The sequence below is a fragment of the Diadema antillarum genome, unplaced genomic scaffold (genome assembly GCF_040938485.1).
Source record: "Diadema antillarum isolate AM-2024a unplaced genomic scaffold, OU_Dant_1.0 seq00000696_RagTag, whole genome shotgun sequence".
Lineage (NCBI taxonomy): Eukaryota > Metazoa > Echinodermata > Echinoidea > Diadematoida > Diadematidae > Diadema > Diadema antillarum.
Window position 1 is genome coordinate 169,894 of NW_027271601.1, and position 72,089 is coordinate 241,982.

General features: G+C 37.2%; 3 protein-coding genes across 3 annotated transcripts in view; 2 read left to right on the forward strand and 1 right to left on the reverse strand.

Annotated features, from left to right (window-relative positions):
* Positions 1-845: 845 nt before the first annotated feature.
* LOC139737584 (kinetochore-associated protein 1-like) lies at positions 846-47,181 on the forward strand. Its single transcript, XM_071648266.1, has 50 exons — positions 846-980; positions 1,609-1,818; positions 2,866-3,075; positions 3,986-4,045; positions 4,482-4,543; positions 6,704-6,812; positions 7,431-7,574; positions 9,009-9,065; positions 9,466-9,576; positions 10,538-10,660; positions 11,556-11,699; positions 12,597-12,695; positions 13,078-13,181; positions 13,917-14,019; positions 14,799-14,939; positions 15,515-15,640; positions 17,126-17,269; positions 17,610-17,732; positions 18,385-18,449; positions 20,246-20,347; positions 20,955-21,130; positions 21,306-21,403; positions 21,877-22,081; positions 22,455-22,670; positions 23,852-23,940; positions 25,245-25,373; positions 25,953-26,069; positions 26,258-26,364; positions 26,569-26,767; positions 27,203-27,298; positions 28,687-28,782; positions 29,651-29,741; positions 30,217-30,275; positions 31,091-31,172; positions 31,617-31,763; positions 31,939-32,012; positions 32,405-32,612; positions 33,493-33,611; positions 35,244-35,311; positions 35,660-35,729; positions 36,522-36,637; positions 36,975-37,110; positions 37,581-37,676; positions 38,809-38,920; positions 39,455-39,518; positions 43,547-43,676; positions 44,359-44,445; positions 44,894-45,039; positions 45,600-45,708; positions 46,526-47,181. The coding sequence occupies exons 1-50, from the start codon at positions 966-968 to the stop codon at positions 46,604-46,606; spliced, it is 5,775 nt and encodes a 1,924-aa protein (XP_071504367.1). The 5' UTR covers positions 846-965; the 3' UTR covers positions 46,607-47,181.
* A 2,749-nt stretch (positions 47,182-49,930) lies between these two features.
* On the reverse strand, positions 49,931-56,160 carry LOC139737558 (uncharacterized). The gene is made up of 6 exons (XM_071648241.1): positions 55,465-56,160; positions 54,881-55,054; positions 53,898-53,978; positions 52,954-53,027; positions 52,101-52,257; positions 49,931-50,476 (listed from the first exon to the last, which is right to left on the reverse strand). The coding sequence occupies exons 1-6, from the start codon at positions 56,158-56,160 to the stop codon at positions 49,931-49,933; spliced, it is 1,728 nt and encodes a 575-aa protein (XP_071504342.1).
* Positions 56,161-67,192: 11,032 nt separating this feature from the next.
* The window catches only part of LOC139737560 (dihydroxyacetone phosphate acyltransferase-like), a 16,586-nt gene continuing 11,689 nt past the window's right edge, over positions 67,193-72,089 (forward strand). Inside the window, exons 1-4 of the mRNA XM_071648242.1 lie at positions 67,193-67,375; positions 67,784-67,960; positions 68,621-68,750; positions 71,020-71,223. Coding sequence (XP_071504343.1) covers positions 67,193-67,375; positions 67,784-67,960; positions 68,621-68,750; positions 71,020-71,223 — 694 coding nt within the window. The remainder of the gene's footprint in view (positions 67,376-67,783; positions 67,961-68,620; positions 68,751-71,019; positions 71,224-72,089) is intronic.

Sequence of the window (72,089 nt, forward strand, 5' to 3'; positions counted from 1 at the left end):
TGGGATCCGGGGGTGGGGGGGGGGGGGGGGGGGGGGGCTTGACAGGGTAGAAGAGACACTAAATCTAAGTTTCTGAACATTTTTTCCAGATTTTGATGAATCTTCTAATGATATGCATCTTTTGGTTCACTTTGTTATGTATTTTGGTAAAGCCATTCTCATGAAAATATAGGAAGAACAGAGTGATTGTCACAATGTAACATAACCAGAGTATCATGATAACAACTTGTAAGATTTATTGACTCTGACCAATAAACAATGTTACCTATAACATATGATGTAACATAAGTTGGCATGTATGATGTTTTAATGTGTTTCATTCCTTTCAGCACAAACTCTGTCTGTGGAATACCACCCCTCTTCTCTTGTCTGTGTGGCCTGTAAACGTGAAAGATTTCATGATAGCTGGAGGGAGCAGCACCACTAGGTGAGTTAGTCTTGCCTTACAATGACAGAGAGAAATTTTCAGAATTCAACAATCACACCATAACATTGACAAAGCACTCATACTGAAAGTATATGAAAATAATATCAAAGCACTTTTTTTAATGAAAACAGGTAGACAAATTTCTAATGACATGTCATTCTTAATTTTGTCAAAGTAGGGGATTACTACATACCTGAAAGGATGGATGGATAATGCTGAATTATTTTTGCCTACTGAGATGAATGTGCTACACAAATATTTTCCTGAATACTCTTTGAAGCCTCCCTAGGAAAGATGGCAGTCTTGAAATTGGCTGTAATCATTTAATCAGAGCATCATTGATAGCAAGTGCATCATAAAAACTCTTTCCCAATGTTCATTCTGTCTTTTTAACTTTTGCAGAGAATCTAGGCCAGAGTACCAGCTGATTGTCCTAACTATTCCCAATGAGACAGGTGCGTTCCTTAAGGTCTACACCTTGCCTGGATTCCAGTGTACCTATTCCCTGGCAGTGAGGCATGTCACTGCATTAACCAACATGCCATTCAATCAGGTAAGAGAAAATCAATTTTAACAAAATAATTCATTTTATGTGATGTGATAAAATGTGATATTGCCCTAGTCTGCTTTAGTCACTACTGTAGTAAAGTCTTTCAAGTTCAGGATAGCAATCGTGTGATTCACATGTAAACCCACAACCAATCAACTTTCAATCATCATTCATGAGATAAATGTACAAAACACAATGTTTCATTTATATCAGAAAACATTTCTTATTGGTTTTGGTTTTACATTTGCTAAACTGCTTTTTCCTAACATGATTCATTGTTGTAGGTGTGAATGCAGGTTTAAAAAAAAAAAAGAAATATATATATATATATATAAATATATATATATATATATATATATATATATATATATATATATGAATATATATATATATATATATATATATATATATATATATATATATATATATATATATAAATATATATATATATATATATATATATATATATATATATATATATATAGATTATATATATAACTTCAAAGATGAGGAAGACTGAATAATCCCATGTTTACACATATTTATCACCAAGAAAAATCTCGGCTTGCTCACTGATGTGAACGTAGAAAGAACAGACATTTCTCTTTTTTCCTATTTTGTACTCCTGTAGGAAGCTATCTTCCTGATTGAAGGTGGCTTCAAGGACAGTGAAATGCTGTTCAACGTTGATGAACAAAGTGAGAGTAGCAGCCAGGTAAACATGTTGATGATACGTTGCCTGACAGAATCCCTTCCTGAGACTAGACTTCATCGTCTCCTACACAAGAAGCAGTTTGATGAAGCTGAGAAATTTGCCAAGCTCTTTCATCTTGACATGGAAGTGAGTATTACTGATCAATTTTATGCTGGCAAAGATTTCAGTTGAACCTGTATGCAAAGTATTGATTAGAACTCACTAACTGCAATTACAATCAGCATATATAAATGATAACTTAGAGTGTGTAGTCATTCCATGTTCAAATTAACTGTAAAAATTGTTCAAATTGAACTGTAGTCAATTCATCAGAAGTGGACAGAATGAAAACAGAAATTAAAGAGTTTTAACAATTTTGAAAACATAAAAAGCAGAATTGCATAACTTTTAGCACAATGTAAAACAGTCAAATTAATGATTGAAATTTTCATGTGTTTTCAATGAGTAGCAAAATTGTACACACCCTCATATGTATATCACATGATGACGTCATCACCTCATATCACCTCACTTTACTCTCATGGGTTTGTACACAATACTATTAAAATCCTGTTTTAGTTTGTGATTAAGATTTCAGTGCAGGCCATATGGGTGTCTTGTCAGTGAATGGCATCTCACCTAATAAACTGTAAATCTAATCACATGTTATATTACAGTTTTGAAGAACAATTTGAAACTGTCAAATTGCATAACATGCTCCTTATAGGCCTTTTTATATTCAATAATGATGAATCTTCAATTTTATTCAATTGTAATCTAGTATTTATTAAAGCCATGACTTGAGCATGGAGTAGAATTGCACTATATTTTTGTGGGTTGCTACATTAAAGTGGCCCATGACATTGATAAAGAGAGGACTGTCTGTTGTTGGATATCAGTGGCTGTGAAGACAGACAGTGAAATTGAAACTTTGTTCATGAGGTACACGCTGTATAAAGAAGGTTGTTGAAGGCTATCCATTATAGAGTACTGGTCTTGCCACAAGAGCCTCAAACCTCCAGGATGCGTTGTGTAACACATCATTTGGGTGACAAAGGAGCACTCAGCATGCTGCTTTGATATTACTTTCAAATGGGATAGAGTATTTCCTCTTACAAAACTACAGAAAATACAAATTAACTTTGATATTTGAATTGTTTTGAATCTCTCCAATGTATATGCTACCAATGGCAGCCAGTGTACAAGAGCAAGGCTATCTTCATGCTAAATCAGGCCTCTCTTGTGGGAGAGGAAGACAGTGGAGCTGAGACCAGTAGATGTGATGACCTCATCACTTGTCTAGAGAACATCAGTGATGTAGCCTTTGTCTTCAATCTATGCTCCACTGCTTCTATGCCGACCTATGAGGGCATTGCCAAGCTCCTACAGTATGCCAGAGGAAGGGTAATCTTCATTTCATTTTTCTATTACACTGTACATTTCAGTTTTATTTGGTTTGAGCCTTGTGTGATGTGCATTCAAATCAATCTACATGTGTTACAACCATGGTGGTATATCATTAGTCATTTAGCTCTGCATTTATGGTTTTTGTGAAGTCCAGATTTTCTTAAAATGCTCCGTGTTAAAAAAAAAAAAAAAAAAAAAAATGCTCTTTTTCAATATCCCAATATTTGGCTATTTTGTGAGTTTTCACTTCAAAAAAGTGGCCATCAAGAATGAGTGAAAAATCCTACAATTTTTAACTCTTTTTATCCATATTTTCGAAGTGTAATATATGTCTTTGGTTTTTTTCTTGTATTGATCCATAATTTTCTCATGCATGCCTTTATTTTTGATAGCCATCGTTTTATTTTGACTGCTTAATTGAAATAGCATTGTAACAAATCTGTTCTTAAAAGTACAAGCAAATATGAAAAACTAGTATGGATCCTGGTAATATACGTACAATGATATGCGTGTAAGGCAGCATGCAACTTTACAATGCAAGTAAATGGCAAACAGACACATAATTGACATGCAATCAGTTATTTTCATCAACCACTAGCATTCTGCATCTGACCCCAACAAATGTGGTACTTAGATGTGCAAGAAACAAAAATAATAATGATAATAAAAAAGAGAATGAATAAACAAATGAAAATAATCATAATTAAAATAGATGAATGAAATACTAGTAGTGAAGAGGACGTGGTCACCCATCCCAAGTCCTTTCAAGATTAAAGTACTTTAAAAATGTTCACCTTTATTCACCTGCCTTGTCGGGTCTCTGGAAAGACAATAGTCTTGTATTTGCGCTCCTACTCTCAGCAAATGTTATTGGGTCTAATGGAATTTATACTTTGCCTCTTTGCAGTTGGCCAAAATGAAAGGGAAGGGAGAAATGGAGTCTCAAATCCAGCTTTTCCTAGCAAAGGTATGTGGATTGATTTTTTTTTTTTCAGTGTTTTTTTTTTCTGCCAATATAGATCTTATGGCAATGCAACAAACCAACAAACGATAAAACCAATGTGATAAAAGACTCTATGGAATACTGTGGCAGAAAGATGGAAATGTGCAATTGCATTAATCCACTCTTGTACATACAATTCTTCAGACTTGATCAGATTTTGGTTGGTTGCAAAACCACTGCTATTTACAAGGTATCGTTTATGTGCAGTGTAATCCCATTTGATGCACTTAATTTCTAAATCTCCAGAAATGTCCTTGTAGTTTGATGCAAAGTAGTATGATACACAATAGATCCTCTATGGAGTATTTAGATTAGTTTTTGAAATTAAAAGTTTGCACGTTTTATGACGTGAGAGAGGTTTTATTTATTTTGCTTTGTTGCTTATTTCTTTGTATACTAGATTGTAGAAATCCTACACAGACTTGCCACCTATGGTTTAGTGTATGGCAGCAACCAGTACACGTAAGTGAAGCCAAGTATATTGTTGACTATTAATGGCCAATTGATGTATATTGCAAAATGATTGTAATCTGGAGTTGAAGAAATAATTCTACACCCGAGAACAGTAGTTTATATAAGCAAGACTTCATGAAAGCTGAGAACTAAGGCGATGTTCTGCTTGTGCATCCGTTTAAAGGACAAGTCCACCTTCATATACATAAGAATTGAGAGAATGCAGCAATATTAGTAAAACACATCAGTGAAAGTTTGAGGAAAATCGGACAATCCGTTCAAAAGTTATGAATTTTTAAAGTTTCTGCACAGTCACTGCTGGATGAGAAGACTACTACAGTGTATGATGTCACATGCGTACAATGATATAAGGAAAATAAAAAGAGAATTTCACAAAACTTTACTTTTTGAATAAAGTGCACATTTCTTTGACTTGTTACTGACGTATGTTAAGGGTAATATTATTCCCCCTGCATTCTGAAAGAGAGAACTTGAATGTTTTGTTATGCGAGAAAAATGGAAATATGTTGAATTTTCTTTATTCTTGCTTTATATCATTGTACACATGTGACATCACAAGCGATAGTAGTATTTTCATCCAGCCGTGACTGAGCAGAAACTTAAAAAATTCATAACTTGAATGGATTGTCCAATTTTCCTCAAACTCTCACTGATGATGTGTTCTACTAATATTCTTGCATTCACTCAACCCACATGTCTATGAAGGTGAACTTGTCCTTTAAGAAAATTTGACTGTAGGATATGATGTCCATGACGTCACTTTGAATCATTGCAACAGCACAGCTAGTAGAATAATCAGGGTTCCACTTCATATATCATTATTTCAATTGATAGTTGTGCAGGCATCAAACAGTGTAGTTTGGTTTTTCAAAAGCCTTATTACAATGTTGACACAATAATTAAATGACCATCAATAAAATAATAAAGGTAACACAGGCAACAGTAATTGAGTTTTATAGCAACTAATTGACAACTTGCCCTTCAGCGACATGATGCTGATTATTCAGTGTTTTGAGTGATATGTCATAGGCACATATACTCCCACCAAAATATGTATGGCCATGATTTTTGTCATGGTTATTACAGTGGAACTGAGGATGGGGGATCCTCTGAAAGTGGCAAATCATGTGAAGAAAATCTGGCATATTTGTTTAGTACTTATTGATAACACATTGTGGTGTACTTTGGGGCTATTTTTTCTCTCTTTGTAATTGTTTTGGGGAATTGTAAGACTTGGGCAGTAATGCTACAATATGCAAAAATTGATATACTGTACTTGTATGCAACAATGAAGTGGTAAGCCTTTGCAGATTAATTGGGACTTATCATTATCGTTTGACATCTTAGGCAATTATTCTGCACATGTGACTTTAACTCATGCAGAGTTGATTATTCACAAAAGTTTTACACTTATTTTTATAACCACTTATATGTTTGAAAAACAGTCTGAGATATAATGTTGAAAATTTCTTGTTAAAAGAAAAAATAAAATTAAAAAAAAAAATCAGATGATGTAATCTTTAAAGGTAGGGGATACCTTTTACAGACCTCCCAAAATGCAGCAAAACATTAAATATGAACCTCAGGGGACTTGCTTAGGCCACTACTTAGAAATTTGGAAGTCAACAGTTATCTAAAATTTGAATAATGCACAAAACTCAACTACTCAGCAGTTCTGTGTGTCAGCCACACTTAAGCATTTTTGTTGCATTCTTCTGTATTTGTGATCTATAAACACAAATCTAAAACTACAAGAGCTGATGTAATAACATATAGAGTGTTTGGCAAGAATGTATATAGAAATGTTTGTAAGTGTTGATGAACTTTCTTCACAAAATATACATGATGGACACACATGCAGTACATGGGTCTGCAAAGGTAGCCTAGTAATGTACTGGAATTTACGGTGAGCCCCGAAAACAATTCAATTCAAAATCGAACGGTCAAAAAAATGTACTAAATGTTACCTTCCACTTTCAATACTTTATGGGAGTTTCTAAAATGATGCTCTCTTCAACATACCACTGTATTTATACAGCTCTTCATTTAAGGCGTGCAAATGGGATTCCCTACCTTTAAGGTGTCAATGATCAACAGAGAGATTCGTGATACTGGGTATGAGAGTTGCTTCACTTTCTGTGTATCCAGTTCCAGCATGTGGGAAGCCTTTTTGAATGGAGACATGGTGAATGAACTGAGGTGTCACCTCACTCAGGCCAACCTGGCTAGAGCTTCTCTGGTTTGGAACAGATACAAGGTTTATATTATTCCATTTTATAGTCCTCATGCCTGCCATGTACAAAGGCAACCAAAGAGCTCCTGTATACACACAAAAGTTTATGGTAACATACTTGATGTGCAGTGTATTGTATACTTAATGTGTGAATGCAACACTGAGATTCACTACTCTGTTAGTGATAATCGTATTTACAGCATGCTTAATTCTTTCTATGCACTTTGATTTGATATCACTTAAATATATAGGAAATAATAGACAATGCATATAGTATACCAAAATGTTTAAACCTCACACACCCTACTCCTGAGACTGCAACTTGGCTAGAACAACTGAGAGAAGTTACTTAGCTGCCGCTGCCTCATACGCAAGAAGAAAAAGTATACCAAAATTACATTAGTGACAGAAATTTGCAAATTTTCTTATGCATAATCTGTATTTATTTACTTACATAGACTGCATTCATGAAATATAAGATTGTACAACATAATTCCCCATATGAACCATGTCTATTTGAGATGAAAATGAAATGACTATAAAGAAATTTTTTTTTTTTATCCTCATGCATGGGTGAGAAGACCTTGCCTCCCTATTGTAGCATCATCATAACATTGTTTCTCTGTTCCACCTTGATTCCAGGAGACCTTTGAGAAACTGATGTCAACAGACTTGCTTGAAAACCTTTTGAGATCCATCCCAGGGGATGCCCCATCCCATGACATCATTCCCTGGTTGAGAGATGACATCATTCCCTTTGTGTGTGAGGGATTTCCCCAGGGAAAGGTACCAAGAACCACCAAATTATTCCTCTACTGTATACCAAGTGATGCAATTGTTTTCATTTGTAATCGTCAAAATGAAGGGTCTGTTTGGAGATTTTTCAGTCCACAAATGTAATATGACCATGCATCTCAAAACCCCCAAAAAGGTAAAAAGGGTAGAACTTTTTTATAGGCTTGAAAAAAGATGTTAGGTGGACAGGGCCAATTTTGAAGACAAGTATTTCATGAAGAGTAACTCTTCATTTTTTTTCTTTTCCTTTTTTCTAGAGCTGAAGTTTGAAAGCGTTTTATTCAAATTGGGATAGAAGTTCTTGCATTCGTTTTGCTTTTAACCTGAAGTCTATTTGCTCTTTCTTCCTTTGATGTGGCAGGCAAAAATGTGCATGCAAATCCTAGTTAAACTGTGAAGATCAATCAGCATAGCAATTACATTTTAAGATAATGAATATGCTCAGATTCAGGTTAATCTTGTAATCCTTTTTTAGCAGTTACTATGGAGTTTAGGATCCCCTTTTAGTTCGGCACAATAACAAGTGAGTTCGAGTTAACAGACTTGTAATTTATTTCAAAACCCTTTTCTGAACATTTTGTGTGTGTGTGTATGAATGTATGCATTCCTGTATATAATGTCTTTAAGACTAAATATGTTGCTTCACTTTTACTCCTGTGTCCCAGATCATTAGTGATTATACATGCAGATGATATTCAGCTGCATGTTCCTTTTAACTTATGTTTGAAAGAAAGTTTACAACAATCTCTCAGAGTCTTCATGTATTACGGAACTATTAAAACCCAAATGTTGGGTGAGTTTAAGTCTCTTACGTTGAATTCTATTTGAATTCAAGTTTATGCACCTAAGTACTGCAAATATCACTGATAGCAGTTGCTGTAATGTCTGTCATCAATTCATTCTTGACTTTCTTCATTAGAGATGTGAGACTTTGCATATGCAATGACTGCTTCTACCGTGCTAACTTATGTCAACCCTCTGGTTTGAATATGTTCCTGTCCCTTAAGAAGTGCGATCTCACATAGACCCCTGTTACACATACAAGAAAGCCGATCTGAGGCCGGCTCTCTCGTATGTGTAAACAGTCACACAAAACTGGGGCCAGCCTCAGGCAGACTCCACTTCAGGCCAACTCTGGAGGTGGTCTGAGGCCAGCTTTCGGAGCTGCGGTTGACTGGTCACATGACCTTCTGCATGGGCGAGGGTGCAGTAGAGTATCAAGACAAATCTACCAAGCGAAATGTTTGTTTATCTAAAGGGCGCTCCTACGGCAGAGTAGGGAAAGGCAACATGAGGCCAGCCCATGTCTTCATAAATCTCATTTTCATATGATTTTTGTGCTATTTCAAGCTGATTCCCCAATTCCTTTTACTTTTGTGTATTGTATGTTTGTGTGTGTTTGTGTGTGTGTTTTCCTCCACTCAGAAATTCATCATATGTTGGATTGAAGAAAGGGCAGTCTGTTTGGAAGTGACAGAAAAGGTAGGTTTGTCTCAGTCTAGTATACATATCAAGTCACCGTTCATGGCACTGATGATGAAGTTCCTTTTTTGATTGTGGCAGATGTTGTTTTAGTGAACCACTCTGTCACTAAGATGGTGTTATCAAGTCACATGAAAAGAAATTTAAAAGAAAAAAACAATATAAGTTCATTAAATCTCATTGAAAGTGTCATGTAACCTCCACTGACTAGATGAAAGAGTCATACTCATTTCTCACTCAATTGGACAAGGATCGACAAACATTATCAGTCTAGTATGTTGTACTGTAAGAGAGAAAAGGACCAAGAAACACTCGTAGTATAGAGGCTTGTAAATTTGAGTTCTGTCACGTCAACCAAAGTGTTCCTCTGAAGTACACCGTGTTTTTAATTCATTTTCAGGCGCAGTGGCCAGGAAATGGCCTGGAGCTTGCTGAGTTGATGCTGAGATCATCCAACCCAAAATCTTGTGGATCAAGCAGTGGAATAAGTGACGCCTACTTACTCTCAGAAGTATGCATTGATGCTTACCTTACCCTTCTGCTACCTGTATGGACATACCTTGCTCTATGTACAACTATAACCAATGATTGACCAGTAGTTGCTCTCGCCGACATTTACCATAACTTCTTCCCTCATTAGTTTACAATGTCAAGCATTGATAGGTGTTTATGAGTAGTATTCATATCTTTTTCTGTGCAGATATGCTTGTTTGTGTCTCCAGTAATCTCTCAACATTCCTAAGTGCCATACTAATATTTATTTTGGGTTTTTATGATACCATTTACCTCCCTGATTTTGATTCCGATACATTCTGCAATATTTTTGCATATGGATGGATTCTTAGACTAAAGATGCATTTTAAATAATGCGTTTTTCATTCATAGATATGAGCAGATCAGTTTGCTTATAATTATTTTTGTTTCCAGTGTAAATGCGTAGTTCTGAGCTGTTTATATTCTCTGCTTTTGTTCTCATCATTTTACAAAGTACAAAATGACAGTCCACAATATCTCAAGGAATTATTACCTCACCTGACCCCACACGTAGTCATAGATCACAACATCAATCTCTTCTCTGTCTTCCTAAAGCTAATACAAAATTTTATGGTGACCAGTCTTTTTTGGTTGCTGTCCCAAGATTGTAGAACTCATTACCACAGCATATCACTCAGTTGTCTTCATTGGTTTCATTCAAATCCTCTTTGAAGACTTATTTATTTGCGAACTGAACATTTCTTGTGTGTGTGTGTGTGTGTGTGTGTGTGTTGAATGTAATTTGTTGATTATGTTTTGTGATGATATTGTAAAGCGCATGGGGAACATTAATTTGTTATATGCGCTATAGAAGCTTCATTATTATTATTTGTTATTGCAAGGTCATGCAAGCATCAGTTAAAGGATGCTTATACAAAAGCCAGGCATAAGATAAGTTTGCTTGATATTGAATTCATTGTGCCTCTTGACAGTGTCAGCTCAATGACAGTGACTGTACAGAGTCCATGAAGAGGCTGAAAGAGTTGGTCCATTCTCTGAAGGAACTCAAGCAGCTTCACTCTCGCTACCGCTGCTACCTCACCCTTGACCAGTTCCATAATGTAAGACTTCTCCTCTTGTTAAGCTCTTTGGGTTCATAATGCAGAAATGCCATTGTGAACAAGTTTGTTCTTCAAATGGCCATAGGCATTGCTAATCATTTATTATTTTTGATTGAATAAAAGGTGTTGTAGACGTTAACATTGTATATATACATTGCATATACTTAACATTGTATATGACCTTTCCGTACTTTCAGACAGCAACAACAAGTAACGTGTACCACAGATAAAACATCTGCTTATGTGATGGAGTTAGGTCATCAGCATATATTTCATGAATCTTTTAAACTAGCGCCATGAGCACACAGTGCATGTTGTTGGCATCTTGTAGCACTCCTTCATGCAATGGCATCATTGAACACAAGTGAATAAAGATGAATTTTCCCTGAAGGAATTGGTACATTGCAACCTCATGTGTGAAAAAAAAAATGTTTACTCAGCCGAATTGAGCATGGACTTACTATAACAGTAAAAGGTGCATTTTTCCAGTTGACTTTCTCAAAATATTCCATTATGTTTAGCTCAGTTGAGATCTTGAAGACTGTGGTTGGTTGGTTGGTTGGTTGGTTTGTTTGTTTGTTTGTTTGTTTGTTTGTTTGTTTGTTTTTAGATATATTGTGCAAAATCAAAGTATATCTAATACAGGTGTCTCTGCATAGGAGAGTTCAAAACTAGGCTAATCAAGCAGTTTGCTGCTGCTTAGAAAGGTACATTCTAGAAAGCATAGTTGAAGCAAGCAAACTAACAAACAGGTGCTAGCTGTTGATATATATGTGTCAACAAAAAGTAAGTGGAGGAAGAAAGCATGGCTGGAAACCCATGTGAAGAAAAATGTAACTTTCACAATCAAGGATTAAAACAAGGAAGCAAATGTAATCTTACCCTCGTGTGACAGGAATCTACGGAGAGTATTTCATTTCGGATGCTGGAGAGAGTGGCTGCCCCTGAACTAGTTCCAGGTGTCATTGCAAAAAACATCTCACCATATGCCAAAGATCACAATCTTGAGGTCAACGCACTCCTCCTTAATTACATCAAGGTAAGAGGACACACAACAAGACCCAGTCCTAACATGCATGGCATTAGTTTTTTAACTGTGATTATGTCCGAGGTCTAATATCGTGTGAAACTTATGTCTTCAGTCAAAGCTTTTTGTTTTGGCTTAATGCTTTTTGTTCTTTTATCTACACTAATCTGTTCTAATAATAACTGAAGAATAATAGTAATTATTTAAAATGTGCCCTCTTCAACTGGTAAGATGCCAACTTATCCATGCACAGGTCAATAAGCACATGTCAATAAATGTGAAAGAAGTTGTAATCATTTTTCTGTCTTATTGTAGTCAAGCAATGGAAAGACCACACCGCACAATTTTGTGTAGCCCTGAGGAGATTGGCAGATGTTGTGTCTATGCAAAATAAGAGAGAAAAAAGTTCATCTTCCTCATTATTAACCATGCTGCACATCACATGACCAACAAAAAAACTGATTCTCTGGCAACATATGCTTGCATGTTATATTTAGTTGCTAACAGTGATAACTGCAGATTGTAGTGCCCTTGTAAGCATAAATCTTGAAATCAAACTTTGTTATCATGATGGCAACTAACCATTACTTACACAACTCTGGCATTTACCATATATGTAGAATCAAATGTAAGGTAAGCTTTTTCTCTTTTTTTTTTTTTTTGGTGATTTTACTAAGACTGATAAACCACCTTACCATATATTTTCACATATAGTCTCTGTGCTGGCTATGCAGGCACACACTGGTGAGAATCATTGAGTATGACATCAGATTTTTTTGAGGAACTAATTGGGGATTGTGGAACATTTATTACAACCTCCATACTCTACGCTATGATGGATCATGTCATGGCAACACACGAGTCTCTGCAATCTGTATTGTTTAATGTTGTTTATCATGCTTCCTGTAGGACCTGCTGAGTGATACAAGCCATCATCTTCTGGCTGTTTATGAAGCATCATGGGAAGCCAAGGCTATCACTGTCATCAGGTGTATCAGCGATTTACAGGTCAGTCTGATTTTTGTCTCAGGGAAGCACTCAACCAGACGGTCAAATCAAAAATCTGTGCTTTCTGATGAGCTTCTCATACATTGGTCAATCAAATAGACCTCATAATACAGACTGTGGTTATTTGCAATTATGAAGGTAAGGCAACTGAGTATTATTGTCATGCAAGCATATCTATGATGTATACATATGTATAATGTTTGAAGTGTTGTCTTCTGGTTTTGCAGTGGCAATTACAGTCATGTCTAAATTCATATTTCTAAAGTCAATACAACTTATGGCTATTCCTTTAAAAAAAAGTGCGCTGTTATTTTTGTCAGTCATGAATGAAAGAGTTGATGGTACATTATGTCACAGTAGCATGTTTGTTTGTCCCTCATAGAGCCACTGCCAGGCCATCTTACTTCTGATGGAGAAAGCCCCAGTTCCATGGAGCAGAGGAATGGAACAGCTTGTTCAACATGGTCTCAGCCTCAAACATCCAATGTGAGTTCACCTGTGGATTTGTGGGTTTCGTAGCAGCCATTTATAGATATGTGAGTCATTTGTGAGAATGTGAGTTTCAACTATCCAATATTGGTAACCTGTATGTATATGAGTCTCAAATACCCAATATGATTAACATGTAGGTAGGGGAGTCACAAATACCCTGTGTGAATCACATGTAGGTAGGGGAGTCACAAATACCCTGTGTGAATCACATGTAGGCACGTGAGTCTCTAAAAGCTGTTGAGAGGCATATGTAATGGCAATTAATTCAATGCTTATGCAGATGACTGGTGAGATGACTCATTACAGGCAACTTGAATTTCATCAAATTTCAACTTTAAACAGTAAGTGTAGCTAGTGCACAGTTTTTCAGTAACATTTCTGTGCAATCAGATCACCTGTCAGCATGTGGATTAGAAGAATGTTATTTTAAAAACTGTTACTCTACCAGCATTACTGATGACCAGTGATATCTTCCTGAAGCGGTCAGCATTATGAAACAAGATCATAACAGAACCCTGGATGTGTATGGAAGATCTCTTTTGTCATACTTTTAAAAACTGCTATACATACTCCCACCCCCCCCCCCCCCCAACCACCACCGCCTCCATCACCACCACTTTTATTTGCACTTCCTTTTGAAATTAAAAAAAAAAAAAATATAATAATATGCATACACAGCATGAATCATGACCAGGTTAAGTAAATACATTCTGAATGTGTTTTTCCAAGGGTAACATCCCTACAAGAACACTTTCAGCTTGTGGAGCTGCGTGACATGTTCCTGAGGTACGACCTGAGATCAGCCACTCTGGGAGATTCAGACAGTGTGAAGGTACAGAAAATAAGGACTGGAAAAATTCTGTGCAGTGATGATGGTGTTCTGCATTAATGGATACTCCATCTACTAGTATTTGGCAACTATAGTAGAATCAGAGGGGTGTTTATAAAGCTGATCTTAAAGTTACAAACAACTTAAGAACTACTGGAACACTTTCTGATGTGCTATACTTATCAGAATTTCAATAATTCAGCACAAGAACTGATCACCTGTCGTTCTTAAGTCGTTCGTAACTTTAAGAACAGCTTTATGAAACACCCCCCCCCCCAGTTCCAGTGCACGATGCTAATTTATAATGATTTATAATGATCTTTGATAATGACTTTTTAACTTCTAAAAACACATCAAATTCATATTGTATGTTTAACCTTGTAAAGTCAGAAAAAAAATTATGAGTTTGTCAGTAATTGGAAAGTGTTTCAGCTCCATATCAAAATATAGCTCATCTTCATGTGTAAGATGTGCACTATATATTTTACTATGTTTGTGATTTGCAGATACTCACATTGTACCCTCTCATAAATCACACTGTATGTTGGCACTCTAACACTGCATTGTTGGCTTCTGCCACGGACAGGACCACCCTTTCATTCAAAAAAATGATGTGTGCATTATGACCTGGTTAACTGGACAATCAACACAGTTCAGACACATTTTCCCATATCTGACTTTACAGGTGTTAGATTTGAATGCTGCGTGTACCATGCTATGTCTGGAGTACTCAAAATTGTGTTTTGTAACAGAATTATATTCCTTAATTTTTTTCCCTCCAGATTGCAGTGCAACACATATTAAGCCAAAATGAGCCATCTGTTTTGGAGGATGCCCTTCGAGTAGTGAAAGCTCAGCCATACGACCTGTCAGCCATTGATGTGTATCTGTTCAGACTACAACACCTCATTAAGACCAACCAGGTCAGACTCAAATATGTCAAATTCATCACTGTATGCAGAACACATAGACAATGCCTAATGACAAAAAAGTGACATTCATATGTAACAAGTGTATTTACAATATAGCCAGGACACAACAAATAGTATATCCATCTCCATGTATGTAAAGCTACCATAGCTAATGAATGCAGCAGATACGATTGGGGGAAAAATAAGAAAGCAATTTTGAGAGATGAATAGAAAGTTATGACTAGAGAAAAGGCAGGCCACCTACTTCACACAATACTAATGTTTCATTGTTTAGGACATCTCATTTTCTCTATTCATGAACCACTCAAGTTATGACTTCATGGAACTTCCAGGAGGATATTTACAGTAATGGGGGGGGGGGATGTGAGCCAAGATTACACATGCAATTTACAACTGCAGTTATGGGATGTATGATCAAAAGAACTGTCTGGTTAAAATATGATATGATTGTTCTTTTCAGTTTCAGAGAAACGTAATTACTCACTTGTTCCATCAGGTTCATGAATATCTGAATGTAAAGTCTTTTCATTATCATCTTGTTTGTGGTTTCCATCTGTTTACTGTAGATTGACCAGTGCCTCAGTTTACTTACTAGTTTGTCTGACACTGAAGAGATTCTCTGCCTCTCAAGAATTCTTTCCTGGACAGAACTCGTCATGAATGATCCTGCAGACAGATTCTCTGATCTTGAGGTAAATATCAAGTTGATTCAGTGAATATAACTTCCTTCTTTTTATGCCTCCGCCACGAAGTGGTGCCGGAGGCATTATGTTTTCGGGTTGTCCGTCCGTCCGTCCGTCCGTCCTTCCGTCCGTCCGTCCGTCCGTAATGAATTTTGTGGACAGGGTAACTATCAAAACCTTTTGAGGTATCCTAATGAAACTTGGCATGTATGTCTATTAGGGGGTGAAGTTGTGCCTATCAACTTTTGGGTGCACATGCTCAAGGTCAAAGGTCAAAAGGTCAAGGTCAAATACATAAAATTTCACTATTTCCATCATATCTATGCAATGCCTGAAGATATTTTCTTGAAACTTAGTGTATACATGTATTACCCGATTTAGATTCTCTGGTGAAAGTTTGGGTCATGAGGTCAAAGGTCAAAAGGTCAAGAAAAATATTAAAACTTCACCTTTTTTCTCTGTACCTTGGAAATTGTTCAAGGTATCTTCATGGAACATAGTATATATACATGCACTGACTGGCAGTGATTATCTAGAGAATTTAGGGTTCATGGGGTCAAAGGTCAGGGGTCAAAGGTCAAGGGCAACACTTCAAGATTTTGCTATTTCCCTCATGTTTATGCAATGCCAGCAGGATTACTTTTTTTTACACTTGGTGTATGCATGTATAACCTAATAGAGATTCTCTGGAAAGTTTTGTTTTTCTTTTGTTTTTGCCTCAAAGGTCAAAAGGTCAAAGATCAAGTGAAAGTGCTGAACTAAGTTTTTCCTCCATATCTCGGAAGTGGCTCAAGTTATCTTGAAACGTACTACATATTTATGCATGTTCTGCCTGACAGTGATTATCTTATGAATTTTAGGGTCAAAGGCCAGATGAAAATGGTAACAATTTACTATTCAATACAGAAATTGCACTTTTTCTCCATACCTTGAAAATTACTCAATGCATAAACGTATGAATGGGTCAAAGTCAAGTTAAAGTTCTTAAATCCCAAATACATGCTCTCCTATTCATCCAATTAAACCTAAGTCAAGGAAGGTGAACATTCAACACATTTGTGACAAACTTGTCATTTTAATATTTTGCCAATTTTTTGAAAATGTAATTACACATTGTCCACATGTACTATCTAGACCTATTAGGAGAATCATGCATTATGGCGGAGGCATACCAGTCGCCATAGCGACATTTCTAGTTTCTTTCTTTCTTTCTTTCTTTCTTTTTTTTTTTTGGTCGTACTTCATATTCCTATACTAGGACTCTGATCAGCTGAACTGACAGATTTTGATTTGGTAATACTGAAGATATGAGATCATTCTACATCTTCTTTTGCATATTTAGAAAATTCCCAGATAAGTAAACAAAAAAATAAAAGATTTAAAAAAAAGAGAGGAAGATTTGAGATATGGCTGCAGGTTAATCCAGTAAGAAAGAGTAGATCAGAAGTAAGATGCATGGTTTCAGTATTGTGTTGCCCAATTGTTGATACCCAGAGTAAAGGACTTCGACAGCTGACTGGTCAGGCTCTGATTCACCTTCTAGAGACACAGCGTAAGAAAGAACTACACATGAATGACGCAGAAAAGGCTCTCAGTCACAGACTGCAGGAAGACACACAGAATATTCTTCATCTCCAGGTAAGAACGTTGTCTGATCTTTTCTCTTCACTACTGCTTTCTATCCCTCACATAGCCCTTTATATTCTACCGTCTATACAAGATTGATCCAAAGTAATGTTTGTAATAGCACCGATTATGATGTGTATAAAAGAGCCCCATGGTAATGCTAATAATGAAGATAATTCACAATATTTATATAGCGCATTATCACATGAAATATCTCTTAGTGCTGCACAAGATGTTTCAATAATGATTGTCTTTGTCATATGGTACTTACTTCACTGACGTGCCACTGCAACTTGCTGGGCTGTGCATGATACAGGTAATTATCAGTACTGATTATGGTCATCATTTTCAGATGGAGTATGATCTCATTCTTCCTCTGAGCTGCTACAAAGACAAGGATTTCCGAACGCAGCTGCTAAAGAAACACGTGATTGAGTACTACAAGGCCAAGAAATCTGGGGTCAGAGGTCACGAGGTTTGTCCGCTCAATTGAAGAAAACTTAAGTGCTCATTAACCAGAAAGTATTGGACTTGTGCCACTTGGGTACAAGCTTCAATAATGATGTAATAAAATAATGTAATGAAATTAATTTTCAATAGACCCAAAAGAGTTTAAATGAGGGAGGGAACAATCAAAGAATATTACTGCATTGTAGATACAGTCTAAGATAAAATTCAATGCAAATTTTAAAAGAGCCAACTTTGTCAAACTGTTACGTGTTCACATGAATATTGTTTACTAATTATAGAAGAAATACATGATGTGTTCTATATTCATACAAAGAAAAAATACTTATCTGTTTGAGAATGTGAAATATATGATAATGAACAAAAAACATTTTTTAATTTAGAGAGCTTTGGTAACATTACACTCCTTATGTCTAATACATTGTACATAAAAGCAGAGAATGATAGTACAGGTAATGTGATATTCAACTGATTAAGGTGCAAGTGCAGCTACTTTTTGTAGCCATTTGTTACATGTTTATCAAAGTTTGTTGCAATCAAATAAACATGCAAGATGCATTTGTTGTACAAATTAGCTGTCATAACTCTTTCACATATTCAGTGAGCTTCATTTTGATTACCTGGGTAAGCCTAAGTTTGTGTCCTATGCTCTTATGCAGCAACCATGTTTGGATGAAAGAAAGGCAGGAGAGTTACAGGCTGGTAACTTCATCAGAGTCTTGAGGTTTGCTTCTTTTTACTTTACTATGTTTGAAGTTTATCCAGAGGTAACACAAACAGTAATTCATTTTCTTATGTTTCCACCAGCATGGAATTTTTTTTTCATGAACAAATGATAAGAATATTAGAGTGGCTAGTAGTACATAGTTAATGCATATTTAATGTTTAAGTGTGCATTTGTCCATTGAAAACAAAATTTCATTACAGATTTCAATGAAATCTGATCAAGTTTACTTGGGTAGTTATTGGCCCAACTATGATCATACCTATGTTAATGTACTGTATACGTTGAATATTTCGCAAAGTTTTTAATTTCGCGAATTTCGCGAGTCGGGTGCTATTCGCGAAATTAAAGACACACAAAAATATTGACTCTGATCCCTATGTGAATGTGACGTACACATGTACATTTTCTCTGTTCAATGCAAGACTCCATGATCGCGAATTTAACCACTTGTGAAATTGTCGGGAATTCCCAATTCGCAAAAATTTAGACTCGCGAAAATATATAGCGTATACAGTATTTTAAGCTTGACTTGTCAATTGGCTCAGTTGAAAGTGAACTATGAAAATTATTAGAGACTTTCCCATCATTTTTTCTCTCTTCATTAGATGTTATAATTTCCTGTTAAATAATTTGAAAAATGTAAACGAGTTAATTAAAATGAAGAGTCATCAATGGAGGGCAAGTTATCAGGATTATGGTGATGACTTTTTTTAGTATTCCTATGCATTTAGGGAAAGAACAAGAAGTAATCATTGTAAATAAAAGACTATCAAGGAAATTTCATATATCAGAGTCACAAGCAGCCTTCACTGAAATGAAAGGCCATAATTTGATAATGTGATGTTCAAATGAAAGGACAGAGCCATCCAAATTGAGGCATCATTGCTAGTTGGTGCCACAGTAAGGAATAGAGAGGTGAAACCCTGCAAGCTGTGTGTGTGCCTGGGTCCATTCAGTCCCTGTATTAAGATCAACTGTGACACTTGGCAGTGACATGTAATACAAGGAAACTTAGCAATGGGAAATACATTGTATGTTACATTGTGATGTGGAACATAAGGGGTTGTTTGTAACATTCCAAACTGTCCGCCTTAAGGGTTGAAATATACACTACTGTATGCACGATATATTTCGCTGTGTTTTATTTACACAAGTCGACCGATATTCTCAACACGAATTACTCACCTATTATGTATATATGATACATGACAGATAATGGTAAAGATTTAAATCAAAATAAGACCTGAGATAGGAAAGTTCTGGAATATGCAAATTAATAGCTGTTTATGTCTTGGCCTCACAAGCCTCCCATAGACCTGCACAAAAACTATCCCTATATTTTCTTTTTTAACATGACATTAAGAAAAACAAGAATCCTTCACATCCAATTGTGTTTGTGATTTAGTAATTAGGTAATTAATTTTTTTTTAGACATGGTTGTAGTTGCTAAATTGTCTTCAAATTTGTACAATATTTTTGTGCACAAGGTGAAGAGAGAATTGTCATTGACATCATTACCTGAACTTATCTGTCTATTTATGTTGTGTCCAATTTCACCATTCATTGAAATGTGATGATTCAAAATTCCCTAATTTTCTTAATTCACATTTATGAAACTCTTCCTGTTTTGTTTATTTGTTTCCTCTATTCACTGAGGTCAACCTAATCATGATTTTAAAATTCAATTCATCTCCCTCAGTTATAACTGCCCTTTAGATATTACAAACCCTGGTATACCAAGGAAGGATTTCTATGATATGTTAACATCAATGTACATAATGTATTGACACTAGGTTGGGAGAGTTGTTGGGTGTGTCAGCCAAGGAGCTACAGGGACAGGTAGCTGTTGAAGCAGCCAAGCTAGGGGAAATTGCCAATGCCATGCACCTGTGCAGGTTAGTCCATATACCTGTAATCTTTAACAACACTTATTCATTTTCTCTCTGTTCACTGATTATAGCTGGATATCTTTTTGTTTTGTTCTGATTTGCTTCTTTTTTTTTTTCTCTTTCTCTCTCTCTCTCTCCTTCTCTTCTGTTCAGTAGATGTATTGTAAATTTCTTTGTATTTTGTTGTATTAATGTTAGCACTTTGAATCTCCTTTGAAAAAGGCGCTGCATAAATAGTGGTTATTACTATCTTTATACACTGCTGTACCATAGTCTGACCCTATTGTCTGAAATCTGAATAAACTTCACGTAGTATCTTCATGTAGCTCTGTGTAATTCAGCACAGTAAAGAAAAGAAGGAATGTCAAATTGTTATTGATGTATGGTGGACCACATTAGGAAGAAGGTCTAAAGGTGTAAAATTTAGCATCTTGCTGTCTTTCACATGTTTTAACTTGATGTTCATTAAATCCACTACAAACTTGCCTATTGATAAACCCCATTCTGTCTTGCTACCCTTATTTTATAATCAAAGTCAATATAATTCTTAAGTTTTACCCCCTTCACTAGTGATCTCAAGAGACAACTTCTCTTTGGTACATTTCTTTCACAGAGAGTTGTCTGAACCAGACTGCTCATCAGAAGTAGCTTACACACTGTACAAAGTGAGTCACACAGTCTGCAGTCAGTGGCTTCAAGATCATGGCAGTCCCACAAGTCTTAGCTGCAGTGACCTCATCAAGAACCTTCATAGCCTCATGCAGAAGGCATGTTCATCATGTCATCCAGGTAAAGTATGTGGTTAAGGAATTGATGCTTTCATACAAACAGTCTTGAGCACACACCTGGCATTGCTTTAATAAGTTGTTGTATCTGGTACTGTCAAGAATACCTGTCCTTCATGAATTCTTGAGTGAACAATGTGTAACTGAGCTGTCAAGGTTTACTTGTTTTCTTGCTCCAGATCTCCTACCTGACTGCCTGGATCTGTGTACCAGGCTTCAGTCAATGAGAAGGATCAGTGACCAGTGTGAACATGGGGACTATGATTTCTCTGTCCAGGTGAGGCGATGGGAAGGCTGCGGACCCTGGCATGATTGGTGATGCTGGTTTTGGATAACTTCCAGGATAGAAAATTATGTCAAAAAGTCAACTCCATTTTATGATGGCATCCACCTCCTAATATCTGGGGGAGCAAAGAATATTTGTGCATGATTTAAGCATTCAGGACAACACTACATCAGGGTAATGTGTCACATCTCATTAAAAAATAAAATAAGATACAATGTAAAAATCATGAGAACAGTATACACTGTATGTCTTGAAATGAATGGAAGGATGGGAATTTGATTGGTTAGAACAAAGATCAAAAGTGCAGCTCTTGTATGGTAGTAACAAATGCAAACTTTTGCTATAGTTGAATAACCACACCATCAGAATAGCAAGACAAGACAAAAGCCTCATGATGTTGGAAAGATTTTATTGTCATAGTGGGTGGAGTTTGATGGCTGTATTTGTTTCTGTCTTTACTCTAGTTAGGAGGTGTAGAGAGTAAGAAAGATCCCTATCAGGAATACACCATGGAAGCTTTCTTCAAGGAGGATTCCCTAGTGTTGAACTCCCAAGAAGCCATTCCTTTGGTGGCTCACATGACCATGGCTTGTCAGCCTACCTACAGACCTTTGGAAGCCCCACCCCTTCAGCAAGCGAGAGTGGCAGGGCAGTCAGTGATGGTAGTAGGTGGGTGTCAAAGTTGGCTTGATTTCAGTTGAAATGGAGACAAACTTCTTACATCAGTCATGTCTCATTCTCTGTTTCACAGAGGCATCATTTACAAACTTCTTTTTCTCTCCAATTTTCACTCAGAAGGGAATGTATCTGGCTTAGTATAATGACTGTAAAAGCCTCAACAGTTAATGTCGCCACATGTGACTAACAAAAACACATTGCATGAGTTTGCATTGCATGAAAACCAGTCATAACATTGCATTGACAGTGTGTGCTGTAAGGTATTTTAGGTAAAATGTCCTTAAAACCGAGTGAGTGTGTAGCCTACATGTGATCTGTGAATGTGATAGTGTCTAGCTAACCAGGTATGACTTTTCACTGACAGAGTCTAAAGAGAGTGATGAGAAAGATTTGGATGAAACACAAGTGAGTCATGTGACCAGCATTGGTCAGTCCACCAACCTTCTCTACCAATATCTGAGAGAGCACAACCAATGTGAGCTGGCCTTTCATGTCATCATGGAGTCGCTGGCCTCTAGTCTTGTTCATCTCGCAGCAAATAATCTGCCTAATCCTCAGGAGAATCAGGTGAGTTGTTCATGTGCAAAGCCATCGCCTTTTAACCTCTTGAAGACGAGTCCCAAGAATACTCGGGCTGGTGTCTGTGGGAAATGCATGTTATAGAAAAATCAGCCTATCCTCAATGGGTTAAATTTGGATATAGATACTTCATGCTTACTAAAATGCAAATTAACAAGTTGTCTTGGAGTTATGAACACATACTTGTCCTTAAAAGGTTTTGATTTTACTTTGTTGCTTTTGTTTCTATGACTACCCACACTGCAACGAAGTTCAATGTTGTGAGAGTAATATGTGTAAAGAGATATCTATCAGCAATGTTAGCTGAAGTACTTGAGAGAAATGAAAGGAAATATGTGACCCGCTACAACAAAAGGATCCTAAAGTCGCTGGCGGTTGACCCGAGAAAATCGAGATTGAAGTCAGATCATCAAAATCCGTCAAAACGTTCGGATTTCTGTTTTTGACATAATTTTGTAGTTGAATGTATCTTCTATCATCTTTTCAAAGCTAAATGATCAACGGAAAGCCCAAAAAATAGCGTTTTTCTGGGCCTTGATTTTCCGACTTTCACCGAAAAGAAACATGTCCGAAGATTTGGATTTAGCGCCGCAGCTAGACTCCGCCCCTAGCAACGAGGGAGTGATCTCATTGGTCAGTGCGTGGCATCCTGGTCACTGATTGGTCATGCGTAGACCGCTGGCGCTAAGCTGGAATGAACATCGCGGAGGTTGCTAGGAGCGTACCTTCTATTGTCAAACGGTGAAAACTGTTTTGCATCCCCTTGATCATGATAGCATCGGAAGGAAAACTTTGAAGGCGGTTTTCTCGAAACGCTGATTTCCTAAAGCAATCGACATGTGCTAATAAAATCATCGACATCTCCACAACGGAGTACTTTTATGAGTCATGTTTTATGTGACATTAAAGTGGAAGAGTAAGGGAATAATGTCATGTCATTTTCAGAAAATTGTCCTCCCCCGACTTTCGGATCCTTTTGTTGCAGCAGGTCACATATGAGATATAAAATGTTATGATAATGATGCCAAATCCAGAGTGTTTCACATAGTTGTTTGTTTAGTGTTTTCATGCAAACAGTGCAATCTTGGGCCACCACCATGTAAATAGAGTGGTGATGGTGATAAATGCAAACCCATGATGCTTTTATGTCATCTGCTCCTCCCTCTCAGGTCAAGCAAGAAGCTATAAGAAGAGACATTCAGAAGACTGCACAAATGGTCCAGCTGGCAAAGCAAAGCATCACAGATCTGGCTGCAGCTCTGCTCAATAAGGTAAGAATTCACAAGACAAATGAAAACCACAAGCATTACTCTGTGAGTGGAATGGACTTTTGGGACATGATAATATGAAACAACAAAAGATGAAACAACCTTGCTGCAAAGTCATCGTCTCAAAACAGAAATTACTGTTTACATCTTACAGTGTCCTGCACCATGTTCATAAAGTGTACAGCACACATCTAAAACATCACAAAACATAATTTTTAGAATGGTTTGAGGCAATTAGAAAGCAATAATTTTTTTTTGTCTATTATACTCCAATTTTACCGTCTTCAATCTACGGAATTGGTGTCATTTACCATTGAAGATTAACCCTAAAAACACTGGGCTATTTTGGTAGCTCGAAAGACTTGGGGGGGGGGGGGGCGCCTCAAGGGCCCCCCCCCCCCCCCCAAGATCTCGGCCGTGGATCGCGCGATCGCCGCGGAACTTTGCACAATGGTAGTGTGCGATGTAATCTACAAGATTGTGTTTTTAAATTTTAGAAAATAGTCTTCTTTTATTTTATTTTGATTAATTATGATAATTTATGCGAGAAATCAGAATCTTTCATCTAAATCAGTAAATAAAGCTCCAAAAGTGCTCATTTTTGGTATAATTATTCTTTGTGGCATTCTTAGCAAATGTACTTGAAAAAAAAATTCGGTATCAAAATTAATTTCTTATTTATTTTATTGTTTCATGAATTTCTTATGTATTTCTTTGTTTTTTCGACTTTTTGTTTTTGTTGTTTTTTGTAACAAAATTTGTCACAGACACTTTTTGAAGCATAATACTCCTAAAACAAACTAATTTTAGCCATTGAGAGTAAAAATAAGCATATTTATATGAACCATGCGAAAAAACTCAATTTGCATTGACTTTGTACACAAAATCACATTTTTTAGCCATATTTGGCCTTACGTGCATGTACATAGAGTCATGTAACTTCAGAACCGTACCCCCAGGCGTCACAAATTTGGTGTCAAAATGTGCGGGAAACTCAAAAGAAAAAAGTCATGACGCATCGCAGCGAGAGCATTGCGTGTTGCAGAGTAATCGTGCGAAATGTCGAGGGGGGGGGGGCCTCCGAGGCGCCCCCCCCAGTGCAGTTAGGGTTAAGATGGATTCAGGCTGAGCAAGTTTCCTTATTTAGGAACAAGTACAACTGAACTAGGAGTCTCGTATGTAGCTGCCAAATGATACTGTTAACACCCTGCAGTTTTGGAAGCATGTCATGTCAAATATTGAAGTACTCTCATTTCCTTTCATTTTTACTTATTTATTATTCTTTTTACCACCCATGCCTGCTGCAGATTTTCAGCTGCAAGAATGTGGACAAATTCCAAGCCCTGTGTTTCCTGTCCATCCTCCCTGCCAAGGTTGCTGTGGATCAGATCAAGAAGCTCGTCTACAATGCTGGACAGAACTATCAAAGGATCATTGTAAGTTCATTGAACCCACTAAAGGGGATAATTTTCATCCAACAAACCCAGTACAGATGACTGATCAGTTTCAGGAAACTTGGTCTTCAAATCTTACAAGTGTATTGATCCCATTTTATCTGCAGCTCTCACAGAATAGTTTAGCTTCTGACCTCTGTGTGGCTTGAAGAGGAAGAGTGTGACAATAATTTGGTATGACATCACAAGTATTTACTTACCAGCCACCATGTGTTAACTAGTTGTTAACATTTTTGAGAATGTACTCTTTCTTTCAAAGTTACTGGAATCCTGCTTTGTACGATTCTTCTGACAAAGACTTAGCAAGCAGCTGAGTGAATGCACTACCAGTTCTTTACTCATATCTGAGTTACTCATCATCACACATTGCAAATATCAGCAACCTGTAGCCTCCCTACAACAGGTCTTGTCAGACTTTGTACAAGTCATGTTAGAAGTACAATTCAGCTAGTAAACTGATCATTACAATACAATATGGGCTGATTAGTTTACACTCCCTTTAGGAGAGGGATTTTCCTCTGATATTGTTTTCAGACTATTTTCCTCTGATATTGTTTTCAGGCTATTGCCCTGGTTGGCTGTGAGCTGGCTAAGCTGAATGCTGACAGCAGGATGCTAGGAGTTTTCCAGCAACTCAACACCAATGCCTGCTGGGGAGACCGTCTCCTCAAGATCAAGGTGAGCATCTCTTCTTTCCTCGAGTGACACCATTGTTCTGCTAATTGTCCTGATGATGATAAACATGAGAAAGATTTAAGTAAATATGTTTTTATCACCAGAATAGGTGAGATAGCAGTGCAGTTGTGTACAGATATTGCATCACAATGATTAATCTCTGGGTTTTCATTTCTACTTGAAATCCTCAGATATCCTTCAAGGAGGCCTTCAACAGTGCAGAGAAGAAGCGGCTGCTGCTACCACAGCTCATCACCCACCCACAGACAGGACTCGATCTCATTACAGATTACTGCAGGTATATTCACTTGACTCACACTATGTGACAACAAAGAACATGTTAGGAGTTCAGTACAAATGGAGTCACCAGAAGACAGTATTTTGATTCAACATACACAACTTATTAGAAAGTTATAAGGTAGTCATAATAGCATCCAAACAGCAAATGATAATGGAAAACACATTTCAAACATCCCTCACCTGGTACATTGCCTTTGTACAGAGATTTCAACATGGATGAAAAACAGGCACTGTTGATGTACATTCGCCTACTCCTGTTCCCGGATGACAGTATGCCAGAAGGTGGACACAGCACTCAACCCAAATCTCTGGATGAGAAGGTTATCATGTCAGCAGCAACAATGTGTATGAGCACGAGAAGCTCAGCCTTGTTCACTATGCTCAAGGAGAATCTTGACAAGGTAGCTGACATTCTTTCTGTTATTTACTACTGACAAATGTTGTCAGAACTATATGATGGACATCAATTACACATTTTGTGTATTTACCAGAAAAGTTTGACTTCAAAGTCACTTTGAGAAATGTGTTTTCAGTGAGTACCCATGGCAAGTCATTCCTTCACAATATCATTGTTGACTGATTGCATCTGACATCTTTTTTTTTTTTTTTTTTTTGGTATATTTGATATTGGCTTGCATTTTGAGGAATGTCAGAATTTATTGCAAAGGGTTGTGATGGCAGATTGTTGGTGACACCTGTTAGCCAGGGTAATGATTAGCAAAGAAATGAATGCCCAATGAACTGGCAGTATTTATAGTAACTCTTATCATGTTTTTTTGCAAAGAGGGATATCAAGTATAAATGATAATTTGTGATGTCTTCATTATTTTGCTAAGATCGATTGCTACGACTATGAGAGACTTCAGATTGTGCTGAAAATCATAAAGATGAGTGGCCTGGACTTGACAGATCAGACACAATCAACTCAAGTTGTGAGTAAACTCATTGGTCCATTTGATTAAGTTATGACTATGATACATAGAAAGATAAGAAAGAGTGTGTGATGAGATATTGCAAAGTATTTAAAGTCCATTCACATATTATCACATAAGAGTGATTCTGGGCGTACATCTAAGTAGGAAAGAAAGTCATAATTTACTAATATTTAGATATTTGTGACACTGCACCTCAAAACAAACAAAAAGTCGCCAGACATGAATTTTTAGTCAAGACCATATTCTAAAAGAGGAGACTTTAAGCTTTAAAATGATGTATAACTCAAATCAAATGGACTCTCCTAACCTATCTAAATATTGGAAAGAAAGCACAAACTCAGGAAAAGTATGAACTGAGAAAAGAGGCTCTGAAGTACAGTGTCTATTCAAGCGCTTAATCTTTACCAAACCGTGCTGGCTGTGCGATGATTGGGACGAAAAAAAAGGAAGTAAAACACCAGAGTAACAACAATGAAGAGATTATCAGATTAAACTGAAATTGAGCATGCCTCATTAACACATTCTGTCCATATTTAATGCCAACTTTCAAAGCAGTAGCACTATCCTTTCAAAAGTTATTAGAGTTGAAAGTGAAGAGTGTGGACAAGGTTTGTCAGAAATGAAAAAAGGATTCTAAAGACACACCTAATCACACTATTCTACCAAAAATGTTCGAGATAAACTGCTAAAAAAACACACCTTCCTGCCTGTTTTACGATATCAAATTTTAGCATAATGTAAAAGAAGACCCACTCTTTCAGAAAATATGAAAAAGTCAAGTTCGACTAGGTTGACCCATTTCACTTATTTTCAGTCCTCATGCAAAATCAGTGTGTGCGACTTTATGTTCGTTTTGAGGTGCACGGTCACATTTTGTCTTTCTTTGATGTACATCTGTAGGTATACAAATGGTCTTGTAATAAAATGCCTCTGTGCAGTCGAGTTACTACCCATTGTTGAAAGGTATCTCCATTGAATACTAGCTATATCTGGCAGCATGTTACAGTTTGAGTCCAAAAGACAGGTTGAAATACACTTGGAGATCTCATCGGCAGGCAATAAGGTGGTAGTATCTAAATGCATGTCACATAAATTAGACACCTATTATTCAAATGGGAGAAATGAAACATGTTGCCGCAGTGCCCAGTGCATAGTAATTGTCTGTGAAGAGATTTGAACTTTTACTTTGTCCAGTTCTTGTTCCTCAAAAGAACAGGTTTGATGAGCAGAAATGATTCAATTTACAGGCAATGTAGAATTGCCAACACATTGTGGGCAGAGTGAGCTAGATTTTCATCCAAGGGAGGATGTGGCATATGGACATTCATCTCCATCGCTTACATGTCATGAAACTTGTCATATTGCTTTTTACTCTATTGTATCAGGGTTTGGAGTTACTTGACTACCTCAACACTTACAGGCGCACCAAGCCACCTTCAGATTATGAACTCTCATTCCAGCAAAGTCAGGAGGAAGAAGGGGTATGGACATACTTTTACATGGAAGCTTTCACCCTAGTGTCTCTCACTTCACTAATGTGTTGACATGTCAGTGCATTTCATGACGATCTTATGTAGCCAAGAAACGAAAGGAATGCAGCTGCTTTCAAATTTCATTGAACAACTGTGGGTAACTCCCTTCAGGATGAATTGTTAAAAATGTAAAATGACTATTTATCCTGTAATGATTTAAACATGTTAATAAATTTGAAATAAATTATAATGTACTGGTAAAGAATTGTATTGTTAATTATCACTGTTTCTAGCTTCTTTACAACTTTTAATGAGCAAGAGATGTCTTCTGAATGTCTGATTAAGCAGCCTACTGATCAAGAATTATAAGCTTCCATCACAAAGAGCTTTTACTCTGTCATCTGCTCAGGACAAAAGGTAATTAGAGATCACTTCAAACTATGCTGCTTCAGCATGGTTTTTGTGAATTATTGGTGTGTTGTCAAGAGAGTTCCACAGGTTACCATGTACAAATATAGTATTCTGTATTTTTGTGTTTATTCCTTTGAATAGATATTCAGATACTTACCCAGGTGTATTCCATTTGACAAACTCCTTATTACATTCTAGACATCCGTTGTCCATTGAACAAGTCTAGTTCGACATAAAAGTTATGTCAGTTAAAGTGCCCAAAGGTATGACATTTCCCATTACAATATATTAATTACATTTCTTCAACAAAGCATTGAGACCAACTTTTGTTCATTACAGTTTACAGATGTAACTGTACTGATTTGAGTTATCAGTTTTCCTCTTTAGTGTGGTTTGAAATCTTTGTATCAAAGCTATGTAGCTACATATTGTATGTTTTGGGCTTCTTCTTTTTCATTCCTGTCAGGGTATGCTGAGCAGCAAGCCACTGTCACCTCTCTCCAAAACCAGACTACCATTCCATCCACTGATTAAAGGAGGACAGTGGAAGATTCTATGTAAGTTCATACAGACCTTCCAACCATGGTAAATTTAGAAGAGAGAATCTGAATTTTGACCATTCCCAGCTCTTGTGTCAATAGGAGTTTCTTATTTTTCCTAATGATTTTACTACACACTGCTCTTTCTTTCCTACTTTTGAGCCAAACCATCCCTATTTTTTAGTTAGAAAGGTTGGGAAGTCTGGTTGATATCACTGTCATGAATGACAGGCAAGTTTCTGTAATTCACTGTACTATATTTGTGAGGAATATTTCTCGAGGACACTTAAACACAATATCATTCCTAGGGAGTGTCTTTTCCCTTCATTTCATTCCCTTTCATGAAGATATATGTTTTCTTCATGTAGAAGTTGGTTGGCTCCAAAAGAGGGAAAAGATAGATTAAAAACTATCAACAAAAACTTGTTCTTTAGCTTTCAGTCTGCACTTTCCAATAAGATGATTGAAAAACTTTGTATGTTTATACTTTCAGCTCGTGAGCTTCATGAAGATACAGTGGAGCAGATACTTCCCATTGCAGAACTACTCAAGGTAAACTTGCCTTCAAAGGGTAGGAACTACCCAAGGTAAACTTGCATTAAAGGGTAGGAACTACTCAAGGTAAACATCTTCCAAAAGATAGGAGCTATTCTTGACATACTTTTCTTAAAGGGTAAAAACTATTCAAGGTACACTTCTGGCAAAAGGTAAGAATTACTCAAGGTAAATTTCCTTCAAAGGGTAGGAATTACGAAAGGTAAACTTCTTCCAAAATATAGGAACTACTCATACAATTTACTCTTCTTTTTTTTTCAAAGAGTTAAAGCTACTCAAGATAGACGTCTCTCAAAGGGTAGGAATTATTCAAGATAAACTTAAGGGGTAGGAACAACTCAAGGTAAACTTCTCTCAATTTCAGAAATTACTCGTGTAGACTTCCTTCAAAGAGTAGGAACTCTTCAAGGTAAACTTTTGCCAGGACAGAAATCTGAAATTGTGTCATATTCCTTTGACTTTTCCTTCTTTTCTTTTCTTTTTTATCTGTGGGTGTATGTGTGTGTTTGATATCTTTCTAAATATATTTAGTATGCTGGTGTGTTTCTTGGTGTATCATGTTGACGGTTACTTTGATTTAAAAAGCATTAAAAAAACAACAACACTGTTTTCCTTTCTTCCATTTCATGACTGGAACTTGTGTGATAAGTAAATGCCTTCACTTCAGTTAATAGTATGTAGCATTTATATTTGATAGGTGTTAATTGAAGGTGTAGTACATTGCTCTTGTTAGTCTGTTATAAGCTAAAGTTGTTTAAGCATGTGAAAGAAGATTTCATTGTCATAAGGATTCTGTTGTACCCCCCATACAGCTTTCCACTGACCAGCTCTATGTGACAGCTATCCAGAACATTATCAAGACTCATCAACAGGCTCAAAGGGACCTGACATCAGGTAAGAATAACACACCATGTTTTGAAGTTTATTACACTGGCATCTTTTAGTCAGTGTAGACTTTTTTTTCATATCTCCTCTCCCTACCATGTTTAAGCCAAGACTATTAGATTCTCATGTCTTTGCTGCTAACATTCCCGAGACCCATGTAGTCTGCTAACATTCACAAGACCCATGTAGTCTGCCATAAAGCAGGTCATTGCCACCTCGATGAGAACATAGAATGACATTTAACAAACTTAGCTGCAATTTAACAAAAAAAGGAGAGAGAGAGAAAAAGCTGTAGGCCAGGAGCCTTTGTACAACTGTCCGTTACTTTGAGTTTAGATTGAAAGTTAATCAGCTGAACAAAATAACACTTCAATATTGGATTTCTCATTTGTAATATTTGTCATTTCATGTTTTGTTTGTGTTTATATGTATGTTTGTGCTCAAATGTGCCAGGTGGTCAAGACCAATGCAACCCAATCCAGATGTCCAGAAGGGTTGATCTTGACACACTAAATACCGTCAAGAATCTGCTACTTAAGGTGCAACATCCAGAGATGGCCGTAGCAACAGCCAGGTTCATCGCCAAGGAGCTTCCTTCTGGTTAGTCAAACAAATGTTTCAAATAACAGTCATTCACTGGAAGAATTTTATTCAAAGCATTTCAAATTGGTCATGGCAGTAATGTGATGATATATAATATAGGTTGCAGTATCATTGAAAGATTGAGAGTGCTGTATACAATTTGTACTTCAATGTCTTTTGTCCTCTGTTACAGGCAAGGAGAAGGTGATGGCACTAAAGATCTGTGTGCTTCTGGCCCAACGATGGAAAGCACTATGTGAGGAAGGTGTAAGTATACCAAGCTGAAATAGCTGGCCATCTTTCATAGATGGCAATAGTTCCTGCGTAGACACTCGTGTTATGAAAGAGTGATAAACCTTTAGTTTAAAACTTATTTGTGGTAGTTGTCAAAGTATTCATAGCATAACTCAAATCTAACTGAATCTGATATTTGTCTTCTGTATGTCCTCGTTATACAGTATGTTATATTGTATTTTGATAATACTCTCATTCTCTAGTAAGTCTGTCATAGCAGCCATGTAAACTCGTCATGTCAAAGAAAAAAAAATCATTTGAGAATAAAGGACAGATGTTCTCCATCTTATGGTTTAATTTACTGTTTTGCAGTAGAAGTGAGTTAACATGCATTTTAGCAGTCTTTGTGTCATGTGATCTTGCAGACAGCTGAGAATCAGAAGGCTTCCACAATGCACAAACGACTGACAGTGGAGCACCGAGCAGTGAGTACAGAGGAGATTTTACACAGACATGGCCTAGCAGAGCTCCCCTACACACAGATGATTGCTACCCCTGCTAAACTCATCTTTGCCTTGTATGAACACTCCAGCATTGAGAGCAGGATGCAGGGCTATCAACTTGATGCTCCAGGTTGGCATAGCAACAAAGACTTGCACAAATATCTCTATCACTCTGACAGAAATTATTTATGAATCTAGACATGTGTTATGTCATTTCATATCTCTGATACTATATTCAAGTTGATATTCCTCGTCAGCCATTACTAAAATGTAAAAACCTGGACTTAAAAAAAAAAGAAAAAAAAAAGAGAGATCTGTAGTAAATGACTTGTGGCATATTGTGTGCACCTGTCAGTCAAAATATATATTTGTAAGTGAAAATAGATGCAAGAAATATTATTATGATGTAAAGCACATTTCACCAGCACCATTCAATATTTGACAAATTTGTTGAAAAGAAAACAATACAAAATAGGTTTTGAAGTCCATATTTGTTTGGCTTTGCTAGCATGTGTATGAAGGTGATCGTTATGCTACCTTCTGAATAAATTCAAGAAGGGCCCTCCATGACCAACCAAAGAATGTCCTGTTTTGTAATGAAAGTGCACAAGAAACTCATATGTGCTGACCTGTGCTGACTTCAGCCTAAAAATATCAATCAACTTTATTTGTCTGATTCTATCGTTCAGTTTTATTGCGTATAATGATGCAGCAGAGTTTGCCGTGTGTCTGTGTGCAAGAAATTGATACATGCATTTTTAATCAATATTAAAAGTGTTCAAAATAACAATTCTCCAATATTACTTACTTTGTACCCTACCAGCACTTACCTATCCCCATATAAAACCAGGACTCGCTTTCATTAGAACATGATTTCTTAGGTATTTCCTTCGTTATTATAATGAATAGATAGGGATGGATCATAGTTATTAAGAATGTATAAATGTGAATTCAAGTATCAAAACTTGTATTACAAACTTCTCTGATGAATTTTTGATTTATTTTGTAAGATATCAATTGTGCCGCTGATGAGATTGCCCAGATCAACAACTGTAATCTAGACCGGATTAGAGCCCAACTGGTGGAAAAGTGGATACCACAGCCTGTCGACGACAAACAAGATGAAACAGTGAGATACAATGCATGATTTCAAGTTTGATACTAGATCTAGTGTTTGTGCTATTATAACTTTGGCACCAGTGATAATCCCAAATGTGACATAAGTTAATGTGGTCTGTTGACCTGAATGTTATGACATATTCAGTGTAGGTAATGTCGGGGCTGGTGTTGAGTGTCATTTGCTGAACCTGAGCACTAGGGTTCTTGTTGGCACTTTGTGTGCTTTTTCCCCATTGCCTAATCGGGGATGAGGAGGGGGGTGGTAGCAGAGCCCCCAAAGACTTTTAATACTGGTAATGATACTGTATTTTGGTGTTGTTTTTTCCTGCAGATACCTGTTTAGGGGAAAGGAAGCAATTGTTATTTATTGCAGTTTCTGCTAGTGACCCTATTGGGCCCCCTATTGAAATTTAAACCTTGCATTATTTTCCTCAAAGTGTATGATGAGATTTGGCAGGAATCATCCTTAGTGGTAGGGAATGCAGCATTATTTAAGATGTTTAACATGGTCCCCATGGCAGCATGCAATCAGATGAACTTCATCCTCACCCCCCCCCCCCCCCCCCACTTATTTATACTACCATTCTTATTTACCTACGTATTTCAGTTTAGATATCACTATCTTTGAATAACAGTAGTTGTCATGATCAATATTGATTAACTTTTCCCCTAAGAGTATGTGTGTATCATTCTGGTGCTTGGTGTAAAGAGGAGATCACCGAGTGCTCCTTTACTGAAGCAGTTACACTGGCTCCCCATCAAAGAGTGTATCGATTTCAAACTAGCCCTTCTTGTCTACAAGTGCATGATGAATACCGCTCCCCAATACCTATCCAACCTACTAACCACCCCTACAGCCTCCAGATATCAACTCCGGTCATAAAATGATAAGACAGTCCTACAAATCCCACAAGCAAAATCCAAAGCTTTCGAATGTACATTTTCATATGCTGGATCTGTTGTCTGGAACGCTCTACCAAAACAGCTCCGCCTATGTGATTCAGAAGTAATGTTAGAAGGAAACTCAAGACTGAACTGTTTCAATTGTAATTACGATGTTCCTATACTTTGTGAATATTGTATGTTGATGTATGTACAGTGCTTTGATCAGGTCCTGTAAAAGCGCTCAATAAGAAATAGTTATTATTATTATTATTGTTGTTGTTATTATTGTTGTTGTTGTTGTTATTATTGTTATTATTATCATTATTATTATTCTTTTTTACCTCTGTGTGTACAAATGTATTATCCCTTATTAAACTGACAGAATATCAGTTCTGAGAGAGAACATGCGTATTATTCTTTTTGATCTGTGAGAGAATGTGCGTATCATTCTTCATGACCTCTGAGAGGATGTGCATATTATACTTTTTGACCTGTGAGATACTGTATGTATCATTCTTTTTAGCCTCTGAGAGAATGTGTGTATCATTCTTTTTAACCTCTGAGAGGAAGTGTGTATCATTCTTTTTAGTCTCAGAGAGAATGTGTGTATCATTCTTTTTTGTCTCTGAGAGAATGTATGTATCATTCTTTTTAGCCTCTGAGAGAATGTGTGCATTATTCTTTTTAACCTCTTAGAGAATGTATGTATCATTCTTTTTAGTCTCAGAGAGAATGTATGTATGATTTTCTTTGACAGACTATGAACTTTTCCTTCGGATCACTTGCTGAAGATGAAATATCAGAGGGAGAACAAAGTTTGATGAGGTGAGTGTGCTTTCGAGTCATCCCTGGAATGGAGATAATCCCACATTACAGAGTGCACAGTTATCAACTAACAATTCAAAATGTAAGGCTGTATATTCTTCACATATGACAGCACCAATGTTGAGATTTTTTTATTATTCTTTATTAAAGTCACTGTATAATTCATGTCATTTGGTGCTGTGTATGGGTGCATTTTTTCTCTCTAAGATGCTTCAGGTGAAAGGATGAAATGTGCCTATTCATGACAACAAAAATCAGCTTTCTGTATTGTCGTGGACAAATGGATAACTCTTTATTTGTCAGTAAATATGTTGAAATGTCATTCTATTTTTATTTTCTGATTTTTAGACTGAAATATCTTCTGCAAAGTGAGAAGAAAGAAAACACTGTCCTTTTCCTACTGAGCGTAGCCTTCAAGGTGAGTGAAGCTTTCAAAGTAAGTGTAGAATCCAAGATGAGTATGTTCAGTAGACCCATAAACTTCAAATTCTAAAGTATGTCTCTTTTCTGTTTTTGTCAAACTTTGATAGTCTTCAGGGGATGTTTTATGTTTTTACATTGTGAATGTTTATAAACAAGTAATCTATGTCCTGATTTGACTTTTTTTTTCTTTTTCTTTTTTTTATAGATTTGACCATTTACCAAGTACAACAGGGTATATAAACTTTCTAGTTTGTGTAGAGCATGTTGTTCATTCAATGCAGGTTTCGGAGACATCGACTGTGTGCAGTGACAGATCATCCTTCAGTAATCCACTGAAAATTTTCCATCGCAGGAATGATGTCAGTAACCCTAAATGTTTCATGGAACACTTCACCCACCCACTAATGGGGGGGAAAGTATGAAGTAATGATCATTTTCAGAGAGAGAGAAAGTAAAGCAAATAGTGATTACTGCCAAGCACTGGTTAACCCGTTGAAGACGAGTCCCGAGTATGCTCGGGCAAGTGTCCATGGGAAATGCATATTATAGCAAAAATGTACCATTTATAAAAAATGGTGAATGACATATGTGTGTCAAAATATTCAACTGTTTACATGAAATATGCCAAGCTTACAAACACTTAACAAGTGCCAATAGAAGTTTAATTATTGTTGATTAATGGCATATAACATCCAAACCATCATACGGTGGCCAAAAATGCTTTGTCAATTTGTGTAATACCGGACCATGACATCTTGGAGTATTGTATTATACTGTCTTTTCCCAGGAATCTTCTACCCACATGACAACTGGTTGCCAAATTAGAGCTCTGCGTTGCCTCTTCTCACTTGCAGACGACAAACTGATTGAAACTGCATCAAACAGAAAAATGGCAGACTTAAGGTCAGTGCATACACCAGTGATGCCTTGTGGTTATAGTTGAGCAATATTTCATACAAAGTACCCTGTGGTACCAGAAATTGTATGTCAAGGAATTTGTGAGAGATGTCTTCCATTATAAAGGCAGGAGAAGGAAAAACAAACTCTTGAGACAAAACTTTTGAATGTCCTTCAGAGGAATTGTTGTCTCTTAGACAAAGTTTGTCATCTCGTGATTTGAGAAATATTTTAAATGTGTGGCCTCTTTCCACGAAATCTGTATTTTTTAATAAGTCAGCAACTTTTACTGTTAATGAAAGTGTCATGCCATCTTTCATTACATTGCATTATGTTGTAACAGAGACTACCTGAAGAACCTTGTGTATGTGAGAGAGTTCGAAGCACTAAATGTGGCTATGGATCTATCTACATTCACTTCTTCAAACAAGGAGGGACTAGTGAAAGGACTATGGAGAAATCACAATCACGAGCCAAGAGTAAGTTACCATGGTGATAGTGAGACTTAAAAGTCATAGTTCAATGCACATTTGAAAGATGTGTAAGATGCACAGTATTAAACATTAATTTCCTTTAAAAAATGACAATTAAACTTAAGTCTGGTCTACACAAATTCTTACTAAATGCCACATGATTTATATCCTACCATGAATATCTTGTTGGGAGAAGCTTTGGAATATCTATCTAAAGCTGAAGAGCTCATAGTGGATATAATTACTCCTGTGTATTTAGTGGACAGTTGATAAATGCTTGACTCATCTGCTTGTTTTCTGTTTTCTGTTTTGTTTTTCCAAAATCAAATCAATCTAGCAATACATAATTTTGTCCCTGTATTAGAATTGAAATGAGAGTGTATGCTACTGTCTGGTGTGTGTCTTTATTGATGGTGCATGACTGAGTGATGTTTATTTGTTCTCCAATCATTGACAATTCTATTCTTGTATTACAGAGTATACGCCTTATTGCCAACCTGTGTCTGGAGTACAAGGTTCATGATAAGAATCTGTGGAACAGCATTCTGCAGCAGTTACAGAAATTTGGACTTGTGAGTGTCATGTCTGTGAGATCTTGTCTGCCAAATTTGCATCTGCAGCAACTTTGAACAGAGCAATCTCAGCATACTCAATACTATTAAAGAAAAGATAGAATGCTAGATAACTAGAACACAGACTTCAAGGAGTTACTTTGCAACTACCTATCACCCGGTGGTATATAACTATTCCAGTAACCATTCAATACAGTTCATGTATGTAGAAATCAGATGAATCAGGAATGTCCTCTTTTATTTTTCTTTCTTTAAATTTGAGACAAAACAAAGATGTTGTGAATGTGAGCCTGTCAGCAAACAGTACTTTCTGGATGACTGGTTGTACTGTCCCTGTGTGCTTATTTTGATACCTCTCCTCTATGAAGATCTTTGTCTGGACACTTGGCTTACTTACAATGTAGCTAATGAATGCTCTTCAATCTTCTGACAATCTGGTCCTTTCTCTCAAGCAAGTTAATTTTTTTTAAATAAGACATGTGCACACCATTCACACCATGCTACTTCTTGCATGCACCAACTTTTCCTCATATCTACTCTCATCACATACATGCACAGGTAAACAACTTATACTCAGGAAAAGATGGACCTACAAAGAAGTTTACAATTTGTTACCAAAATCTTACAATAGACCTACGTGTGTTTCATGGATTATAAACCAGGTTGAGAAGTCAATAACTTCCTAGCTGATGGCTCATATGGGATGTTAGTTTATATTTGTTGCAACCATTTCTACTGTTCTGCTTAGAGATGGTATTGGAAGTTGTTTCACCTTCTCGCCATCATACACTTGTATGTCAAAAGCAATCACGAGACTTCCTTTTACTTCATTACACTTTTACAATGAAAGCTATGATTTTTTCTGAAATTTACTTTTCATGCTTAGTAATTTTATTTGTTACATTTCCACATTTTTTAATGGGATTTGTTCTGTTTTGCTTTTTGGTGTTGGTTGTTGTTGTTGGGGTTTTGGGGGGATGTGTTTGTTTTTTTGTCTTCAGATGTTTGTCAGTAACCATTGTCTTGTGGTATTTCAATTCAGATCAGAAACATTTCACTTAGCATGATGGGTAGACTCAGGAATGTTTGATGATGATATTAGCTCATTGTACTCTCCATATGTCCTGCTTAGCTGGCCTACCTGCAGTATGTCTTGGGTGAGATAGCAGGACTAGTGGAGCTCAGGTCCATCCAGTGCCTACCAAGGGTGTGGTCAGCAGTCCTTACGACCCCTTTCACATCAGGTTAGTAAGAGGCAAATTATCCTCGACGGTCCCTAATTAGATTCTATAAAGATTTCTTTTGGTATGTGAACATGCCTTTCCTTATTACTAGTAGTTTCCCACAGTTTCCCATAGCATGTAGCATTGGTCTCATGGATAGGAGAATCACAAATCATTCCAATCAAAGAGCTTTCCTCCCTTTCAGCAAAGAGCAAGAAGGACCCCAAAGCATGCTTTACAAAATGTACACTGATAACTTGTAATAGATTTGTAATATATGACCTCATTATTCACCTGTCAGTCAAAGACTACCCCACACTACAGCAGTGTTACACACTGACAAGTGAATATGCTTTGTTCATTAACAAGATACATTTGTACTCACTGTTGAGTATTTTATTCCAGCCTAGTTATAAGGTTCACATTTGAAACAATAATTTGTTGATCTAATGTCGTCCATAATCCTGCTTGAAACTTTTATTGCATATAGGCAACAGTGAATGAAAAGGTGAAATTTTATTTCTCATTTTTTAATTCTATTCTTTTTTTATTAAGTTTGCCCTCCACTGAGTGAAGAGCAGGCTTGTAGGTGCAGAGAAGTCCTGGTTCTCCTACACAGGTGAGTCTTTTTCACGCTACTTACCAAGTTTTCACTCTACCTACCAAGTTTTCACTCTACCTACCAAGTTTTTCACTCTACCTACCAAGTTTTCACTCTACTTACCAAGTTTTTCACTCTACCTACCAAGTTTTCACTCTACCTACCAAGTTTTCACTCTACCTACCAAGTTTTCACTCTGCCTACCAAGTATTCACTCTACCTACCAAGTTTTCACTCTACCTACCAAGTTTTCACTCTACCTACCAAGTTTTCACTCTACCTACCAAGTTTTCACTCTACTTACCAAGTTTTCACTCTACCTACCAAGTTTTCACTCTACCTACCAAGTTTTCACTCTACCTACCAAGTTTTCACTCTACCTACCAAGTTTTCACTCTACTTACCAAGTTTTCACTCTACCTACCAAGTTTTTCACTCTACCTACCAAGTTTTCACTCTACTTACCAAGTTTTTCACTCTACCTACCAAGTTTTCACTCTACCTACCAAGTTTTCACTCTACTTACCAAGTTTTCACTCTACCTACCAAGTTTTCACTCTACCTACCAAGTTTTCACTCTACCTACCAAGTTTTCACTCTACCTACCAAGTTTTCACTCTACCTACCAAGTTTTCACTCTACCTACCAAGTTTTCACTCTACCTACCAAGTTTTCACTCTACCTACCAAGTTTTCACTCTACCTACCAAGTTTTCACTCTACCTACCAAGTTTTCACTCTACCTACCAAGTTTTCACTCTACCTACCAAGTTTTCACTCTACCTACCAAGTTTTCACTCTACCTACCAAGTTTTCACTCTACTTACCAAGTTTTCACTCTACCTACCAAGTTTTCACTCGACCTACCAAGTTTTCACTCTACCTACCATGTTAGGTATATTATTATGACATCATATTTTACTTGTTTTATGATTCTCTTTGTGCTTCAGCCCCAAGGATACCATATAAAAGTTTGTTTGTTGTTTTCTTTCCATCCATTTAAATGTTTTCTCCCACATTTTATTTCATTTGATGTATGAAACCTTGTGCAGTTTTTCAGAATTTTAGTGGAATTCCTGAAGCTTATATTCAATCTACCAATTTGGTTTAAAAAAAAAGAATATATATATATATATGTATATATATATATATATATATACAGTCAAACCTGTCTATAGCGGCCACCCAAGGGATACGGGAAAAGTGGCCATTATAGACAGGTGGCCGCTATAGACAGGTAACATGTATCATCGTTGTATACATCTATATATACTTACATGTACATGTATGTGTGTACGTATGCACATGTGTGTATCATACATAGAACAATGCCGGTGTTTATGAAATTGTTGCACAGTACATGTAGCATGTGCACAGTCATGAAGAAAGCTTAACACTAGTGCATTATTGTGACTGAATAAGTGATGAATGCAACGATGGCGATCACTGAACGTTGCCCAGGAATGACTGGCACGGCTAACAAGAAGAAAAACACGCTGAATTATCGGCTCGGCTACGGCTCCATCGAGTTTTTGGCCGCTATAGACAGGTTAAAATCTACCACGGGAAACAATTTGTGGCCGCTGGCCGCGTTAGACAGGTGGCCGCTATACACAGGGTCTTTAACATTGCTTTTCTCTCGGGGGGATTTTTCAGTGGCCGCTATAGACAGGTGGCCGCTATAGAGAGGTGGCCGCTAAGGCAGGTTTGACTGTATATATATATATATATATATATATATATATATATAAAAAGATAAGTAACAAAGCTGCAACAAAGTTCATGCTGTATTCACCAACGGTTTATTTCTTCACACAAATTTTCGGGCGTCTCGCCGCCCTTTCTCAAGTGTTGATACTGAGAGAACAATAACAAAATTTTGTTATTGTTCTCTCAGTATCAACACTTGAGAAAGGGCGGCGAGACGCCCGAAAATTTGTGTGAAGAAATAAACCGTTGGTGAATACAGCATGAACTTTGTTGCAGCTTTGTTACTTATCTTTTTATCTTGCCAACACGTGGACTACCTTATCAACATATATATATATATATATATATATATATATATATATATATATATATATACACACACACACACACACACACACATATATAGGTGCAGGCATTGAAGTCATGGTCAAATTTTTTTGTTTTGTTTTTTTGTACTCAGTAGGGAGCATTTTTCTTTTATTTTTTTAAGAAGTTGCTTCTTTAGTTCCTGTTCTATGAACATCTAGTATTATTGAAATATCGGAGATTGATGAGATATTTATTTAGCCAAATTCATTCTAATTTGTTTATCTTTATCATGCTTCATGATTTGCAGAAATGCTAGTATTGCCTAGTGCATGTCTGTAATGAAGTGTATTAAGAAAATGCACTGGAAAGATTTTTGAAATATTTAATTGACATGGAAGTTACGGCAAAATTCTGATATTTGCTGTGCACACAAGAATTTCAGTGTGTATTCTTCTTTTCCACCAAACTTGCGATATAAATAGATTTGATTTCTATTGATTATAGCTGATATCTATTGGATACACATTGGATGCTCATAACTCTCCAGGCTACAGTAGTGTTATAGATGACTAATGCTATCATTGTTTGAGCTGCCTATTCATTCCTGTCAGTAAGCCCCAAAAATGATATAACATTTATACATTGATTAGACTAAGTGGAAAACCAGTCACTTGTTGGAAGCCAGCTATGATGTATGTCTAAAGTATGGCATCAATTATTCACACAGCTCATCTGAAGGATAAAGAATTTCCACTCATTTAGCAGTGACACACAATACAGGGGAAACTCGGTATAACGAACACTGCTATAACGAGATATCGGTTATTACGAGGAAATTTTCCCGGTCCCAAATTTCCTTCCACACAAGTCTATGTAAAATGCTACTCTTATAGCGAGATCGGCTATAACGAAATAACTGCTATAACGAGATAAATTTTGTGATTTCCAAACAAAGAAAAACATAGCCAATCAAACCTGATATAGCGAGGTAAAGCAAAATGTCTTCGGGTAAAGCTTTACTTCGCCTGTGCTATCATGTTCCGAGATTGTAAAGCTCGATGCGCCAAAACCTGTCTTGTTCACACATATTTTCTTCAGTTCACTCTACAGCTAGCACCGCATGTTGTACGTGTATGTGTGTGTGTGGGCGCACTGATACATGCAGAAAATGTGGTGGGATGGCCGTATACATGACATCATCATGACGTTTAGCAAGTGTGAGGCAATCTGATACTGTGATTGGCTTTCTACGTAGGGAATTCCCCATCTTCACACACACGCAGTCATAATGTACATGATACAGAATGTCTCACACACACACACAGCATTGTGCAGACCATATTCAAGCTTTCCACACACAACACATACCCGTACCGTAACCACACACCAATCCACAGACGATCTTCACACAATTGCAAGCTGTTTAGATTTACAAATTCAAACATCTACAATTGATAAGAAAAACATTCTTGATATCGGATTTAATTGGCGAAAAAACATCTTCTTACCCATAAAGGTGAGTAATTACCTCACACACATTACCAAGTTATCAGTATTGATTGAAAGATGATGGGTAGTCCCACATGTGCAAATTAATGTCTTTATGTTATGCTTTCTTTTATGCCTACTGATATAACGAGATATCGGCTATAACGAGGAAAACGACTCGGTCCCGACCATCTCGTTATATCGAGTTTCCACTGTATAACTGTAGCCCATACGTGAAATGCGATGCCGGCATACTGTACCAAATGTGCAGTGGCTTATAGTATACTGTAAAAGTGGATATTTTCGCGCGACTAATTTTTTGCGCTCGGCGGTATGAGAAGAGTTTCGCATGTTTTTAATTCCGCTGAATCAAGACATCAACTACTAGAACATATGGCAAGCGTACATATTCGCATGCTTTTATTTTTGCATTAGTTTCGGGTTGCGCAAAATACGTGAAAATTTCCACTTTTACAATGCATTCATGAATGGTTGAAGCATCACACTTCTGACTGTAGATTTTTCTTCCATTTTAAACAGATGTCCAGTGCTGTTTGATCTAGACTTAGTCCGTCTTAGCTGCCAGTTTATTCGGGTGGAGATGTATGCCGAGGCTCTGGCATGCCTTCTTCACACCTTGGACAAAACTAAGAGAGAGTCCCAAATCAAGGTAGAATTCTGCTTGTAGTGTGCATACACATACCAAGACTTTTCTTAAACAAAAACAAAAACAGACAGGCAATTGTACAAAAAAAGAATTGTAAACCATGCTCCTGATCATTATCAACACTTATTTTGACTGATTACTAAATCCTGTATCATGCAATGTAAACAACAATTGCTTGATTAGATTGGGTATGAGGATTTGCCACAGAATTGGTTTGAATTCTCCTAAATTGATTTTGTGGATTACACCAAATGTGCTTATCATAAGATTATCAACATTTTGTGGGACATGAAGCGTACCCATTAAATCCACCCAGGCATTTTACCTCAGCATGTTCTCCTCAAGTGATTATTATTCATGTTTAGAAAAGCAATTCCCCCTCTCCCCCCCCCCCCCATATTGATTTTTTTCATATTTGCTAGTGTAGTCTTTGTCAAGGAAATAATTCTGATTTCATTGGACCTCAACTTTTACTATTAATACACTGTTTTGATCTGTGATCTTGGACAGTTTAATTCACCATTTTGACAGTTTCCTGAGTAGTTCAAATCTTATTCTTGTCAGAAGCTTCTCATTCTCTATCTAACTAAAAGAAGAAAAAGACAAGCTTTGATTGCTTTTGTATCATATAAAAGTTTGTATGTGCAATCTAGTGAAGTTAATGGTATATGTGTTTATTATTCAGACTTTGTTGGACTCCCACTTGGTAACAATTCTTAACTCTCTGATGGCACTGAAGGAGAGGAAAGAACCACTCCATGAACATGATCAGGTAAAGAGGGATCAAGGTCATTGGTTCTCTTCATTTCAGTTCTCTACAAGGCTCCATGAAGATCACTCACTATCATGACTAACAAGAGTTTAATTGAGACAGTCAACATTGCCCAAGTCGCATCTATTTGGACTAAAGAAATAGCTTTGACTAATAGAAAATGTGACTTATGAGGGATTCAAATCAAAATGTAAAGAGAAGAGGACTTGAAAAGACCCTGAACTAAGGCGATTATTTGACTTATGCAAGGTTGACTGCATTTGTGGAGTCATCATGTACATGTATTTAAGGAAGATCTTTAATACTTTGGCCTTGTCTTTCTGACCTTACTGATCTCATTTTAATTTTCATACAATTCTTCTTATCCTATGGCATGTTTAGATAGAAAACAATAAGATTGTTTTGACATTGTCACTAATCTAAGTATTGTGTCATTCTGTGTTGACAGGTACTGTCAGTGGTGTACAGACACATAGCAGGGACTGAGTGTTATGAGCTGCTGCTTGGTACACCTCACTTCTTGAGCCTGGTCCATTTTCTGGCCAAACAGGATCAGCTTGAAGGTCTCGTCAGGGAGACACTAAAATCCAATCGGTAGGATTTGTCTTTAAGTGCACTTTTTGATCTCTGCATTACATTATTTCCATACTCTTTGATCTTATTGCTGTGTTTGTCTTTATAAAAAGATGAAAAAAACTCTGGTTTATACGCTGGCCATTGAAAGGAGTAGAAGTGTAGGACTTGGCAGTAAGCATCATGAGTCAAGGTGTAATCAGGCAAATTTCAAATTATGAGCAAAATCTTCTTCTCACAAAGCAGAGATTCCATTGCATTCACTTTATTTGCTATCCACCTGTCCCTTTGCCAATATGTTTCATTGAAAAATAAAAAGTGAATAGTATGTCTGAAGTGAATTAGTATTTAATCCTAGTATTCAGTACATGGAGTACATGTAAACGAAAGCCAGTAATAAATGCCTGTAAGTGTAATTATTATTAACCATGAGTGTACTCATTTAAAACTAGTTCTTATAAATGGGCATGTATGAACCATGTGTCATGAATTAGAGTGATTGGTTATTAACCACCTGCAAAAATATCTCAAAGAGTAATAAAAACTAGTGTATAAAATCATTCTTCTTTGTTTTATCAAAGTATATCTGATGCTGTGAAGTTGGTGAACGTATTTCACTGCTACTACCCACAATCGCCTGCCATTCAGAGTGTCCACACCAACAGGTCAGCTGACGTTGAACTTCTGCATGTGAGTCATTTTGGTTTTATGTTTAAACTGGGTTTTGGTTCCTCTCGGGGGGAGGGGGGGCAGGGGGGACTGCAGCCTCACAATTTTGGGTCTTTGGGGAAAAAATGGATAAAACTCAAGGGTTTCACTCTAAGATGAGGGAACATTGACCTCTGGCCTTACAAACCATAAACACTACCCCCTCCCCCTCCCCAGCAGTTTGAAGAAGGGAGAAAAGTTTTGCAGCCAATCTCCAAACATACATTGTATTTATGTTACTTATAGGTATTCAAAATCAGCTGTGTGAAAGTTGCTGAACTTTGAGAATGATGAGGGCTGTATCAAACTTTGTGTAACTAGTGGATTATGCAGAGAATGTTAGAGAGTGTTATATTTCTGGTTAAGAACAGTCAACAAAGATAAAGACAATTTTGGCAATCTTTCCTTTAATATGTTTTCAAATGAAATGTGGTGTCTAATAAATGGATTATTGAATACCCATCATTGGAAAGTATGGTAATCTAAATGTCTGATTTTAATTTCTCCTTTTGTATTAAGTTGTAATTACACTGCATGCATTTGTCTTTTGTGTACGGAACATCACTTTAGAATTTTTCTATCAAATTCTCTCTTTTACCATCCTGCTGTTAGCCATCAAAATTCCCTCATAGCCCTAAAAAAAGAATGCATATCTCCACAGATTTCAATGAACTGTGACCATTTGTGATGTTTATATTCTGTTTTTCCAGTAGATGCAGAAGTGCATTGTACCTAAGAATGCACTGTGTTTAAATATAGCCTTCATGTCTTAGCTTGTCTTTGTCTTTCCCAAATCCAGGCCTACCTTAGAGCTCATGGTCTTGAAGAGGAGGCCAGGAACTTGGAAAATCTTGTGGAATCATCAGAACCAGAATTGTAGGATGGTCAGGAACGGAATTTACCTTGTGATTTGTCGTGGTCATGTGACATATTTGAATGTTATTTATCGTATCTCATATGTACAGTTGTAGATATATTAGTCCATATAACAACCCAGCGAACAGTTTCTCCATGATTTATTGATACAGCATCCAGTTAAGTGCCTGTTCATGGAGTACCACACGAGTATTGTTAAACCGGGATATCAAGGTCATTACATGCAATGTGAGGATTTTGCTGGTTTGGTTTATGGGTTCAAGAAAGTGAGCGAAGATTTAAGGTCTTTGTTAGAATCAAATAAAAAGCTTAGTCTCATCAAATTCCAAACGAAGAATCAAGTGTTGACCTACATGTATATTATGTGTCCCTGGTCAGTTAGAATAGTGATTATGTTTATGAGAACCAAGAAGAGATTGCTCAGAATGTGGTGCAAAACTTTATGTGCCTGTCACAATACATCAACCAAATGAAGTGCCTTTACTCATGTACATGTAAATACCTATTCTACATTTTCCAAACTATTTCTTGTACTGGGATTCATGTCATCAAAATCTAGAGAGCTTCTTGTTGAGAGGAAGAAGGGAGGTTGAGAAGTGCCTGATTACATTTCTCTATGTTACAAAATGTACACATATACATGCATGTACATTGTTTTGCATGTAAAGCTGTCGAAGTATAGAGTAAACCTAGCATACATCGTGTACATGTAAGTCCACAAACATGAGACCTTAGAAAATCTGTACATGTATATACTGTATAATCTGTGTAAGAGTTATATACTGTAGAAGTGGAAATTTTCGCGCAACCAGAAACTAGCGCGAAAATAAAAGCAAGCGAATATTTTTGCTTGCCGTATGTTCCAGTAGTTGATGTCTTGATTCCACGGAATTAAAAACACGCGAAACTCTTCTTACCCGCCTGAGCGTGAAAATTAGTTGCGCAAAAATATCCACTTTTACAGTACCCATGTGGATTCTTCAGTCCTTGTTTGTTGTGGATGAACATGGTTGTAAGATGATATGACCTTTGACATGGTTGTAAGATGATATGACCTTTGACATGGTTGTAAGATGATATGACCTTTGAAATAGATAGGAAGGCAAATTCAGCCACAGCCACAAAAAGTAGATTGAAGTATTCACAGGCCAATACAGAAGATCAGCTCTGTTTACATCTTTTTGTACAACCTTGGTCCCTACCATGTTGAACCAGTGCACTTCTTCTTCTTGTAATAGGAGTATCAGAGCTATGAGACATCTGAAAATGTCAGTCAATTGCATAACACAAAGAAGTTTATAGGATAATGTACAGGTAAACAAAAAAAAAGGACTTTTGCTAGACTAGGTACAAGAATATCCAGTTATGTCCAAATTCTGCTGAAATCATTTGTGACTCTTTACTCTCTTTTTTATTATGCCTCCGCCACGAAGTGTCGCCGGAGGCATTATGTTTTCGGGTTGTCCGTCCGTCCGTCCTTCCGTCCATAATGTTATTTTGTGGATAGCATATCTAAAAAACTGTCAGAGGTATCCTAATGAAACTTGGCATGTACATGTATGAGTAGGCGAAGTTGTGCCTATCAACTTTTGGGTGCACATGCTCAAGGTCAAAAGGTCAAGGTCAAATGCTCAAAATTTCACTATTTCCCCTATATCTATGCAATGCCAGGAGATATTTTCTTGAAACTCGGTGTATACAAGAACTACCAAATAACGATTCCCCAGAGAGAGCTTTAGGTCATGAGGTCAAAGGTCAAGGGTCAAAGCTCAAATGAATATGTTAAAATTGTACATTTTTCTCCATGTCTCACAAATATTTCAAGGTATCTTCATGAAACTTAGTATCTATGCATGTACTGACTGGCAGTGATCATGTAGGGAATTTAGGGGTCATGGGTCAAAGGTCAAGGGTGAAAGGTCAAGGTCAACTCATCAAAATGTCATTATTTCTCTCTTATCTATGCAATGCCTGCAGGATTTTTTCTTGAAACTTACCGTGCATATATTACCCAATACAGATTTTCTTGGAAGTTTCTTGCCTAAAGGTCAAAGGTCAAAATGTCAAATGTCAAGTGAAAGTGCTAAATTTCACTTCTTCTTTAAACTTATAAAAGGGTCAAAAGTTGGGTACAAAAATCCTCAAATCCCCAAATACCTGCACTCGTAGACAGTATAGCCGTTCGAAATAAACCTTGTTCAAGGATAGTGAATAGTCAATGCATTTGTGAGAAACCTGTCATTTTAATATTTTGCCATTTGTGTGAAGCTGTTCTCACACATTGTCAAGACATTGTGCTACAGACCTATTCGGAGAATTATGCATTATGGCAGAGGCATACCAGTCGCCATACCGACATTTCTAGTTCCAACAATGATAGTTTAACAATAAGGAAGATAACACTTCAAATATTTTGTTGTATGATTAAATACTTTATTAAGTTGCACACAATGTACTGATCATATATCAATTTACATCACTGTGATTAAGTATGAAATTGCTCAGAGCATACAGACAAAATATTTTGATAGCGCACATACACTTATATGTGATACAAAGCTGCATTGGAATTTCTTGTCATGCATATGAGATTTAATTTCTTTTCAGTGGCTCTTTTGCCTTGGAGGGGTAAAAGTATTCCTCACAATAGACCTTACATTTTGCATTCATGAAATTATCACATTATGAGGAAGATCAATTTTTTTCCTAAACTGTGAAACATGTTTATCCCTATTAGGAAAGTTATAGGACGTAATGGCAATGTTGATCATAACTACCACTGAAAATATAAAATCATTGTTCATATAAAAGTTCCAAGTTCAGAATACATGTACATTTTTTCCATGGCATGGCAACATTTCAACAGCAGCAACATTTTGTGTATTCCATGGGTGCGACCCTGAGATCAAATGAAGTTATAGAATAAGTACTAAGGTGCCATTTCATGCTATACAGGAAATGATGCATAGGTAATCTCAATAAAATGTAATACCATTAAACATGTTGATCGTGTTCTGAGCATAAATTACAACTGTTTTGATGTATTGAGGTATGATATGTGGGTTGATTGTTGTGGCTAAAACCTTAAGCGAGATGTGATGTGATACACAGTTCTTGCAAGATGAAATCTAATTCAGCAATAGACTGTACCCAAGTATCAGGCAGGTATTCCCAATATTTGTTGGTTCCCCGATACATGCCTACATGATGACACCAACCACAGGTTGTTTGGTTCTTAGTGAGACATGCCTACTTCAAAACACCAAGCATGGGTTGTTGGTTCCCACTGAAACATGCTTACACAAACCATGGGTTCCAACAAGACAGTCTACATGATGACACAAACCGTCGACGACTTGCCCTCTGTTGACGGTTTGGGCAACGACGTGGAAGAGTTTTTTCTGCTTTCTAAATCTTCAGGATTATTTTGTCCGGCACCACTACATGTACCTTCTTCCGTAGATCGCGAACTCCCTGCACTTGCCGATGTCTTTCTGGCCAGTCCTAGCCCATCATCATGTGGCTTCAGTCTACTAGACACACGTGTACTTGATGCTGAGCGTGTAGTACTCCCGTCTTTCCCTGCCAGTTTTCTCCGTAGTGCTGCTTGTTGGTTAATACTCAGCTGCTGATCACCCGACGTGTTGTTGAGTCGCTGTAACATCATTTGTGATCTTGCGCTTTCCCTCTCCCGCCGCAGCTCTTCGATTCTATTCGTGTCACGCTGAGAATGATGGTCGCTGATTGGTGGGAGCGAATCCCGTCGAAAGCCACTGGATTTATGATTGAGTTGGCTCACAGTGATGGCCAGCTGACTCTCGAGTTGTTTGATCTTCTTCTCCTGGTTTCGTCTCTGGAGTTGACTCTCCTCCAGCTAAAAAAAAAAAATTAGGGGAATCAAATAGTGTAAGCGGGTAACGTCAACATGAGTCTGCTTAAGTCATTGTGTAGATAACTTTTATACATACTAGTATTCAGTGCAGATACACTAAGTAAAATACATGTAGATGGAAAGAGATCAATGACTTTATATTACAGTACAATGTACATCGGCATGCTGAAATCAGTTGAATTGCCAAACTCGAGTCATACCTTCAATTTTTTTATGGTGATATACATGTACAGTACTTTAAAAACTTACGATGTCACCTGTTACTGGAAGAACATATTCAAGGAATTTCTATACGATCCTTTTATTCAGATACACTGTACTGGTTGTAGGGGAGACCGGGTCTAGTTGTTACAATTTTCACATTTTTAGGTCTGTACAAAAAACGAATAGAGGAATCGGCTTCATTTTTGCTTTGAGGATACCTTATTTCCTCCTTTAATTAAAACAGTACAAACTTTGGAAGTCCAGATAATGTTAACAAGATATTACGTAATCAATACACACAAACTTTTGTAACAACTTTCCCCGATGTTTGGGTAAGTTGTTACAGCACATGGGGTACTTTGTTACACCGTAGAAAGTCAACTCAAATCGGGTAATGCAGATCTGACGTGTTAGGTAATTCTTAATATTAACCTGTCTGGGTGTGCATGTTAGCCTATGCTGGGGTGTATGAGTGTGTTGGGTGTGTGTGGGTGTGTGTGTGTGTGTATGTGTGTGTGTGTGTGTTTGTGTGTGTGTGTGTGTGTGTGTGTGTGTGTGTGTGTGTGTGTATAACCATAAATTCAATTGAAAGTGCATTGGGGTAAGTTGTTACACCACTCGATTCTCCAGACGGGTCAAGTTGTTGTAACAACTTGACCCAGTGCGTTTTCAAAAACTTTTCACACCTGTGGCCAATAACCAATCAAACATCAAGTGTTGCTACTTTCACCAAAAGACAGCCAAAACACGCTTCTTTCAACCACATACTCATCACTTACTGGAGAAGAATGGATTTGGTGTAATAAAGAAAAATCGAATTTTTCAAAATTTTACTCGGAGAGGTAAAAAAGTGTTTTTTGGACCTACCTTCTACAAGTGACGTCCAGGCTACGCCAGATTTCGCATGCAGAGATCGTTGGCTATACGTTTTGATTTGATATTACTTGTAACACCCTCTTTTGATCATATTTAGAGAAAATGACAGTGTAACAACTTGCCCGTGTAACAACTAGACCCGGTCTCCCCTACATATATGTACTGGGGACAAGTTTTGACGAGCGGGAAGCTGGTAATTGTGGTCAGCAACTTAAGTTTGTTTTAGGGTTTGGGGGAAGAGATGGGATGGGTTGAGAAGAAACGATTTCAATTTTTCATTATATTCTTTGGTAAGATCATATAATCATGATACAGTAAAATCATTTTCAGGTACAGTATAACGATATAAGATCTTACAGTGCGTGATCTTTTACCCGTGTGTGGCTCAGTAGGATTTGTTTCATTTTAGATAAATTCCAATGTAAGGAGGCTTCCCCTGTAAGATTGACTTGTTTGGAAGTTTTTTGTTGAATTGCCGTCTGTTTTGTCATTCGTGTCGTGCTTAAAGAATAACCTTGAATGATACCTGTTTCTTCATAGACATCATCTCATTCCGCAAAGCAGTGTTTTCTTCCTGTGACTGCGATAAATCAGCCTGACATTTGATCAGATTCTTCTTCAGAATGTAGTCTTCTTCTTCCGTTGTTGGTTTAGAGTAGCTTGTGTTACCCATGGATTCATTTCTGTGTTGAACAAACGATAGAAGGGCTTTATGTATGACATATGAAAAGACTACACAAAGTGATACAGTAATATCTATCAACATTATATATTTTGGCATGTAAAAAGATGGGCAAAATAGGTCTTTTCACATTTCGTGTCTCGTTAGATAAATAGCATATCGTGACTCGGTGGTATACGCCACTTAATATGTGAAATTTTCACTAGAGAAGTCATCATGAGGCAACTTGGACAGGCATAATACACAGGTTGGAACGATGCAACGTGATTTCACAATCACTCACAGCTCATGAACTCCTTCCACTGCACTTTTGTCGTGACCAGTGACCTGGGACCACTAAAAACGTACTTTTTGGTGGCCCGATTCGATTAGAGTTACATTCAAAATGGATTGTTACTTTTGTTTTTGTTGGGTTTTTTTTTTCGGGCCACCAAAACTTCAGATCTAAAGTTTTTAGCCACCAGACCAAAAGAAGGAGAGAGAGAGAGAGAAGAAGGGGTTAGTGTTTAGCACTGATAATATACTCCCTATCGGCGATCACATTGCCCAACCCCCTTACAGTAAGTGCGTCACTCGTACATTGACAGTGTATTCATCGATTGACAAGAACTGAAGAGAAACAAAAACAATCCGTTCTAATAGATTATGTTTGAAAGACGGAGAATCTGCTTAGGACCGCAAATATTTGGTAGCCTACCTCTTCCTGTAAGGGTCCTCCATTTCCAGTTGTCGCTTCTTAATATCCAGCTCTGTCCGCCAAGCATCTAGTTCCTGAAACATGGAACAATGAGACATCGGCGATACACTTCCCTCTTAGCCATGTCTTTCTTGCTTTGTTTTGTTTTGGTTTGGTTTGGTTTGGTTTGGTTTGGTTTGGTTTGGTTTTTTTGTTTTGGTTTTTTGTTTGTTTGTTTGTTGGTTGGGTTTTTTTTACATTCATATTCAACGTCCCAGTACAGTAGTAAATTTTTGTGAATAGCAATTGACTTAGTAGGCATATGCTGTTGGTTATCAGAGATCGAAGTAGCATTTCGGAATGCCGAAGAGAATGCAACGAAACCAACGTGAGTACGAACTTACAGAAATGCATTTCATGTAGAAATCTTCAACATATAAATGCTCAATGACAATTTGTAGGATTCCAATCCTTAGAGCATATTTCCAGGATTATATGGAATGCTTCAGTCACTTTGGTTAAAGAACAAAAGGTGGCGGATGTTATCCATATCTGGATCATGCGGGATGAAGCATTGCAGAATAGTTCCTATGACCACATGCGCATCACATAGTTTTGACGATTAGAGGGACAAAAGAATCACATTTGTCAATGTCCTCGTGCCGACTATGGCATTGGTGTTTTTAGTTTGAGTAATATATAATAATGTCATACACAATATACAGTTGTAGTAGTGAAAAAAAAAGCTCAACACGATTGACTTTGGCGGCATCATTAAAATGCGTCCTTCCCCCTCTTTATGATCTTCACTTTCACCTCGGCTAAATACACGTAAACCCAGTGTTGCTTGAAATTGTTTCTACGTAACTGGACATGATTCACGTTTCATATTTAGTATAGGACAATCTGCCTCACAACAATAGTCAAACGAAGTTACATTCATGAAACCAAAGTGGTATACTTACGTCGTCCAGTTTACTGAGATCCATTTCTTTGCTTTTGCACAACTCTTCTCGGAGGTTGAGGAACCTTTCCACTTCCTCGATCTACAAACACAAGAAAGTAACTTTCTTCAGCTCACAATTTCACTCCATACTTAATTTGAAATTCTTCATTCATTGACATCACTTACAACTACGAATTAGATATATTGGCCTATACATGTACAATATACGATGAACAATAGAACTCCAGCAGTGGCGGTGTTCATGTACAGTCAAGCCTGTCTATAACAGCGGCCATTTAAGGGAGACGAAAAAGTGGCCATTGTAGACAAATGGCCGCTATAGACAGGGTCTATAACAGTCTTTTTCTCTCGGAGGACATTGTTGATGTGAGGAGGCCTCTTCAATTTTGTTTCAGGTTTAGATTCTTTTAATACAGGCACTCTCTAAAAGTGATCATCGCCGTTATATAACTTATACAGTACACTGATGTGATAGTTACTTGATATTCGATTGGGCAGAAAATTTCCGTGAGATTACGAGATGTATCATGTCGGGGATTTTTCTCAAAACGTTTTCAGGTCAGTAATGACAAACATCAAGCCTCATATCATGGTCAGCTTCAAAGTTAGTCACATTATTTTATGGAGGCATCTGATGCTATCATGTGTCCCACTTGGAAACAAATTTCATTCACCACTCTCATACTTAAAGTAGTCTTCAACTGGGAGGGCCGGAAGTGAATTAGCCATAACGCGTTATATAAAAAGTCAGTATTCTATACTCCTTGATATGGATTGAAACAATGGGGAAATTGGGAAGACTGTACAGATATCGTGTGTTGATAAAGTCTACATGCTGACGAAATCACCGGCAATTCCAGAGTTTTACGTGTATTTGTCTAATCATGAATCAATATACTGTACAATCCAAACCAAACTCGCCAGGTTTTCGTGTAATTTAGTTTTACTCCTGTGACATTAAAAGGCGAAGCGTATATTTACATCAGTCTCTTGTTCTTGGCATTCTCTGAATCGGTCATTCAACTCGGTCTCGAGTTCACCCAAATCGTGGATCCGCCCACTGAGGCTCTCATACTGCTCCTGAAGACGAAGCGTACTCAGCTGCTCCAGAAACTGGTGTCGCTGCTCCGTCAGGTCCTGCTCGTATCTTGAAATCTGAGGAAAATTTTCAACAACGATTACACGATCGACCATACACATTTGTGTTCAGTCTTGCGGACACAAACACACATTTTATATTATCGCTTCATTTCAAGTCTTTTGATGTAGTCCAGTTTACTGCCTTTCAGTACACTACTATGCTCTCTGCTACCTCAAAAAAACAATTGGAGAAAACATTAAAAGATTATAATAATAATGATAACTTCTAATGATATACGAGGTAAATATCTTTCCAATTCTACAAGGATTGATATTTACTATCATGCGCTTCAACAAATCAGAAATATCTTGGCTTGTTTTTAATTTCAGAATAAGATTTACACCCCTTTAATTTCCGTACGACTGAACGACAAAACGTGAACAAACGCGTTCTAGAGATTTTAGACCATTCATTTGATATTTACCTCTTTTTCAAATTTAGCCTTAGTGTCATCCAGTCGCTTCTTCATGGCTTGTTTCTCCAGTTTATATTGAGTCTTTTGTCTTTCTAGCCTCCTATGTATCCGATTCGCTTTCCGTGTTTCCTCAACATCCATTGCGTCGTGGGGTTCTTCCTCTTTAGAGGCACGATGCTGGTCTTCATCGTTTGTCACCTCATCACAACCATCGGATACTTTCGAGTGATGTATTCTTTGCGAGGACGAGGATGTTTGTTTTTCAACTGCACTGTCGGTGATATTACCTTCCTTGGACTCAATAATGGACGCGGCTTTTGCCTCATTGTTTTCTTCCTTCTCCGCGGCATTTGTCTTAACTTCAGCGGGATCAGCAGCAGCTTCTACTGGCGACGCTTCGCTCAGAGAGTTTCCCAAACTGAGTCCCGAGTCATTTCCCAACTCAGCGTCCTTACATTTCCTCGACGAACTTTTTGATCTTTTCCTCCTGATGGACGAAGACATGACAATATTTTCATTATCTTCGCTCCTCTCATCACCAACGTCATCATCCGTATGGACGGCACCCTCATGACTACCAGACTCTTGGAAAGAGTCGGTGTTACCCCTGCTTCTATGCCGATGTCGTTTCTTCTTCCGATGGCGATGTCCACTTTTTTCTTTGCTTAGGTCTGCTTCAAGAGAAGCTGTCTCGTTTTCTGCCATTTTTTCCTCACTATGTGTTTCTTTAATCTTGTTTTCTGCATTAGTTTCACTATGATCAGCCATCTTTGTGATATTTCGTCTTAGCTATGAAATCGTATTCCATAAAACAAGAACAGTTTCCTTCAAAATCGTCAAAAAAGACTTGGTTCGCTGACTGCTCTGGCGACAGTGATTCATGTCCGCAAGATCTGAGTAAGAAGAGATAGAAAATAATCGTCAACGTTGTGCAACATGTCGATAATACATAACATTCAGCGCTGCAATATCCTGTTCGCTCTCCTGTACTGAGATAAAATGAATGCTATAACAGCCTAACATTTGTCCTCCAATTTTGAAATATTAATTTGCAATAAGAATACAATGGCATGGAATGAAAGAGAGAATATTGTGGCATGTAACAAATGGTGGATTATTATTGGTTCGTGTACTGTATTAAAGTACATTCACCCCATTTTTCAGCGCGTGTTAACGTAACTGAATGTACATCGATATAACATGACATTTTTATTTCTTTTGTCTTGAAGAGAAAAATGAGTAATTTTGGTTGAGAAAGTGGGAGTCAGATCTATCTCATGTCTGATATAATGACAGAAAACGCCTTGATAATAGACGGAGCCTAATTCATTAGAGGCGCGTACACGAGTATCGCATTTGACTACAACCACCGCTGAAACACGGGAGTTATGGTCCCTTCATGAATTAATCCATTAAATTGTGAATTTTAGATGACATCCGCACGTAGGCTTGCGACCATGGAAGGTGGTTGGTAATAATACATGTAAACACAAAGGATTTCGCTCAAGCACCATACCAGCATGCAAATACAACCTTTGCTCCTCGACGCGAAAACTGGTATGTAGGTCCCACATTATTTGCAATCATAAGAGAAATGTAAATACTATGATTTCGTGTTTAATCCCAGTAGCACAAAATCAACTGAATGCCGTGTTCTATCGTGAATGAATTGTCCAACGAAAGAATAGGTCCTATATACTTGACTTTGTCTGATGTTGGGCCTATACATGTTATAGCAGCTAAAGCATGAATTCAGAATATGAAATGTAGACGAAAGCTGAATCGATTTTTAAATCACTGAATTTGAGAAAATAAATGTTGAAATCGGTCAGCATTATATTTCTTTCTCTCTGCTTAAAATCCACGATGGAGACAAGACATTGTTGTAGGCCCTTATGCGGTTATGGGAATATAACCAGACAGCTTTATGGACGGTTGATGTCAGTATTTAATCCATTTAAGAGGGATCTGCAAATTATCTTCCTCGAAGCATTACACTAAGTCTTCTTAAGTTTAAATGAATAAATGGGCGAAAAACATTGAGGAGGGCTTTCTCAGTAATTGCATGAACACAGGCCACTCATGATTCGATTATAATTTGTACCTATAATTCACGCGTATTTTACATAGATAATACAGATAATACACACACACAAGCAGTATCGGATCAGGGTAACAAATGTTTCACACATCATATCGTAAAATTAAATTCCTTTTTCTTACGCTAGAAAATATAAGCTTTAATTCTATAATATTTGACTTCTCCATCCATGCTATGAATAGTTATTTATCATGACATGAATACGTGGGGGCATCGAGTGCTGAGAACTATATACATGTACATAAACGAAGACAATTTGGGTTGAAGATTGAAAGCACGAAGGTAATCATCGATACAACATTTATCCTGCAGTATAAGAATACACAAATTCGTCAAATTTTGTGAGTTAAAGCTATATCTCAGGAACGATTTTGATCAAATTAGAAACTAAGTATACGTACCTTGTACACAGTAAGATTAACTCCCATTTGACATCGGCATGCAGAATGTGTCTTCTGACGTACAGACCCACGTACTGTGACAGATTTAAGACTTCCGCACTTTAACGCGTCTGTTTTTAACAGCAATTATTACTGAATTTGGCGCAAAAGGTCATGTTTCATAACGCTGATTGCAATGCAGATTAAATTATCATAAGTTTACCTCCGACAGACAACAGCGAAGACCGTTTTCAGCTGATACATTTGAGTAAAGTGTCCTGCAGCAGTGTATAAGTGGGACCCATTCTGTGGACAGGAACGGACGCTATTGCAAGTAATTAGCATGACTGAGGCTGGTTGCTATGTAGTGAGGCTTGGGGAGTTACTGGTGTGTGACCCTGTTCTATGACTGTGTATTGAGGTCGAAAACTTGTCCAAATCCCCTTTGTTGCCTATTTCAATGCAATGGTCACCGAGTGATATGAGACTGTCCGTTTGTATACTATAATGTTCAATGACCCCTGTGCGAAGTGCACCGCCTAATTACTAATGCTTTTATGCGTCATCGCCCTAAGGACTAAATAAGTTAAATGCACACACGCAGAATCTCGACATCTTGCCAAGTAGTGATACATCATAGATAGCGTCTAGGTGCGTCGTGGTTGTAGAAAATAAAGTGGTTATAGCAAAAATACTTAGGATGACCTACATCAGAGTGAGGGTTACTTTAAAGTACATAGCTGATGAATGTTGAATGTCTTTGCATATGTTCCTTTCTGTGAGAGAAAAAAAAAAGTTAATTCGACAGGAACATAATTATATATAGATCAGTTTAGATATAAGAATCGTTTCAAATGGGGACTTTCGAGATTTCTACTTTTAATCTGCTCAAATTTTGATTACATTACAATATGATAGGAATCTATATACAGAACCCATTCAAAATTTGATTAGATTGTGAATATGGAAACTTTGTAAGTCCCCATATTATGATTCCTATTAAAATTGATTAGCTTGTTTTAAAGTGCATGAGCCATGTAATATGTTGACAGCAGTGGCGGATCTAAGGGGTGGTTGTTAGGGGTTGTAACATCCCCCCTCCCCTCAAGGCTCTCTCTTTTTGGGTGGGAGGTTGAGGAAGTTATAAATCTCCGCCCCCTCCCCCCCCCCCCCCCGCTATTTTATTTCATTTATTGATTTATTCATTCATTCATTCATTTAGCTATCTTTCCATTTATCTATTTTTGCTCGTCAGCTGATTTGGGGAGAGAGGTGGCAGAAAAAAAAATGTGAAGACCACTTTTTTTTCTCAGTCTGTTCTTCTTCTTATTCTTCTTCTTTATTTATTCATTCATTTATTTATCTATCTATTTATGTATTTATTTATTTATTTATTTATTTATCTATTTATTTATTCATTTATTTATTTCCATTCACAGGGTGGATAGCCCTTTCAGTACAAGGCTGATTTTCAAAGGGGTCCACGTAAAAATACAATGGTGTACAGGGTAAAACAACAAATACAAATTACATAAATAACTATATACAACAAAACAAACAAGAATAAAAGTACTCAACATAATAAATATATGTGTACTTTTTCACTTCAAAAGCATGGAAAGTGTCCCTAAATAAATTGAATTCTATGCCAGAGTATGCAAATAATCATTCATGATATGAGTATTAATCAATGTATATTAACAACAAAAGATATGTATATTTAACCCTATTAAGCCCAAGCTATTTTGACCCCTCGCAGGCCCAAGGGGGGGGGGGGCACATTGTGCCCCCCCCCTATATAACTTTTTTATTATTTGATGTATCATCGTCATATTTGGCACATGGGTAGAGTAACTCATACTCTACATGACCGTGCATTTGAATTTTCTCAAGGTCACCCATGGAGGGCGCTATTTTCCAAAATATAAAGAAATACATAGGATATATGCCAAAAACATGATTTTTCTGTATAATTTCTTTATCCCAATTATATATGTCTTATTAAAGACCAATCATTTTCATATTTGTCACAAATGATAAGCAAGTGGAATGTTATTATTTGTTACGGTTGTAATTTCTCAAGGTCACCACATGGGGGCGCTATTCATGTCAACATAAGAATACATTATGAGACCTGAGATGAAATGTTTCGGATGGGTACATGTATAATTATGACACTTCATATTTGCATAATAGTGGAATTTCAAGATTGCAAATTGATGATATGATAAAACTAATGATATTAGAGGCATAACTTGGGTGAGGGAATCAAAATAACACAAAATAGAAGGGCAATCTTTAGAAAATATTATTTTTTTCAATTATCTCTATTATATCTATTGTTTTATGCCTTTGTCTCATAAAAGCAAAGGAAATAATAAGAAAAACTTTCCAGGACCATAATTACTTCAAATTTTGCTCCTTCAACAAATTTCAGCCAAGAAACACCCATTTCATCCACTGTAATGCTGTTAAATAAAATGTGAACAGAAAAAAGATGCAAAATCTGACTGACATGGTTGTCAGTTTATGGTTACCATGGCAACCAGCAACATCAAATATAGCTAAATTATATATCAAAATGTTCGCAATAAGATTTTAGGAAAAGTCACCAAATTTGGTTGAAATCGGATAAAGGGCGAAGGAGTGGCAAATGGAAATCTGGTAGGGGGGCACAATGTGCCCCCCCCCCCTTGGGCTTTATAGGGTTAAAACGCAGCCTCAAAACAAATCGTGTCTTCTAATATTCTGTTTGAAAATACAGATTGTATCACTCGATCGAATGTCATATTATACGGTAGATTATTAAATGATATTGCACTAGAATATAAAAAACTGTTCCGTTTAAAATTTGTGTTTGGTTTTGGCAAAAATATTTTACATAAAGTATTTCGAAGAGAATATTGTGGAGTTTGCATGGATATTCGATTGGCAAGGTATTCAAGCGCAGTGTGATGGACACATTCAAACAGAATAATAAGATTCATTCTTTTCCATCTCCTTTGAAGAGGTTCGATTCCTGACTGGTTGTTAATTCATCACTTCGTGCAAACATATCAGCATTTGGAATAATTCTCAGAGCTCTTTTCTGTAGAATGAAAAGCATATAAGATGGGACTTATTAGCATTGGTTCATACACAAGAACAATAATCAAAATGAGATTGAATAATTGTGTGATATAACATTTTTGCACCATATTCTTCTTCTTCTCTCCTCCTTTCACTTCTCATGACCCATCGTCATTGGTTCAACCCCCTTAGCATAGATTCGTCCCTGCGCAGCGACAGCAATGCAAATGATGTTTCCCGTATGGCCCGCCTTCCGTGATCCCGGTTCTATCAACGAGTATGGCACCTATACGACATAGCGCAGCGGCTATAGTTTAGAGTCACACATATATTCAATTACCATTCCACACCATATTCAAATTGTCTTGAATCAATGAAGTCGTGTAATATTGTCCAGAATTCATCTATCATATTTTTTCTGACGGATAGATCCACTGCACGATTTGCCAATGAAACATATGAGTTGCAGATTTGTTAATTTTTTTTTTTACGTACATACGAGATAAGAAAGTAATATTTGTTTCACGATACGTTGACGTTGCATTGTGACATGTACTACTGGTATCACTCACACATCCTTTGAAAAAATGCGACATTTTCCGTACATTTCCTTATAAAGTCCTATTTTAATAAATTTCTTCCATTCAGTGTGTCAGAATTTGAATTTTATCTGACGCAAACTTGAACATGCAGTGAAAACTAATGTCGGCTGAGTGACTAATTTGACTTCTTTTCTCTTTTCCTTTCCGTCATGACGAGCTCCAGTGAACAATGACCAACGCAAATTGCTATGACTTCACAACAAAGTTAATTGTAGATTGTTACCTCTTAGTCAGTCAATGATATATGCATGCATATATCAAAACCCATGCAGAACAAAAAGCAGGGAAACACTACTTTGATTGATTATATTTCTGCAGTACATGTATCAGAATAGCAGTCACCATCTTCTATCCGACAGTACCATGTATATGCCGATTATACCGATTTGCCGATTCTTTTGTCACCACTGGCATAACCCTTTGATGGTGTGTTTGATTGGTGTTAGTGTTATAGATGTCGTCGGCCGGATAAGACCAACCTTATACCATGGAATAGCATGCAGACGACCTAAATTTTTAGATTTTAGATTTTAGATTTTATTCGACTCTTTGATCCCATAAAGCATTTGTGGGATAAACTTAGCTGAGCCGTTCGAAGGTACTGTAACCATGGTAACCAGACCGCATTAAGACGATCTCCACGATTGAGGACCAGCTTTAGGAGTGCGATGCCATTCCAAAACAGCAAGTGAGGATATCATTTCAGTGAACAGTGGGCCTACACTCAAAGAAATTAGGTTCATCTGTGCACCTATACATGTGACACAATTGGAGCACCTTAACGGGTGCAGTTTTGCACCTTTCAGACCAGTGAACACCTTTGTACAGGTACTCACTGGTCTACTCCTCTCAACCCACTCCCCAGGTGCATGAATGGGATACACCTGACAACGCTATTATAGAGTAATAATAATGGCGGGGTCCTGTGCTGGACTCTGTGGTAAGTCACTCTGAGAGGCTATCCTGAGTGAGTATTTATCTTCTGGAAACAAATCTTGGAAAGCGAACGACTGTATATACCCTATGCTTTTATTTCTGATGTGTTCTGATAATGATGATGATTATAAGAATGATATTGTCATGGTAATGTTCGAATGAAGATAATTAAAACGGCGACGACGAAGATGATGATATAGAAGGATGGAGAGAATAGGGACAGGGACCATAATTTTACTTCTAGTAAAGAAAATGCGATAAGGGCAGTAAGTCCATAATTGTTACGCGGGTTTTGTTTGTTTGTTTGTTTGTTTGTTTGTTTGTTTGTTTGTTTGTTTGTTTTGTTGGGTTTTTTTTTTTTGGGGGGGGGGGTTCTTCCCGGCGAAGGTTTCTTCATCTGAAAATGAAATATTTATTTTTATACCTAGATGTTGGTTAGTCCGAAAATGAAAAAAAGAAAATGTTTACGGATACACCTTTCCAATTACGAACTTTATACATTTCATTTTTGGATTAACAAGCCCACGGAACAATGAACCTTATATCATTTTCGGTCTAAACAAACCTTCTGAATAACGAAGTGCAACCGGTGAAAAAAAGGACAATAGCAATCAGAATTTATTTTGCAACTTGATTGTCAGTGTTTTACGTCTGTTTTGATGGCTTCTTTGCTTCTTTGCTTGTAGACATATCATTCTTTGTGCGTTTAATAGTTCAGTGGTAGGTCTGTATAAGCCGCGGAATCTTGAATTAATATGAAATAGTATGCACTTCATTGAAACAGATTGTTAGACCTACATTCAACGTCAGAATGATATGTTTCCATTTTCATTCAATTCATTCAATCAATCAACACATATTCCAATCAGATCAATCCATCAAGTCCAAACTTCTGTGTCGTTTGAAAATTTTAAGAAACAGTGTAAACGTTTAAGTTTTGATTTTTGATTTTTAATTTCTATATATTTTACCCATCTGATGTTTTACCCAAACCAAACAGTGATTATTTATTTATGTACGAATCTATGTGTAGTTTGAATATTTGAAGAAATTATGTAAATATGAGAGTTTGATTTTTGTTTTCATTTTAGCTGAACAAATTCTTGCCGACCGTATTCACCTTTTTTTTTCTACCCAAAAACATCTTGCCGCAGCTACTACACTGTATTATCCGGAAAGGGGGGTGGGGTGCGGGGTGGGGATAGGGGATAGGGGATAATGGATAGATTGTATTTCTTTGTTTGTTTGTTTTTCTAATCATGGGTGATGTTTTACTGGCTATAATAAATGTATATTGTTATCCTGAATGTAAGATGTAAGACGTATTTTAATTTTACATTGTTATACATTTTATTCAACTTATATCATACTCAGTTTTATACTTTGATTGCCGTTTTAACTTGTCGTATTTTGTATTGTACTTTATGTAATATATTGTTATAGATTGTAACATTATACTGTTTCAAAGTTGTTTCGAATTGTAAATTGTATTTCAATATTTTTATGTAATACAGGGCTCTCTTGTAAAGCAGTTTTATGTATACTGAAGAGACTACCCTGTATAAAGAAGACAGAATAAATAAAATAAATAAACAGGAGTATTTACATGGAACATAGCTAACAAACGGTGATATGATAAGGAGAGAAATTCTCGAGCAGTTACACAAATCGTAACTTGTCTTTGAATGCCTGATGTGATATATATCACAGTGTGAAAAAAAAAAGAATGGCACACATCAAAAAAAAGAATAGAAAAAGAGAAAACAATGAGAAAAAGAAGGGGCAAAGTAATACCACAGTACATGTACAAAGAGCACATAGCTAGTAGTTGGATTTTTGTTTTCACTACATGCTTTGCCACGACATCAAATGTTTGTTTTATTCATATGTTTGTCAAAGCATTTCATGAGTTTGAATTGGTGGTGAAAACAATCTCCGTCGAGGTCGATCTCTCTCATCATAGAACGACGGTCTCTCCTTCCGGACGCTCGTCCATGTACCCAGCAGTCATTCACATGGCGATAGCCCCACACGTGCAGGTGTCACACCCCTTCCTGAGTCTTATGTACCAGTCACTTGATTACTAGTACTTGTATGTAACATAGCAGCAAATTCCTTCACTACATCGTCGCTTTGACGCTTATGTACCGTACTTTGCACTCCAGACATGAGCTATCAACCTATTTATAAAATCTTCTGGTATCCAAGACTATGCGTGAGCGAAGATCGTACGATTCTAGGTTCCTTTGTCAGCTACTACGACGCAGGGCAGGGTCTGTGTGGTGCAGCTACAGGGTTGCTTGCTTGGCTGACGACAACCCTCGGTGAAACGAAGGTGAAGGCCCCGGGAAGTGGCTGTGGACTGTTCTTCGTACTGCAGCTTGAGAAGTAAAAATAAGTAAAGAAAGGTAAGGCTTGGAAATTTAAGGATTAGCGATTCTCGTGAAATATCCAACACTGTAAGTTAGATCCCTACCTCTTTGGTAATTATAGTTTAAGAATCGCCGGACTGACATACCCGTCCGTAATTAAACAGCTGGCAATAATCAGCGCCAGCGGGACGTGAAGGAAGCGCCAAGCCGACTCTACCGGCCTGGACTCCTTGACTAAACACGCCATTCCAGCTCGAGAGCCACTTTCCTCCGTTGCGTGTGTGGTCGAGCGTGACATGAAAAATGATGTCACACATTTTCGCTAGAAATAAGTATGACTGGTCCATCAAACACGTTGTTTTCATGGATAATTACACTCGGGCAGCCATCAGAAGTGATCAGTATTTAATCACTAAAGAAAGCCTGCCCTGATGGACAAGTCTAATGGCTGTTACTAGTTAACTGTTATGTTACATTATGTGGGAATTACCAGAGAGAGGCCAGTGTCACGGCTATGAGGGAAAGTATCTGTCTCCCTACCCTAGAAGACAGAAGAAAGCAAGCTCGACTCACCACCTTCTACAAAGCAATAAACAACCAAATTGCAGTACCTATACCACATTACCTCAAACAGAGACAAAGAACAACACGAAGCAGCCAACATCAACGTTTTATGAGAACCGGCTCTACCTTGGATGCCTACAAATACAGTTTTTTCCCAAGGACAATCAGAGACTGGGATAGGCTTCCTCAACACATCATTGAACTGCCCTCTGTTGAGCAGTTCAAGAGAGCCACAGAAGCCAATTAAGAATGGCAGAGATTTTTTACTTGCACAAGCACAAAGCACAAATGGCATCCACTGTCTGAAGCACCACACCACAAACCCTCATCCAGTTGCTGAACAGGCTTTGATGAGAAGCACCATAGAAGTAGAAGTACACTTGACCGAAAGATCGGTCTGTATCTGTCCGTCGGGGAATGTTCCGCGGAGACTGCGTCTGGCTTCACGGATCCCCTACGAGGACAGCGTTAATGGCAAAATATAAAAGAGTCCTCCGGACAGACGGATCTTTCTGTCTAATGTTATACGTAAAGCCAAAGCCTATTAAGGCTGCAGCTATGCAGGGCCGGGGGAGGGCTAGCTGATCTGTCTGTCGTATGGTGCGATGCGATGAAACTGTGCCTTTAGGCTGCGTTCACATAGAAGTATACGGTATTTACTATTCGCTATTAGCTATTCGCTATTCACTATTCGCTATTCGCTATTCGGGCACCCAGTACATCATCACCCGCACCGTCAACTCACCATCCCATGCAGTGAGGATTTCTTCCTCCTACATCCCAGCAAATCTTATTAACAATTTCTTAACTGCATCAGAATGTCGGTCTACATGCTTATTTTTGCTAAAGGGCAAATCCAGACCAAAATTGTCATTATTTCATAAACGAGAGACGGTATACGCTGCAAGAAAATCGAACAAGCTCGATTCCCACTTGGCACTATGCTATACTATTCCATGCTATTCGGTACTTTCGAATAGTGCCCTCTTATGTGAACCGGTGTGAGGAAATCCTGTTGTTCGATTCAAGCTATTCATGTGCCCTCGAAAACGAGCACCGAATACCCGAATAGTATACTTCCATGTGAACGCAGCCTTAGTAAATTCAAATGACATGTTCATTTATAGTAATAGCTGGCTGCAGGTTCAGACTAAAGGCTCAGATTAGTTTCAGTATCACTCTGCTAGAATGTGTATTTGGACATGTGTGTCCTTGTTGATTTATTCAGATGACTAGATCAGGGACCAATTGCAGTTACTTTTACGGCCGTAAAATGCAGGATGTAGATCTAATTTACATTGATATTTTAATTTAAAGAATGGTATTCTCATTGATAACCGCCACAAACCCAAGATGCCAGATAAAGCAAGCCACCCATAATTTAACCATGATGCCATCCAAACTTTGACCACCAACTACAGTTGTAACTACCGGTACTTGTATTACGAACCTATGCTTCTGCGTGTGGTCAAATTGTGGCATGGGACATCGATCCTTGAAGCAGGTTTTTAAGGTAATTTCCACCTGTATTTTAATTGGCTCTGTAATATAGCTAAGTTTATTTTCTTCATTTTGAGCATATTAATGTGCAAGTTCAGCAGAGATTAACCTGAACATGTGAATGTCACCTGAGTACCACAATTATACACTTGAACATATTTGCAGCTTGTAAAGACATTTGCTTTGATCTTTACTTGCATGCCAGGAGGAGTAATGGCAAGACTGAGATGTGAATATGATGACATCCTGGAGCCTAGGAGGGTTGGCTCGGACATCAGGTTTGGGTTGCAGACATTACGAGGTGTGCCAGAATACAGGCACATGAAGAAACAGACTCCTCATGAAGTGAAAGAACATGTCTTGAAGTCACAGCGACTAAGACATGTCATTGAAGAGGTAAGAAGTTATCTCAATTTCTTTTCCCCATCTAATTTCTTAATTTCTATTTGTGTATATATGTATACTGCTGTCATTAAGAAATAATGTAATAACAAATGTTGAATTGCTGCTATTTCCGTCCAAAATGTCAATAGCCAGTGTTGTGCTAAGGGCCATCAGACAGAAATTATTGACATGTGGAGGCATTAATGATACCAAGTAGGCCCTAATGGATATTACTGGTACATGTGTCCCAGTTCAGTAAGATGACATGCAGGGTCCACAGAACATTGTCATTTAGAAGGCTGACCAGTCCATAAAGGGTTTTCATCCTATTCCTGGTTCTACAGCCCATGACTCATATACCTTCAGTGTGATGTTTTCTCCAGCTCTGTTCTCCATGCTTGCATCTTTTCTGTCATCTAGCTTGTCTCTGAGAAGGGAGTGGAGCCAGAGGTGGTGTACAAGGAAGCAGATGCCATCCTTGTAGAGATGGGTCACAATCTCAACATGACCAACCTGCGATGTCTGGCCGTCATCTTCTCAAAAGTCTTCCAACAACTTTTTCAACATGTCTATGTCAACCCAGCTGGCATTCAAAAGGTTAGGTTCACTCTCTATTTGTGTGTAAGATTTATGGATTATGAACTTGTTCTCACTTGTTAATTTTTCCAACATTAGTGCATGTGTGGTCATTCTTTAAAAGTTTTAGTTATTTTTCCTTACATTTTTGCTGAATTGTTAATGGTCATATGGGTGGCGTATAATTTTCTTGAATGACACCTGGTTAGAATGCAAATGAAGTTCTTTCCTGTGAACATGTGTAAATTTGATGTGATAAAGGTAGTGACTCTCAGTCTCAGTTGTGATGACCTAATATCAAGTCAGAGAATCATCACCTTTGCAAACACAAACGTCCAGTGATAGAATCAGATTTAAAAGCAAAACAGTTATGACATCAAATATGTCCAATACCTGCTCTGAATGACATCTGATGTTTCCTTTCATAAAGACTTGTTATAAACAAGACTTGTTATATCCTGTGTCTGAAAAGACCAGTCAGAATAATGTGGTACAAGTAGGCCCTATGTAACTCCAAGCAAATTCATTACTGAGTTTTTTGTTTTGGTTTGGGTTTTTTTTTTTTTTTTTTTGTTTGTTTGGGTTTTTTTTTTTGGGGGGGGGGTTGTTTGTTTGATTGTTTGTTTTTAATCAGAAGTATAGGTTTTTTTGTACTTCATGATTTTTGTTCTTTTATTTCAGATGAAGACAAGAATGAGAGAGACGCCAGTTGTCCTTCTTCCAACTCATCGGAGCTACCTCGACTTCCTCCTCATGTCCTACATCTTATTTCACTACCATCTTCCACTTCCAGTCATCGCTGCTGGGGCTGGTGAGTAAAGTCAGGTTTTGACTTCAGATGATGTGATGTCAGTTTTTATTTGATATATTGTGATGTGATATACACTTGTAGCATTGATTTGACTAGATGTGAAGAATATATGACTGCGTGATGTGACTGTATTATTCATGAGATAGGTCAACATTGTATGATCTAACATGGCACGCTAAAAAACGAAACTTGTAATCTGGTATGATCATTACAGCAAGTTTCTGCTGATTTTTGCCTCTTTAAGAATTGAATTGAATTGAATTGAGGTTATTTCCACATCAGACATTAAAACATTGGTCATACATACACAAAAGTACAAAAAATACATTCAAAATACGAAGGGTGCAAGAGAAGGAAAAGAAGGAATACGTACTATCAGTCTCATAAATTACACTGAGTTTCAAGTTTATCCAAACAATCTTTTTAATAAAGTCTCATTAATTGTTTTAAGGACTTACTACCTTTGACTGAATATAATTATTCCAAAGGATTGGACCATTATCTTAAAAAAAGAATGGAAGATTATAACATTTTAATAAATGTGATTGAAAGGAGGATGGATATTACAGGTATTCTAGTGTTGTGATTATGAAATGATCAATTCCAAGTAAAATGATTCAAATATTTCAGGAAAAAAATGTTACTTAATCTAAACATAAACTTGGATATGGGACTGAGTATATGTGTCACTTGTTGGGTGCCTTTTTATGCTGTTTTGTTGTCGAGCCCTCTGGAGGTGTGGGGAGACTAAGGGATCGCCTGCGGCGTCTGTCCGTCCGTCCGTCCGTCGTCTGTCCATAGCGCTACAAAAACTTGAATAACTCTCTACTGAGGACTTCAATTTCAATCAAACTTGGAGGGAAGAGTGGTTATACAAAGTTACACATTTTACCAAACATGAAGGTCACCTCAAGGTCAAAGGTCACAGGCAGAGGTCAATGAACTTTAGGGCCCAATGTTAAGTTTTTAAAGCACATTTCGATTACGGCTCATAACTTTTGATGTATATGTCCGTGTGTGACCAAACTTGGATGTTAGATGTCCCATGGGGAGTTGAAGATCACCACAAGGTCAAAGGTCACAGACAGGTGTCAACAAACTTTTAAGGCCCAATGTTAAGTTTTTACGGCTCGTTTCGATTATGGGTCATAACTTTTGATCCCTTTGTCCGTTTGTGACCAAACTTGGATGGTAAATGTCCCTTGGGGATTTGAAGGTCACAACAAGGTCAAAGGTCACAGACAGGGGTCATTGAACTTTTAGGTCCCAATGTTAAATTTTTGCGATGCATTTCAATTATGGCTCATAACTTTTGATACCTATGTCCATTTGTGACCAAACTTGGATGGTTGATGTCCCTTGGGGAGTTGAAGGTCACCACAAGGTCAAAGGTCACAGACAGGGGTCAACGAACTATTAGGGCCCAATGTTAAGTTTTTACTGCGTGTTTCACTTATGGCTCATAACTTTTGATCCCTATGTCTGTTTGTGACCAAACTTGGATGATAGATGTCCCTTGGGGAGTTTAAGGTCATCACAAGGTCAAAGGTCACAGACAGGGGTCAACAAACTTTTAGGGCCCATTGTTCAGTTTTTACGGCGCGTTTCGATTATGGCTCATAACTTTTGTTCCCTTTGTCCGTTTGTGACCAAACTTGGATGGTAAATGTCCCTTTGGGAGTTGAAGGTCGCCACAAGGTCCAAGGTCGTAGTTGGGTCAATGAACTTCTGGGAGTTAGAAAAAGATTAATTTTTTCTATGCGAATGGGCGAGATACAATATGGCGCTTGCCTTGTTTGATTTGTTTATAACAATTTTATTTCTGATTAGAATTCCCTTTACAATTGTACATTGCATATCCAAACATAGTTGTTTTTTCAGCAAATCCTTTGTGAACTTCTAAGCTAGCCAAAATGCTTTAATTATCTTTCATTGTCATTGCTGTTTCGGTGCTTTTTTCTTCATGAGTAAATTCAATATGTAATAAGATGATATTAAATCAATTATCATTTTAACATGTACTTTCCTACTTTGTATTTACCAAATCTATCAGAAAATTAATTCTAATATTCAAAAGTTAGTAAAGTATACCCTGAGCAAAATAAACCTGTTTAAGATTGGTCCATTACATGGTAGAAGTGTACCTAAATGAATATTAAAGAGAATCTGAAAAGTATGTTTTGTCTATAGACATATGAGATAATTTGCACAAACAACTGTACATTGTATCCACTGGTTATGCTGCACTTCTCTTATTCTGATTTAACAGATTTTATGCACATGAAGTTTGTTGGAGAGATCTTGAGAAGAGCTGGTGCTTTCTACATCCGAAGGTCATTTGGTTCGGACAAACTCTACTGGGCAATATTCACAGAATACACGCAGGTTACCCTGGTCAATGGGGAAGCTCCTATTGAATTCTTTGTTGAGGGGACACGAAGTCGAATTGGAAAGTTTCTCTCTCCAAAGTTGGGTAAGGAAATGTCATCTTCTTTCCCTCAGGCTGATACAATCATACAAAGAGGTTGAGAGCTCTTTCTTATCCAGCACTGTGAATGTGCAGTATTCACATCATGGAATATTTTGATGATACCATATGCAATGATTCAATTTCGGTTTTAATTGATGTCACTGTTAGCTCAATGCAGTCTTCTACAAAGGCGTAGAACTGACTGCAAAATTCTAGTGAATATATGATGTTATGGTTACATTTTGTGTGTGTGGGTGAGGTTGTCCTATCATGTGTGTGTGAGGTTGTCCTATCATGTGTGTGTGTGTGTGTGTGTGTGTGTGTGTGTTTTGACGTTATAAAACAAAAGATAAGAATGCTTTTTTATGCCTAAAGCAATCTATTCTTTGCCAGTAAAAGCAGGTTTAACCTCCTATAGGAAATTAAGTCATTTTGACTCTGTAGTGCAAGGGAGGGATCTAAAAATTGTGAATACAGGACATGTAAAAAAAAAGCTTAAATCTATCAAGTTGTTCATAATTTGTCAATAAAATAAGCTGGTATTCATTGTGAGATAATATATAGATACTGAGCAGTATAGTAGAGTACTTGTGAACATCTTGTAGCAGAGAGTCAATTAATCGTCTTATGTTTTTTCAAAGAAAAGCGAAAATGATTGGTGACCTATTAATCTTTGCTATTATCTATCACACCTCTTCATTCTTTGCATGAATTAGGTCTGAATATTTGTTATGTTATGGTTATAGCTTGAATGGGCACTGGATACATTTTTCCTATGTGAGTACAGTATGTGTTTGTGTGTCAGGATGTGTTTTCTGGAGCAGGGGCAGAAAACATTCAAGTTCTTCATGTGTCAATCTGTTTACAAG

Coding starts and splice junctions, on each gene's coding strand:
- LOC139737584 (XM_071648266.1), top strand. Junction 1,819..2,865: donor TCTTTCATCTTGACATGGAA/GTGAGTATTACT, acceptor TACCAATGGCAG/CCAGTGTACAAGAGCAAGGC. Junction 28,783..29,650: donor AAAGTCAGGAGGAAGAAGGG/GTATGGACATAC, acceptor CATTCCTGTCAG/GGTATGCTGAGCAGCAAGCC.
- LOC139737558 (XM_071648241.1), bottom strand. CDS start 56,160: ATGGCAGAAAACGAGACAGCTTCTCTTGAAGCAGACCTAAGCAAAGAA. Junction 55,055..55,464: donor AGGCTAAATTTGAAAAAGAG/GTAAATATCAAA, acceptor AATTTTCCTCAG/ATTTCAAGATACGAGCAGGA. Junction 53,028..53,897: donor ATCTCAGTAAACTGGACGAC/GTAAGTATACCA, acceptor TCCATGTTTCAG/GAACTAGATGCTTGGCGGAC.